The following is a 71463-nucleotide window of genomic DNA, read 5'->3' on the forward strand; positions in this document are numbered from 1 at the left end:
TTTTTTTGGGGGGGGGGATAATATCAAAAGGGGTGGGGATAATATCAAGACCACACTCTCTTCCCTCTTCTCCTTCTTTTTAAAGCACATGTCAAAATGGAGAAAGTGAATATGCTGTTCATGGCTGTTTTGGGTCTGAGAGTCCTGCTGGCAAAAAGCATCGCCTTCAATACAATCATGAGTATCCAGCTGTTTCTCTTCTGAGGTAGGAAACACATCATTCAGTCCCTGAGAACACAGGAGGCAAGTGCAAGGAGTGACCAGTTGGCTTTGCATCCTTCTGTAACCCCACAAGGAGTGACATCAGTTCAGCTGTTCCTGTTTCCACTGGATAAGTTAATGTAACCCCCAAATTGCACCTCATCCCCAAATTGCCTTTGCATCAGGCTAGTCCAGAGCATATCAGGTTCTATCAGAAATCTTCTGCTGGTTGTTTGAAGTGGCAGAGAACAACGTCTGGATAAATGTCCAAATGAGCAAGAACTATAAAGGGAGAATCCCAAAAGCCAACAAATGTGAAAAGGGGGATGGAAAAAGGAGGAGGGAGAATTCTGAAGATCAGGTAGCCAAAGTGAGAAAAAAAAATTGTCCAATCCATTCCAGATTAACAGAAACTCGGCGAATAAGAATTTAAAACAAACATTGTTTGCTCTTTCAGGTACTGGGTATGTGAGCCAGCAAAGAGTTGAAGAAGAGCAGGAAAGGACATGCAGCAGGATAATTTAAACACCACGGGTCAGTTTTGCTACCAATAAACATCTAAAGAATCAACAAACCCCGCAATTCCTGTAGATCTATGAGTCCCCTTACTTCATCAAGGTGCTCATCAGTTAACACCATCTGGAAGCGTTCTTAGACAGCTAATACTGCTGAACTTTTGTCTAGCTTAGTTTCATTAACTGTTAGAATAATTTTTTTTATTTCTTATTTCTATAAGAAATTTCCCTCGTCCCTCTGTTAAGCAGGAATAGTTAGCTCTCCTACTCTTGTATCCATTGCACTGAAGCATCCGAATTTCTTAGATAGTTTTGAAAACTTAAAATTGAACTTTATACCTACTATGCTTTAAAAATACCATCTCTGGTCATATCACATTGTTGTCTACAGAAGTAATGCTTTTCTGCTTAGGGATCCAGACAGAGGGAGCACTGTATAGTTTTAATTTTTAGAAGCTTTTATTAGTGGCCATTTTCTAGTGCAGATAACTAGATCTCCACCGGACCTGAAGGAATGCACTTCAGACAGGTGTACAGCAGTATTTTCATTTCCATCTCTTCCTTAGAACATTTTTCTCTTTTGTTAAGTATATGGTACCTGCATTTTAGGTTTCCTTAATATACACCAAAATAAAGTTTTATTATGCTTGGTTTGCACTGTGCCCTTTCTTCTGAAAGTTGGGTGGAAATTGTTGAAATTCCACTGTCCTATCCAGTGACCACTGAGAACTAGAAAACCATCTTTTACAGACTAGATTTCCTTTTTATTAAATTAGTCTTTCTTGGGCTTTCCACACGGAAAGAGAGAGACACTCCTTTGCACATTTAAGAGACTTCAGGAGGGCTATGAATTTTGGCCCTATTGGTTTAAAGGAATTTTAATTATTCATGCTCCTTTCAAATTACTCAGGTTCAAAATTGTGGATCATAACAAAAAGAGAGATGGGTCTAAAGAGAAAACAGTTAAGACAAGGGGCAATATGAGCATTAGTGTACAGACCTCAAAAGGTGAGAGAACAGGCTGCTGATTTTCCACTCACCAATACTAGGAAGAGGCCAACAGGAAACACTGTGGGGTGTTTTAATAGATAACCTAGCCATTTGGTTAGCAGTCAAAAAAACCCAACACTGACTTTTGTCTCATAAACTGCAAGCTGCTTCCTGCTTGAAGCAAGATACTGTGGTTAAAACATATGACTAATTCACGCTATGCAAGACAGATTCCCCCTCGCTTTTAAAAACATGTTAACCACTTCCTGGGGGGCAGAGCCCACAATATTTTTCAGATGCTGTGACTGAACTACTGCTGGCTCCAAAACAGCCCCCAGAAGGGTGCATGGTAAAATCTGTTTAACTAATCTTGACAAGTTTAGTTGTTCAAACCCTCACTCCTGTCCAGGAGATGTAACATTTCTATGGTGAAACCATTGTCTCTAGGTCCTGCAGCTCTGTGGTCAGGTCCCAGGAGCACACAGTGTGGAAAACCATGGTGGTCATGTTTTTGTTTCCCAGGTAATCCAAGGGCCAGATGGACATGTGGAGTCAGCTAGACTATACATGTCCCTTGAAACAGCCTTCTTCCTGTCCCAGTTGAGTAGGCCATACTCCACTTGTGCAGTCTTAGTGACTCAGCCACACAGACCAGACTAGGTTGCTCTCACAGCACCCAGCTTCTACTGTATTACTTCCTTTCCACTCTGCTGCTGACCCTGCGTTAATTTTCCAGTAGGTAGTGCCCAGCACTCTGGTCCCCTTCCAACCCCAAGCACAGTGCTGTCCCCAGCAGCTCTTTAATGTCCTCCTGTGAGTGGGGTAGCCCCAGACCAAACTGACCCATGTGACATAGAGCCTGCAGAAGGAGAGAGCTGCCCTGCAGCAACTCTGGGTTGTCACTGGAGCCCCAGGAACTCTGCAGCAGGGTCTTTGCATGGTGCAGATTTTACCTCTCTCATCCCATGGGCAGCTTCCCGTCATGACTCTTTCTCACAAGGGTAAACACTGATTTTTCTTGCTTCTGTGGGGCAGGTGCACACTCAGAGGGTTGCAGGCTGAAAGATGCGGCTAAAAGCATCTGCCCATAGGAGTTTCCTTGGAGTGGTAGGCAGTATTGCCAAAGGGGCACTTCCTTCCAAGCTTCTCCGTGTTGGCATTGATTTACTTTATCAGAAAACCTTGCCTTCTGAATATGGAAGGAAGGACACGAAGTTTCAACACATCACCTATACCCTCTCCTCCTGCTGTTAGGCCAACAGGAAGACAGTCTATAGGTGCAATAATATGCCAGATGAGGAAACACAATCAGTGAGTAGCAAAATTTATGCAGAGTAATACTAGCCTTTGTCCCAGACCAAAAGGTGCCTAGGCTGGAAATTCAGCTTGACCTTGGCACTGACCTCATTGCAAGATCTTCAGAAACTGATGCATACTATAGGGACCAAATATCAGAGCTCAGCAACAGCTGCCAACTTGTTTGCTTTTCTTTTAACCTCCACAGACTAGACATTTCTCAAGAAAAAGGAGCAACAGCAGAGCAGCTTCTGGGATGAGCCTGGGACTCTGGGACTGACCTGTGCCTGTGGCGTGATCCTTGAGACCTGGGAGAAAAGAGTGAGGTGAAGGCACTTCACAGAGGAAAAATGTAAACAGAGATTTAAGAGGACAGGGCTCCAGTAGTACTTTGATGAGGACAGGAGTAGTTGGGCTGGGAGGAAAGGATTTGGACATGTGTTGGTAGTGAGTTCTCCCTCAGGAGGGGCTACATCTATTCACTTGCTATTTGATAGTTGAGCCTCAGCAGCTGCTGTGTTCCAGAGAGGAGGCTAGCTTGTTTCTCAGTTTGCCTGTGCATTTCCAGGCAGGGCTGGCAGGAAAGAACAGACTGAGCTCCAGCTAACTCCAACATGGAACAAGTAGCAGGAGCTGCAATTGATCCTCCCTGCCCCCAGGGGAAAATATGAGCCTTCAGCAGCAAATAGCAAAGGCAGACAAGGAGATAGAACTCTGGGCCTCAGGCAAGTAGAGAACTTTTTGTCATTTCTACTGGAGCTGGAGAGAGGACAAAGCTGGAAAGGACAGAGGGACAGCTTTTGGAGGCGAACTGCGGCATCTGTGGGCATGAGATCTATGGGCTATCAGAGCAGCGTTTCTTCTTCAGCACAGAGCACATTTCTTCTGGGGTCATCTGTGTCTATTGTCTGGGAAATCATCATTCACTAAGCATTTCTGTTTTGGCCAATTCACCTCCTTTTCCAAAGACAATTCCCAGGGATGGAGGATTGAATCCTTTCAAACTCATCCCTCACGGAAAACATGTTTGCCTTATCCAGCTCCAGATGCAGCTGCCCAGCCCCTCTGAGATATTTGACCCTGCAGGCAAGGGGGAGGTGGAGCCCAGTGGGGAAGGAAGGAGGAAGGGCAGATGCAGAGTTGCCTGTCAAAAGGAAAACTCTGCTTTGGCAGGGATCAGAGAATTTCTGTAGCTCCCTGTCCCTGCTGCTCTTTTGGAACAGACCCTCAGATCCCCATCTCCTTCTGGACCTGTTCTGTAGCACTACACGGTGAGCACTGTAGTGCCCTGCAGTGCTCTGATCAGGGACAGCTCTGATGGTTGTGGAAGCCCTGGGCTCATGTCCTGCTCCACTCCATGCTTGTGCCTCAAGGGTGTGAGCTGGGCAAGGGGGCATGGCTCTTTCCTGGCTCCCCAAGGCACAGCAGGCTGGGGGCAGGCACTAGCAGTGTGGGATGGGACATGGGTCAGCCTGGCCCTAGAGCCCAGTCCCACTGTCAGCAAGAGAGGAGCACCCCTTAGTCTGTGGGGCCAGGGTGTGCTGGGGGTCCTGGGCCCAGACTGCAGAGCTGGGCTCTGCCTGCGTTGCTCAGTGTCTGAGAGTGTGCCCAACCCCTGTCCCTATTTGTCAGAGGGCTGATTCTGAAGAGTGTCTCTAGCAGCATCTCCTGTTTCATGGGACAGATCAACCAGTTCCTCAGAAACGGCCCCTCTGAGAGATGAATGCCACTCTTCCCAGACATGGGATGAGGCCTCAGCATGGTTATCATTGTTGAAGAGGGTTGGGAGTCCTTCACCCAGCTGTCTGACCATGAACACTTGGCTTTTGTTGTGTTCCTGGCTCTGGATTTCTGGCTTTCCTGCCCAGCCAGAGGGTTTAAGGAGATGCTCTTGTTGTGAACACATGGTTTGGAGGAATTGAGACTACCCTGGAGCAGAGCTGCTTGAGGGGCCTATAACATTGGGCCCAGGATGACAAGTGAGTGCTCAGTCCCCTGCAAAGCTGCTCAGCCTGACTGTGGCGCTTATATTGGCTGCCATATGGAGTAGGGGTGTGAGATTTGATGCTGTCTGGCAGGACGTAAGGTTTCACTTCCAGAGACATCTCTCTCTGCAGAATCGGTCACTATACATTGGCCCCAGAGTCTTTTCCTGCCTGCTTCTTATCTGGTTTTAGCTCTATGGTGGATGAGTCAGTTTATGGAGGCCTGTTGGAGTGGGTCAGGTGTCTGCTCTTTTCCTGGACACAGCATGAATTTTTTCTTCTGTTCATAGAAAGGACGTTAACAGTATGTGGACTGTGAAAGGTCTTCCCTTTCTGGAGAAATGAAAGATTTGTCAATCAGACCAGAAGCCTTAAGAGTGCTCAGCCAGCATGGAGGGACACAAAGAGAAGGACTGCCCTCATGGAGGCTTCTTGCTGTTAGATCAGCTGAGGAGAAACAGCATCCAGCCTCTGTGCTCTGGGTCAGACTTGTAAATTGCTCACCTGTTTCTGGCTCTGTGTACAACAACAGAAATTCTCTGCTCAGTGGTGTGGCTGGGATGAGAGAGGACAGAGAACTTCCTCATCCCTCAGGATGTTGAAGCTGTGCTGGAGAGAGTGCTGTTAGCAACAGTTCCTCTTTAGAAAGCCACTCTCCTTCTTTCTGCTCCTAGCAACGCTAATATTTGTTCCAAATATCAGCTCTTCAAACATCAAATACAGGCTTTCTGAGATGCCAGTAGAGAACCACGCAGGAGGTACTTGATGTGGCATATAGAGTTTTGAGGATGTTTGCCTTGTGGTGAGATAATGTATCGGTCTTCCTTTCTTTTATTTGAAGCAAACATAGAGGTGCTATGAAACTACATGTAAGGCTTCTGATCTGCTTGACAGGATTTTGGCAACCGTTCAAAAAGGAATGACTGAGGAATCCACTTTATCCATATATTAGCATGTCACTTGGGGAAAGCCCCATCCACCACCCTGATCTAGGAGCACTTCATCCTCCTGCATCTGCGGCCAAGAAAGTGCAGAGCTGGAAGCAGGGAAGCACTGTGGGTAAAATGAGAGGTGTAGTGATCCAAGCTCTGTGGACTAACAGATTCCTGGAAGAATTGACACAGGAGAGCTAACAGTGCCTCTGGTGGCATGGGGATTGGCTCCAGGAGCATACAGGTTGCAGCCACTGCCCTGTAACAGTCAGTGAGTCTTTTCCCAGGGTGTGCCTGGTGGCTCTCAGAAAACAATTTGTTGTTAAACCTCTGCTGTTTTCCAGCGTATCTTTAGCATACTACAATGGCAAGAGAGAATACCAGGGACTTTCTTTTGGACACTGGACGACCTTATGCTGGATATGTTTAAGAAGTTTAAGTATAAATTATCATATATTGATTATGATGAGATGGCCAATCTCTCCAAGTATTTGCTCAAGAAAGCCAATGATCCAGTTAAACTTGCAAATTACATGTGTGACCACTATGGAGCCGACCTGGCTATGGATGTAGATATCGATGTGCTTGACCAGATCAACCAAAGAGACACTGCAGCTAAACTCAAACAGGAGAAAAAGAAAAGGTAAAGGAACTTCAGTTACTGGCACTTTTGTACCCTTCTTTTTGATTGTTCCTGGAAAATATGTAGGAGAACCTTCATCAAATAGAGAGACAGCAGATTTCAATTCCCTGTGGAAGTCTGAAAACCCAAAGGACCCCAGAGTGCTGCCTCTTTATGCCTGGAATTACATGACTCTCCTCTTGCCATTGGTTTTCCTGCTCATTTAGGTGACTGCTGCCACAATCTCTGCACACTCTGCAGGACCATCTGCTCCTGGCCTATGATGTAAGGATACTAAGGTCTCCAGAGGCACTTGCTCTGCTGTTTTGTCTGCTCTGCCTTGCCCAAGGTATTTTAAGGGAGTTTCTAAAGGCAGAGACACCAAGAGGACTGTTCTGCTCCCCACCTGACACACATCACTGACTGTCTCTGCAGTACTACTCCACTAACAGCTACATATAATTTCTCTTTCAGCCGTGAGCCCCAGTCCATCCCCTGCTTCATTAGTCCAAGGTATGTGTCATTGGGATAGATGTGTTTGGGTTTTATCGCCTACACACTCCACCTACTAGTAGAAAGTGTATGATCATAGCCATAGTCCTGAAGCCCCAGCAGTGTCAGAAGGAAAATAAGCAAGTAGCTGTTATATGGCTCAGGGAGGCGGGGGGGAGGAAGTGTACTGCTATAGACGTCAGTAGTAGAAACTGCTTCTTAGCACTATTTTCAAGTTCAGCTGAGGTGTGATTGCATTTCAGTGGTGAGTGATGGGCATTTCAGGCTTTTTTTCATCTCAGCATCGATAATAGAATTGGAAGAACAAGGCCTATTGAATGATCCAGAGATCCTTTATAATGAAAGAGATGAGGTAAACTCAAGGTAAAATAATGTTGTGGCCAAAATGTTTTCATTTTAGCAGGAGAATGAACATTGACTTTAATTTCAAATTCTTTTATTGCATATCCTTGATTTAGATTACAAGATGAAGTACAGAGAACACGTACAAAAGAATTACCACTGGATAAAAGACATGAATGCTCATATTGGTGAGACGGTGACTCTGAACTCCAGATATACAAGGCTGGTTCTTGGTAGTGCGCATCACCATGAAAAAAAGAACGAACATGAAATCATGGCTGTGGGATGAAGACAAGCAGAAATCACACAGGAACAAGTGAATTCTTCCATTGCTATAACAGATCTTTTTAAACCTGACAGGGATAAACAGACACCGAAGTCTGCCGTGATATTGGGAGCTGCAGGAATTGGGAAGACAATGACAGTAAGAAAGACTGGGCGTCAGAGGAACTCTGTAGACAGTTTGACTATGTTTTCTACATACATTGTTGGAAGGGTAATCTTCTTACAGCTCAGGGGATTATGGCTGACATGATTTCGAAATGTTGTCCCAGTGATAATCCACCTCTTGTAGAGATCTTGAGGAGACCAGAAAAACTCCTGTTTGTTATCGATGGCTTTGATGAACTGACGTTTTCTTTGGATCAGCCACAAAATTACCTGTCCTCTGGTCCCTGGGAGATGAAGCCAGTGGAAATCACCCCGAGCAGTTTATTTAGGAAAATCCGTCTCCCTGAATGCTCCCGGTTGATCACAAGACCAGCTGCCCTGCAGAAGCTGGAACAGTGTTTGGTGTGTGAATGCTCTGCTGAAAATACTGGGATTTTCAGCAGCTGATAGGGATGAGTATTTCCACAAGTGTTTTGAAAATAAGGAAGAGAGAAGGAAGGCCTCTCAGTTTGTTAAAGGAAATGAAATGGTCTTCACCATGTGCCTTGTCCCCATCATGTGCTGGATCGTCTGTACTGTTATGAAACAACAGCTTGAAAGTGGTGAAGATCTTGCACAAACTGCCAACACAACTACAGGAATATATATCCTTTATGTTTCCAGCTTACTAACATCTCTGAGCAGCAAGTTGAAACAGAACTTGCACATTATCCTGAAAATACTTTGTTGCCTGGCTGCTGATGGGATCTGGAAACAGAGAGTCCTCTTTGAGGAGGAGGCAATCAATGAATTCTTGTTAAATCAGAGAGACACTCTCCCACTTTTTTTGAATGAGAGCACTTTTCAGGAGGCCATTGTTTGTGGGAGTGCCTACAGTTTTATTCATCTGAGTGTCCAAGAGTTTTTTGCATCTCTATTTTATGGCAAAACAAGAGATAAGCAAGAAGATCCTAAGAGGGATGTGAAAAAATTGTTAGAAAACTATGGGAACTCAAGACATGATTTCAGGTTAACCGTGCGGTTCCTATTTGGTCTCTTAAGGAATGAAGAAATGTTTTGGAAAAAGAATCAGGGTGCAAAATTTCTCCTGAAATTAATGAAGAATTACTAATGTGGCTTCAAACTAGCCAAAAAACAGCTTTAGCTGTTAATGCAGAGAAAAGAGCAGTGATTCATGATTTGGAGGCTTGCCACTGTTTGTATGAAATCCAAGATGAAAGTTTTGTGAAAACTGTATTGGCTTATTTCACTGGAATATATCTACAAGACATCAATTTCACCCAATTAGATCAAATAGTTCTTTCATTCAGTATAAAAAAGAGGCCTAAACTGGAATCACTTGATGTGGGCTATTGCTCCTTTATCTCAGAAGACCATGAAGAACATTTAGACCAATAGCAAGCAAAGCTGTCACATCTGTAAGTAAAATCCTAGGTCCCTAACTTGCAAATTCTCTTAGCAACTGAAAAAGTTTCAGTAACCAAGAAATTACTGGCTTACTTATCAAAAAATTAAGGCTAAACTTTTCATAAAATGAAGGTGCAATGATGGAAGCTGCTTTGTGATGAGCCTAATGGGATGTTGCACTAGTAATTACTGATGACGTGAGTCAATTCAAGAGTAAGCATGTAAATACAAGAGTGCATGTCAGCTAAGTGTCTAAGTTACCATTGTAATCAAAGAAGACCAGAGTCCAAGTCATCTAACATTCAGATAGTCACCTGCTGGCTGGTCAAGTGAGATCACTCTGCAGTCACCACTGACTGAACTTACGAGAAAACTATTATCTGTGGTGAAACTACTGAACTGTTTGGCTTCCTTGTACACACTGACTTAAGACGTGTTAGTCTCAAATACAATCCCATACAAATGCAATCCCATGCAGGGTTTCTTTTCCGCTTGCCCTCCTATTAATTGTTGATGTTCTTGAAATCAAAGGCCTAAAAGGAAGAAGTTTTCACTGTGTCAAAAAGTTTCAAAAGCAGGGAGGGAACAGCCCATTCAGCCCTCCAGGGAGCTTTACAAATCCCTGAGAACAGAACCCCTTCCTATGCCTCATCCTGATCCCACTTCAGTTAAGGTGGGTGAAACAACTTCTTTGCTGAGGCTCTCTGTTTACCAAATGCTGGATCCTGAGAAGACAGGAGGTACCTAGACCCAGTGAAAGACAATGGGAGTTCTCCCCCTGCAGGCAGTACAAATATAGGCCTTTGCCCTTTGTGCACAGCAAAACATAGCATACTGTTGATTTTTGGTTTATGGGTACAAACCTGCTTTCTATGTTAAGGGGGAATGCTCTGTGTGTTTAGAGCTCAACTATGATGTGCAATAAGAGATATCAATCTGCTTTTCCTCTGTTCTTTTCCTCAATGTATATCTGTACCACCTGATGCTATAGGGTAGGGAATGAACTCAGCTTGGTCGGGTATCAGGAGCAAAACAGCTACAATGAGATGGATTTCTGCCCAAGCACATTTGTCCTTTTTAGAATTATGCGATACCCATGAAGTGCCCAATCAGGTGCTTTTTTTGGAGGCAGCAGAACTCTGAGAATCGTTGTTACGGAAGGGCAGACAATGCCAGTATCCCAGAGTAACTCTGGGGGCACTTCCCAGCTATCTGGGAACAGACCCCAGATCTGCACAGGTGTGTTTTGCTTGTGAAGGCAGGACTACACACAAAGTTACTGTAATAATCCAAGGATCACAGTTTCCCGGGCTTCTCTAACTCTACGGCTTTCTGTGCTGTAGTGTGCCAACATAAAGAAATTTTGCTTAGTCCTCCTGTTACTACAAATGGAAGACCCCTACCTGTATGGGGCAGCTCCTTCTATTTTAAGGTGCAAGCACATGAACAATTGTACTGTGTGTAATGTACCCTTAACCAAATAGTATTTGCTTGGACATGTGAATTTCAGAGCACAGAACGTATCCTTGAGACATATCACAAACAAAGGTATGATGAGTAAAGAGAAGTCATCCACATAGCTCCCCACACAGTGCACAGGGATATCTGGAGTGTTCCAAGCAGCTGTGACTCAGACCTGGTGAGGTATTATATGTGTTTACCAAGGTGATTTGCTTTGAACTGTGACTGTAGAATATTCTGCCATTTAATATCACACCTGCGAGGGTGCTAGTTTAATTTTTGTGAAGCATAAATGCAAACTATAGCCAGAGAACAGTATAAGATTCAACTCTTTTTTTTGGGGGGAGGGGGGGAAAGCCATCACCTATTTACTAGCTTTGTCAATCCCTGAAGAATCCAAACCGTACATTAAAGATCTTAAGGTACAAAGTTTTGTTTATTTTTTTTCAGAAAAAAAATGAAGCCAGGAAAACCCTAACCTTTATATTTTTTCCTCCCTCCCACACTCTCTGACAGAACAACTCTGTTGATGCTCCTATGACAGCACTAATGTTTTTCAAGAGGTTTTGGAAATGCTGAATTGTCTTCAAATTCAGTGAGATGGTTTTAGTACAAGTCACTAATACCAGTAACAAATTGGGGGAGATTGATATGACAAAGTAGTTATGGGGAACTATTGGAGAAAAGATTTAGGAATGAGAGTATTTTGAGGATACCTTTCCCTACATAAACTCAGTCATATTTGATTTAAATGTATAAAAATAATAATTTATTAAATAATAATTTATTAAATTAATAATTTATATCAAATTTCCCCCTGGCTCCAAGTTAAGATTTAGGACAAAAAAAGGAAACTCTTTGTCTTTAGCTGGCTGTTTACTAACATCTTGCTTGAGGTGGTAAATAAAAAATGACAGAGGATACAAGGTATAGGCCTGGTGAATGTTTTCCTCTCTTCACTAGAAACAGCACTGGGGCTGTGTTTGGTATCAACTCAGAGTGTCAGCAAGGCACAAAACTATGATAGCCCTAGACAGCATTATCCACCTGTTTATCTGAGCAGCTTGGGTTTAAACATAGATCTTAAAAATGCTTGTGAATGGAAAGCAAACCCAAAAAAGCATGCAACATTTCTGTGTTGGCACATGTTTTTCCAGTTTTCACCTCTCTCTTCCTTCCTGTTACTTTCTTTCCCCTTATTCTGCCTTCTCCACCTCTTTCTGGTCCTTTTTAGACAGAGGCAACTTGATCTTATGCGAACAAAACTCCAGGGAAGGGTCGTGTCTGCCAGGCATGGGAGGAGGGAGAGCTGGGGCCACATATAGGCAGGCATAGCCAAGGTATTCCACCCAACTACCCGATGCATTTCATTGCACAAGTATGTTGCAAAGGCCCAGCCAAACTGGGGTTCTCTTCCCTCACTGCAAGGAGGAGCCAAATCCTTAAACTGGAGTTTCTTCTTTCCTCTTGAAGGGACCATTCCCTTTTAACATGTGTATCTGGTATGATTCATCTCTCTCCTTTAAATGTGTGTGAGCTGTGTTCTCCATGGGGTGTCCTCTCCTGAGCATTCCCATGAGGGATTTTCTCACTGCACCCACTCTCTCCCAACTGCTGCCCTATCATTACATCTGCTTTTGGCCTCCTTCCTCTGTGTCTTCCTCCTCTTTGTCTGATCTCCCCATCACAATACTTTGGGATTCCCTCCAGCAGAGTTTCCATATCTCCTCAAGATAGAGAGGCTTTCTAGAATTCAGAAAAGGTGTCCAGGTAGCACACTATTGCTGGAACAGAGAAGACAGGACTTCTGGAGGGTAACAACTCTGCAATATGGAAAAATGCTTCTCTCCTGGGACAGGAAGACCTCACACTGTGTTCTGGTTCCAGCTGGGACAGGGTTAACTTTCTTCCCAGTAGCTTGGGGGGTGTGCTGTGTTTTGGGTTCGGTGTGAAAGGAGCGTTGATGGCCCATTGATGCTTTGGCTGTTGCTGGGTGATGCTTGCACTGGGAGGGGGGAGCACAGCCGGGGTGGTGGACCGAGCTGGCCAATGGGGTATTCTATACCATGTGACATCATGCTCAGTATAAAAACCAGGTGTGTGGGGGGGCTCACCCCCCCGTTCGTGACACGCGGTCAGCGGTCGGTGAGCGGTTGCGTTGTGCATTGCCTGTTTTGTGTATTCTGTTATTGTTGTTGTTCTCATTGTTATTACTACTGTTCTACTTAGTTTTATTTCAATTATTAAACTGTTTTTATCTCAACCCGGGAGCTTTCCTACTTGTGCCCTCCGGATTCTCTCCCCCATCCCACCGGGGGTGGGGGTGATCGAGCGGCTGCGTGGCGTTTATTTTTGCTGGCTGGGGTTAAACCACGACACACTGGAAGGCTGAATAGGGTCCTCAAGAGGAGATCAATGAGCGCAAAATGGCAGCAGGACTCAGATGCACCGTGGCAGAGTCCTTTAGGAGCACATGGCTGCTGCTGCCCAAGATACCTGCTTAGCTGCAGCTAGCTAAGGCAGGATTCCTATGTCTTTAGAGAACCTACAAACACCAGCAGAGAGCTAAGACAGACTTGGCAGGGACCCTGAATGCAAGGCAATTGGTTCCGAAGGAATCTTCATACCCCAAAACCTCAGAGGTCCCTTTGCACCAGAATTCCCTGCCCAGGCTGCCTCCAGCCCCACTTTCCATGCTTAGAGGGAGACAAGGGTGAGGTTAGTTGTGCAAGGACTGGAAGGTGCTCCTGCCCATGCCTGAGGGTAGATATCAGCCCTGCGGGGAAAGCCAGGACACAGATAGCTGGGGGTCACACAAGGCCCAGAAGGCATACGTGGGGCTGGAGGGAAGTGGGATGTCCACTTGCCTGCGAGGAGCCAGACCCAGCTGCCCAGGCACGTGACTGCCATAACTGCCCACAGCCACGGTCTGCTGGGTTTGAACCCACCTCATCAACCAGAGTGGGTGGGACCAGAGGAGCAGTGCTGGGATTGGTCCCTGGAGAGGGCTGGGGTGGGGCTGTGGAACCCCTTCCTCCCCAAACTACTGGGTGGCCAGGGCAGAAGGGTAGGGCCAAAGCCCTGCTTGAGTCCTTCCAGGAGGGGATTGGCTGAGGGAGGCAATTGTACTGAGTGGTGAGCAGGCAGAGCCTCCAGCTCGGCCTCTCATTGGCTGAGGGGTCGTGAGCCCCTAGTGGAGTGCAGGACTCCTGCTGTGGTCCTGGACTGTCCAAGTCTGTTCCCCACCCATGCTGAGAGCAGCCATTGCTCTTCTTTGTGCATCTCTCCAACAGGCTGGAATGGTGCGAACTCACAGCTGCCTGCTGTGGGGTTCTGGCCACAGTGCTCAGCACCAGCCAGTGCCTGAAGGAGCTGAGACTGCGTGGAAATGCTCTGGGAGACCCAGGAGTGCAGCTGCTCTGTGAAGGGCTCAAACATCCCACCTGCTGGCTGCAGAGATTGGGGTAAGGAACAGTGAGCAGGCTCGCCAGGGAATTGCCCAGTCTGGGACCCTGACAGGGCTTGCAGCTGGGCCTGGCAGCTGCAGGGGTGGGGAAGGGCAGAGCAATGGTCTTTCTCATGGTCAGTCACTGCTCACCCTATGCTCGCAGCCTGCTCTGCTAAGACTGTGTCAATCAAGTGTAAAGGACGTGCCCCTCCATGCACCCTGCTCTGCAGCATAGAACCTGCTAATTCAGGTACACACAGGCAGGCCCAAAGGAGCATGTGTTGAAGGTAAGCAGACATATCATCTGTCTGTGTGCACAAAAAAAACTTCCTGGAAGGATTCATCATTCTAGAGACTCTTCCTCCCTGTTGAATGAATCTTCCTCTGAACCTTTCTGTTAAATAGACACTCTCTGGACAACCAGCTTGCACCTTGTTATGCTTTCCAGTAGCCTCCCCAGTGCTGACCTGGAGGTTAGGTCCTCTCACTCTAGTTATACACAAAGTTTGCATTAGCATATTGCAGCTATGGTGATGTGTCGATATGTGGTGAATCACACAGTTCCTTTTCTAGTCAGTTACTTTGCATATGCAGTCCAGGGCCTCCAGCAAACCCTTTCAGAGGGTTAGGGCTTTAGTGTAAGGCCTGTGTAATCCCTTTCAGATACCCCCACCAGGGTATCTGAGTTACCCTGAGGCACATAGCACTGGACCTTCCTTCTTAGGCCGTGGAATCCAGCCCAATGCCCCTGGTGACATCAGTGGAAGCACTAGCAGACAGTGTCACATTGCTCATGCTCTCAAGAAATCCCTGTGACCATAATTTCCTACTGGTTTTATCTTTTCTTTAGAGGGTCCATAGGGAAGACCAAGGACAGAAAAGACTGCAAATCAGATCAGATTTCCAGGGCAGGGAATAGACAGTGTGTCCAGCACTGGTCCGTCATTGGCCACTTCTGAGCAGGGTTTCTGGCCATTCTCAGTGTTGATTGGCCAGGAGAGGGGCTGGTGGTTGGGATTATCAAAGTAGACATGGTCTGAAACCCTGTAGAATTGCTAAGAAGGCGCGAAACTCTCAAGAGTGTGCTGAGTAGAATTACCTATCTTTGATTTTGGCTAATAGCAGAGCAGTTTGGAAAGGGAACTGAATGGAGGCAACCTTGCTTTGCTCATTTTTTTCTGATCCTGTGGGACTGCACTCTGTTCCACGAGGAGCACAGTCTGTGTGCTATGTTTACCTTTGGCCTTCAGCTCTTTCCATCATGGGGGACCCCTGCTCCTGCATCTTCCTGACAGATGCAAGCAAGCTAAAATTTTTCTGGACAGTGTTGAAGCAAATTTCTTGCACAGATTACAGAACACATGATAAGGGGGGTGCACTTTGCTGCATTTGTAATTTACAAGTAAGGAAGAACTACCTCATGCCGATCCCCCGGAAGTTTCAACAGCAGTCTAGTTAAAGGCCAATCACAAGTGGTGAGTAGGGGTCAATACTAGGGTCAGTATTTATGTTCATGAATGACCTGGACAATGGGACAGAGTGCACCCTCAGGAATTTTGCTGATGACACAACACTGGGAGGTGTGATTTATAAACCAGAGGGTCGCGCTGCCTTCCAGAGGGACCTCCAGAGGCTGGAGAAATGGGCCAACAGGAACCTCATGAAGTTCAATAAGGAGAAGTGCAAAGTCCTGCACCTGCGGAGGAACAACCCCAGGCACGAGTACATGATGGGGGCTGACAAGCTGGAAAGCCGCTTTGCTGCAAAGGATCTGGGGGTCCTGGTGGGTAGCAAGCTGAACATGACCCAGCAATGTGCCCTTGCAGCAAAGAAGGCAAATGGTATCCTGGGCTGCATCAGGCAAAGCATTGCCAGCAGGTTGAGGGATGTGATCCTTCCCCTCTGCTCAGCACTGGTGAGACCACACCTGGAGAGCTGTGTCCAGTTCTGGGCTCCCCAGTACGAGAGAGACATGGGTATACTCTGGTTCATGCAAGGGACTGGAGCATCTCTCCTATGAGGAAAGAGTGAAAGAGCTGGGACTGTTCAGCCTGGAGAAAAGAAGCCTTAGGGGGGATCTTATAAGGTAGAATAGAATAGAATAGAACAGAACAGAACAGAACAGAATAGAATAGTTCAGTTAAAAGGGACCTACGACAATCATCTAGTCCAACTGCCTGACCACTTCAGGGCTGACCAAAAATTAAAGCATATTATTAAGGGCATTGTCCAAATGCCTCTTAAACACTGACAGGCTTGGGGCATTGACCACCTCTCTAGAAAGCCTGTTCAAAGGTTTGGCCATCCTCTCGGTAAAGAACTGTTTCCTAATGTCAAGTCTGAACCTCCCTTGATGCAACTTTGAGCCCTTCTCACATGTCTTGGCACTGGATAGTAGGGAGAAGACATCAGCATCTCCCTCTCACATCCCCTCTTCAGGAAGCTGTAGAGAACAACAAGGACACCCCTCAGTCTCCTTTTCTCCAACCTAGACAAACTCAGTGCCTCAGCTGCTCCTCATAGGACATGCCTTCCAGCCCTTTCACCAGTTTTGTTGCCCTCCCCTGGACACATTCGAGTACCTTAACATCCTTTTTTAATTGTGGGGCTGAGAACTGCAAACAATACTGAAAGTGAGGCTGCACCAACACTAAATACAGTGGGATAATCACCTCTTTTGATCACCTCTGTCAACCAGCACCCCCAGATCCCTTTCTGCAGGGCTGCTCTCCAGCCATTCCTCTCCTAATTTATACTTGTGTCTGGCGTTATTCCGTCCCAGGTGCAGAATCTGTCATTTGTTCCTGTTAAATTTCATGCCATTGATGATTGCCCAGTGCTCCAATCTATCCAGATCCTTCTACAAGGCTTCTTGTCCCTCAAGAGAGTCAACAGCACCTCCCAGTTTAGTATCTTCAGCAAACTTATTTATGGTGCATTTAATTCCTGCATCCAGATTATTGATAAATATATTAAACAGAACTGGCCTAGAATTGAGCCTGAATAACACTGCTAGTGGCTATCCACCAGTCCCATTCACTACAATCCTTTGAGCTTTGCCATTCAGGCAGTTCTTTACCCAGCGCAACATGTACCTGCTCATTTCAGTTGGACAACTTGTCCAGAAGGATGCTGTGAGGGACAGTATCAAAAGCCTTACTAAAATCCAGAAAAGTACATCTACTGCCTTCCCTTCATCCACTAGGCGGGTGACCTTATTGTAGAAGGATATCAAATTAGTCAGACAGGACTTTCCCTTTGTGAACCCATGTTCACAATATTAATTATATCAATGTATATAAATACCTGAAGGGAGAGTGCAAAGAAGAGGGAGCCAGCCTCTTTTCAGCAATGTCTACTGACAGGATTAGAGGCAATGGGTACAAACTGAAACACAGCAGGCTCAATCTGAGCATAAGAAAACCCTTTTTTACTGTGAGGGTGACTAAGCACTGGCAAAGGTCTCCCAGGGAGGTTGTGAAGTCTCCGTTCTTGGAGATATTCCAAAATCATCTGGACATGTTCCTGGGCAACTGGCTCCTGTGCTTCAGCAGGGGGGTTGGACCAGATGACCTCCAGAGATCCCCTCCAACATCAACCATTTTGTGGTTCTGTGATTCTGTGAATGACTTCTCTAAGTACATGGGCAGCATAAGGAAAAGGAAATAAAGTGTGTTCCAGTGTTGAATGAACTGGGGAACCTAGTAACAAAGGCCAAGGTACTCAGTGCCTTGCTTAGCCTTGATTTTTCACTTGTAAGATCTATCCTCAGGTCTCCCAGACCCCTGGGTATGCTGGCAAGGCATGTGGAAATGTGATAATTCCCACCATAGAGAAAGATACATTTAAGCAGCACTTTAACCCTTTGATCATATGGGACCATGGAACCACGGAACCATCTGAGGGCACTGAGCTAGCTGACCAATGTCGCTGTGAGGTCACACTATCATCTTGGAAAGGATATGCTGATCATGGGATGTTCCTGGTGACTGGAGAAAGAGAAACATCACACTCATCCTCAAGAAATACATTGTGGTTCTGTTGAAGGACCTGGGGGTCTTGGTAGACCTCAAGGAAGGACAAGAAGCTCTGCTGAAAATAACCTTGGAGTCTTGGTAACACACAAGCTGAACAGAAGTCAGAGTGTGCCTACGCCACAAAGGCGGTTAACAGCATAGTGCACCATATTTAAAAGGAGCAAAGGAAGGAGATTAAGTGAAGTGATTATCCCTTTCTACTCAGTGCTCAAAGTGCATCTAGAATACTGTGTCTATCTTTGGGCACCCCAGTACAAGAAAGACCTTGACAAACTGAAATGAGTTCATTGGAAGACCGTGAAGACGGTCAGGGAGCTGGAGCAGCCAGCTCTCCTATGAGGAGAGGCTGAGGGAACTGGCCTTGTTCAGACTGGAGAAGAGAACACTTTGTGAGGACCTGGTAGTGTTCTAGGTCCCCTCCTAGTAGCAGGAGGTTATTGACTGGATGAAGCCAGGCTCTTCATAGTGGTGCCTGAGGGGAGAATGAGAGACAATGCTGATAGGTTGAAACAAGACAGGTTTAGCCTATATATGAAGGAAAACTTTCCCACAATTGAGGACTGTCAAGCATTGGAACAGTTCACAGAATTTGTGAAATCACCATCCTTGGAGGGTTTCAAGATGTGACTGAGTAACCTGGTCTGACCTCATAGTTTACTCTGCTTTGAGAAGGAATTTGAATTAGGTGAACTTCTGAGGTTCCTTCCAGCTTGAATTGTTCTATAATCCTATGATCCTAAGGAGAGTTTAGAAAACTGCAAGCCAGTCAGCCTCACCTCAGTCCCTAGGAAGGCTATGGAGCAAATCAGCCTGAAAAACATGTCCCGGAAATGAAGAAGAAGGTGATTAAGAATGGTCAGCATGGATTGACTGACAGCAAATCTCACATGTCCAAGCTCATTGCCTTCTATAACAGGGTGACTGGCTCAGTGAAAAAGGGGAGAGCAGTGGATGTTGCTTGCCTTGATTTTAGCAAGGCCTTTGGAACAGTCTTCCAAAATATCATTGTAGTAAAATTGCTGAGATAGAGCTTGGTAAGTGGATGATAAGATGTAAGAAAACTAGTTAGACTACTAGGCTCAAAGGTTATTGATAAGCAATGTGAAATCCCACTAACAGAAGATTGAAGGTGGCATCCCTCAGGGATCAGTACTGGAGTCAATACTGTTTAAAGTCTTTCTTAACAGTTTGATGATGGAACAGAATGTGTTCTCAAGTGTAAGGATTGTTAGGAAGTGATTGGCAGGATGCAGATGCTGTTATGTCTGAACTACATACTAGCATGGCAACTCCAAAACGCTCAATCTGTTCCTTGCTGGCCATGTAAGCACTGCCTTCCCCCTCAGTTTCCCATCCCTAGCAACTCCATTCTTCTCAGGTCCTTCTGATGCTCGTGGTATTGCCTGAAAAATAGGCGTCGGTTATCTTCCTGATTTAGGCTGTTGTGATCAAGTGCACGGCTGAGCAAAAGGCACCTCCAGATAACACCAGACATATGACTTACACATCTTATTCATGCTTTTCCCATTACTTCACCCTCCCTTTCACTGCCATTTTTCCTCTCTTGCCTTTTCCCATTCAACTCCCAATTCCTGATTACTTTTTCCCATCAGTCTCTGTTTTGCTACGTGCATCTCCAAATTCAGTATTTCTGATGCAATTTCAGCCTTAAATGTTATGACTGATATGAGCACCTAAATGCTGTTGGCTTTGCAAGACACTACTCCCCAAAAGGTCTCTAAAGGTCCTCTCCAGTTATCTGTGAAGTTCAGCTATTTCTCACATGACTATCATTTAACAATATATAAAATCCAGCCATCCGAGTAATGAATGTATATTTTTTCCAACTTCTCACACTGTTCTCTATTATGTCTGAAATTTCTATTGTCACATCCAGTAGCTCATTCTGTTCAGTTAGATAAACCTCTGGCCAGGGCCTATTCAACAGCTACTTGCCTGCAGCACTAACATGAATGGTATCAGATTAGGAAGCAGTCAACACACTGCAACGCCGGGTTGCTGTTCAGAGACACCTCATCAAGCTAGAAAACTGAGCAGACAGGAAGCTCAGGAAGCTCAGTCAAGGCAAGTTCAAAGTTCTTCCCCTGAAATGAAAACAAACAAACAAACAAACAAACAAAAAAAAAAAACCCAAACAAAAAAATCCATATACTGTGACGGGCTGAGGGCTGCCAGGCTAGAGAGGAACTCTGCAGAAAAGGAGATGGGGGGCCTGCTCAACAACAAGTTAAGAGGAATCAACAGTGTGCCCTGGCAGCAAAGAAAGCCAGACACATATTGGGGTTTAGGAATATAGCCAGCAGGTAAAGGGAAATTATTCTTCCCCTCTGTTCAGCAATTGTGAGACCTCATTTTGAGTAGTGTGTCCAGTCTGGGCTCCACAGGACCCAAGACGTTGACACACTGGAGAAGGTCCAGAAGAAGCCACCGAGATTTTCAGGGTGCTGGAGCATATGGCATATGTGAGAACTTGCTATGTTCAGTCTGAAGAAAAAAAAGTGAAAGGTGGATCTTACCACTGCACTAAAATAGTACAAGGGGCAATGATCATAGGTTGCAAGAAGGGAATTTCCATTTAAATGCAAGGATATTTATGTATTTATTTACTTACTGGTATCATGAAGGTGGTAAAAGACTGTAACAGGGATCCAGAGAAGTTGTGACATCTCAATTCTTGGAAACACTCAAATCCTGAAAGCCTGTGGCCCTTAGAAATCCCACTTTAAGTCGGCCCTGTTTGGAGCATGGGGTTGGACTAGATGACCATCAGAGGTCCCTTCCCTCCTATATCACTCTATGACTCCGTAGTTCCCTCTGTGGGAGTCAGAGTACTGCACTGCGAGGTGTTATTGACACTTGCTTCAGTCCAGAAATGTTTTGCTGGCTTTGTCACTCCCCTCTCCAGACAGCTACATCCCATTCCTAAAACTATCACGCAACATCAACCTCCTCTTAAGATCTTTGTTAATGTAAGGATATGAACTATTTAGAATTAGATCTTTGGTTATGCATGAAATAAGACCTGAGAGTGGAGGCAGAAAGCTCTTTTACTTCCTGCCTCCCAGGAGAAAGGAATTAATTTCTTAAAACCATGGAGACTTACTGTGAACTTTGATGGTTTGTGTCTCCTTGCAGTGGAAAGAATGCCGTCCAAAGAAGTCTCTCATGCTGAAGAAGGCCATTTGTAGGCAAGGATTAATAGGTCAAGGATCATTCCTAGAGCTACTGAGATCCTTTCTTCAAAAAGACACAATCTCACACTGTGCTCTGTGGCTGAGAAGGTGATTATAACAGAAGCCTCACTTTTTTCCCCCCTGAGGTACAGCCCACTCAGCTCTATGAACTCATCCTGGTGGAGCACTGTATGTGTCGTTAATGCATAAAAATCTTTTTTTTTTGTACAAGGGGCTTTAGGTGGGTGGTGTGAGAGGCTGAAACATTTGTCTCAAAGATTGCTTATCTAAGCAAAGAATCCTCTGAATAGATGTGAGAGACTGAATTATAGAGCATTTGTCTCAAAGATTGCTTATCTAAGAAGAGCAGCTGCAAGGTGTGAGAATGTTTGTCTATTGGCAAGGCCACAGAGGCCTCTGGTTTGCAGGGGATGCGCTCTGTGCAAGGCTCCGTGTTGCATAAGAATGTAGCAACATGCCATTGCCATGGAAATTGCAGCCCTTGAACAGGAATAAAAGGGACTGACAAAACTAGCCCTGGGGCGATCGACCACTGCCGTCCCCAGCGTGATTGACCACCGCCAACCCCGCCGCGACCGCCCACCGCTGAAGCACCGAAAGACTTGGACTCCCGAGATGTCGCGGATCCATGGTGGTGACTATTGCAATTCTATCCTGAATGCTTGTTTGATTTCTATCTTTGTTCTGATCTATCCTATCGCTACTAACTTTTACTTTTGATAATAAAAGTTGTTTAGGACATTAGGTATATGACCTCGTTTGTGTCTTAATGTCGCTCTTGGGATCATATCGAAACCTCCCCCGACATTGGATTGGGACAGGTGGAAAGACTCAAACTGTTTCTGGCCTTTCTCTTCCCACTGCCCTCCTCTGACAAACTGAGGACAGTGAGAGCAGCAGGCAGGGAGCAGGGAAAGTAAGTTTAAAAATATGTGAAAGGTAAGGATACCTGGTTTAAGAGGAAATCCGGTTAATGGCTTCTCTTTAGGATAAGGATTGGGCCTACAGTGTTAATCATGTTTACGTGTTTGCTAATGGTGTTTATGTGGGTGCTGGTAAGGGCACTGCTTTCTGAATGTTGGTGTCTGTGGCTGGCCATGTGTGTACTCTGGAGGGAGCATGTGCCAAAGGTGACAGGTTTCAGTCTTTTTTAAGAGAGGAGTTATGGGTATGGTGGCCAGTTGGGAGAGGAGTGTTTTGGGGCCAGTATGACATGCTTGTCTTTGTTGTTCAGGACTCTGGGGTTTTAGACAAAAGGAAATATTTAAGGTAGATTTTAAACTATTCTTCTTCCCTTCTTCTCTCCAAAGGCTCAGCAAATATGGACTCAGTGAAGAAACTCATTGGGAGCTGGCTCATCTAAAAAAGATCAAGCCCAGCCTGAAAATAGAGTGCATCTTTTAAACAGGACTTTTTTCAGCCTAGGTGTCAGGCTTCATGGCTAAAAGTTAAGAAGGGACCAAATAAATGTTTGTTCCATTTTAAGGATTCTCCCTTAATGCCAGTAACAATGCTGAACATGTGGGGCCTTGACTGGCCACACAGTCTCAGGGCAAATCATCCTCAGAACAACAGGATCTGAATTTTATCCAAGTGCAGTTCAAATAGATCCCCCTTCATGATCATATCTGACTGGGGAAGGAATCAGAGTGTAGAAGGAAATGGGACAGAGATGCAGCAAGCAATGAGGATATGGATGAGTCCAGGAACTTCCTTCTTTCATACTGCAGTGATTTGGGGTTCAGTGGACTTGTGTCAGATGCCAAGAGAGATATTTCTTCACTTTCCATGGCTCCTTTATAAGGATTTGTATACTCATGGTGCTTTCTGTAGGTTTGATTTCACAGTTTTCAAGAGCATCATTTCTGTCTCCATTTTGACTATATATTTGTCAAGGATGATGTTTGTACCACTGTTACTGAATTCAAATATAGTTCCTTTTGCACTGTGACGTCATTCCTTCCAGTAGTCAGTGTTAATCTCAGACTATTGTCCAGTGATCAGGGCCAGGGAAGTTCCCAAGGATAGTTCCTTTGGCTGAGCTAGAAAGACTTTTCCCCCCTTCTGTGGACCCTCTGGGCTTTCTCAAGAAAATTATGTAGGGGGCCACATAGGTCCCTGGATGCCCACAGAAATGTTGACCCCCAAGGTCCAGAACAGAGCTGTGAGAGATAGTGGAGGGATTAAACCATTTCCACATGAACTGGAAACTTTTCTTTTTCTGCCATGCTATTGCTTTGTGTGTTGTGGGGTTACATTTGAGAAGCATTCCTAAAACAAGAAATGCAGATGCATAGCATGCAGAGAACATTTGTACCCATTAGAGTGTAGAGAAGTTTGGGACAACTAGCTGTGCCAAAAGATTTATGTGGGAGGCATCACAAAGAAATCAACATCCAGAAAGAAGCTGAAGAGGAAGGAAAAATGGTGAGCAATGTTGTGTAAGAGCCACCTACAAAGTGTGTGAGGAGGGAGAAGTTCTTGAAAAGTCTTCTGTAAGCTGAGTGAAAGTGCTGAGCTCTTGGCAGTTGTCCATTTTTCCAAAAGGTGAAAAAGCAAAATGTGTGTACAAAGCTGGAGGGAAGCCAGGAGCAGGATGGCTAAAGAGTGGGGAGGAGTAGGAAACTATGCAAGGAGGAAAAGCTGAGTTAGGAGCAGCACAAAGCACAGTAAGAAGAGCAAGGTGCAGGGACAGAAAAATGGGACATGGCTAGCAGAGGTAATTAATGGAGTCAAGCAGCTCCGAAAAATCAGTCACAACAATCAGATCAGGTCAGCTTCACTGGGCCTTGATCTCAGCAAATCTTAACATCTTAACCTACCAGTCAGTACAGGAGGGGAAAAGCAATGCAGGAAGCAGTATATCAAGAAGGGTTGTAACAGCTGAAGAGATTTCCACAATCTCCAAATAGTAGCCTCTTCCCACATGCCTTCTCAGTCAGAAAAGGGGAAATTACGACAACCCTGCATCTGCTGGTTTGAGGCCCTTGGGAGCACCACCACTGCTCTTAGAGTGACCAAATGATCAATGCCTGTCTGGAGGGTTCTCTATGGGAGGAATAGTGGGACTTGACTTTCCTCCAGAACCTTATGTGGAAAAAACATAACCAAAAGAAAGTCCGCAGCCCTTGGGGCGCATCGATCCTGGCTAGCTGCCAGACACCCAGCCACTCTCTCACTCCCCCTCCTCAACAGGACAGGGGAAGAAAATAAGATAAAAAAGCTTGTGGGTCAAAATAAAGATAGGGAGATCACTTACCAATTACCATCATGGGCAGAACAGACTTGATTTGGGAAAAATTAATTTAATTCACTTCCAATTAAAATAGAGTTCAATGGTGTGAAACAAAGACAAAATTGGCACCCGTTTGCCGACCTGATGCACTCTCTAGAGAGGTGTACTGGGGGCTTATATCAGGGATGTCACCGAGAGGCTACCAAGCCTTGTACAATCCACTGACTATTAGCCTCTGCTACTGTTTCACATGGGCAGCAGTGATACAGCCAGGAGCCATCTGAGGAGTATCAGGAAGGATTACAGAGCCCTGGGAACAGCGGTAAGGGACTCTGGAGCGCAGGTAGTTTTTTCATCAGTCCTCCCGGTCAAAGGGAAAGGGTTTGAAAGGACCAGTCGAATCTGGTGAATCAACAAATGGTTACAGGACTTCCGCTACTTAGATCATGGGACTCGCTTTGAGAAACCTGGTCTACTGGGGGCTGATGAGGTCCATCTGTCAGAGAAGGGGAAGAGCATCTTTGGTCATAGGCTTGCCAAGCTGGTGAAGAGGCCTTTAAACTAAAGTTGCTGGTGGAGGGGAACCTCAATCCATCCCACTCCTACCAGTTTGATGCCAGTGCCAGCAATAGATGCCCAGAGCCTGGAGAAGGATCACAATTCAGCAGGAGAGCACCTGAAGAGCAGCACAAAGGAACTCCAGCCAGTAAGACAGCTTCATCGGGGGCCCAACTTAATTGCTTCTATGCAAACGCACAAAGCATGGGGAATAAACTAGAGGAGTTAGAGATGTGCACACACCTGCAGGGCTACGATGTTACTGGCATCATGGAGACGTGGTGGGACGGCTCCTATGATTGGAGTGTTGGAATGGAAGGATACAGGCTCTTTAGGAAGGACAGACAGGGGAGACGAGGAGGGGGTGTCGCCTTCTATGTCAATGACCAGCTGGAGTGCATGGAGCTCCACCTGGGGATGGATGAGGAGCTGACCCAGAGCGTATGGGTCAGGATTAAAGGGAGGACAGGGACAGGTGACATTATGGTGGGGGTCTGCTACAGGCCACCTGACCAGGAAGACCGAGCAGATGAGGCCCTCTATAGTCAGATAGGAGCAGCCTCATGTTCACAAACCCTGGTCCTCATGGGGGACTTCAACTACCCCCATATCTATTGGAGGGACAACACAGCAGGGCATAAGCAATACGAGAGGTTCCTGGAATGCATCAATGATAACTTCCTTCTCCAAGTGGTAGAGGAGTTAACGAGGAGAGGTGCTATGCTGGACCTTGTTCTCACCAACAAGGAGGGGCTGCTGGAGAATGTGAAGCTCAAGGACAGCCTTGGCTGCAGTGGCCATGAAATGGTGGAGTTCAAGATCCTTAGAGCACTGAGGAGGGCGCACAGCAAGCTCACTACCCTGGACTTCAGGAGAGCAGACTTTGGCCTCTTCAGGGATTTGCTTGGTAGAGTGCCATGGGACAAAGCCCTGGAGGGAAGAGGGCCCCAAGAAAGCTGGTTGATATTCAAGGATCACCTCCTCCAAGCTCAGGAGTGATGCATCCCAACAAAGAAGTCAGGCAAAAATGCCAAGAGGCCTGCACGGATGAACAAGTATCTCCTGGACAAACTCAAACACAAAAAGGAAGCCTACAGAGGGTGGAAGCAAGGACAGGTAGCTGGGAGGAATACAGAGAAATTGTCCAAGCAGCCAAGGATCAGGTTAGGAAAGCTAAAGCCCTGATAGAATTAAATCTGGCCAGGGATGTCAAGGGCAACAAGAAAAGCTTCTATAGGTACATCAGGGATAAAAGCAAGACTAGGGAAAATGTGGGCCCTCTCCGGAACGAAACGGGAGACCTGGGATATGGAGAAGGTGGGCATACTCAAGGCAGACTTTTTTTGCCTCAGTCTTCACCGGCAAGTGCTCAAGCCTCACCGCCCAAGCCAGAGAAGGCAAAGGCAGGGACTGGGAGAATGAAGAGCCGCCCACTGTAGGAGAATATCAGGTTTGAGACCATCTAAGGATCCTGAAGGTGCACAAGTCCCTGGGACCCAATGAGATTGATAGGGAGTAACATCATAAGTCTCAAAAGGGGGAATTGGTGTAGTGGATATAGTTTGTTAAGATTTGTTGTTTAAAAGTTAGGTAACTAACAGGTGTTGTGTTTGTAGGTATGTAGATATATTGTGTATCTTGGAAGTATTGTTAGACTCCAGTGAGCAGTAACCACGGAAACGGAACAACCTTATAAGGAAGGAAAGGAACAGTGAAGAGACATGAGATTCTTTGCTTCAAATGATGTAGATGGGTTAGGAATGCTTTATGAATAGATAGGCCAGACATTCCATAGATAAAAGAGCCTTGAAACTTTGTACTCTAAATAAATTAGATAGAGAAGCTAACCTTGTAGGGTTGCTAGGGAAGGTATACTGGAATAAGCTTGTTACAAGTGAAAAACATGTAAACCAAGCCAAGGGATAGACGGAGCATCTGAGTACTTGTGACAAAAAATTATCTTCAACAAATTTCAGGAGTTTTGCTTGTCACAGGAGTATGGTATTCACAGTTGATGTCTGGGAAGTTGAAATCTCCCATAAGGACAAGGGCTACCGATCCAGAGATTTCTTCTGGATCTAGATAGATGGAGCATCTAGACGTCTATGTGACTGAGTTCAACCAGAGAGCACTGTGATGAAGACTACCGACGACCACCAGAGGATCTGGAAGACCACCGAGAGCACAAGGCTGCATGTGTCAGAGACGTTTGCCTATGTTAATGAATTCCGGGAAATGACATGAATATTTAGATTATTTCTCAGAAATGTAATGAATATGTATATTCTAATTGTATTTAACCCCTATGGTTACGTGATTTGGCATGCACACTAGGTGGAGCGATCCCCTGTGCGTCCAGCGCTGCAATAAAGAATACCTGCTTTCTAAAACTCCAAATTGAGTCTTAGTTTGTTAGGAACTTCTTCGTTTCAGATTGGCACCCCAGATGGGACCTCCTCTGCTTGCCTATGGGATCCGCTGAGAAAAAGGACTCCCTTGGGTACCCCCGGAGACTTCTCCGGAGGGACTGCTCGCCTCATCCGGATCACTGCAGGAGCAGATAAAGGACTCTCTATTTGATAAAGATATTCTTTAACTCCTTAACTTTTGGGATTGGGCAATTTGGACTCTCCGTAAGACGTAGGTGTTGCCTCCGTAAGGCGTGGCGACCTGGCTCAGGAACGGCATGGCGACCAACCCCGGGCCGCTCGGGCCATCGGCGCGCAGACACCAATCTGGTGGATGGCAAATAGCGTTTATTGGTACGTAACACGGCATTATATACCTTGGGTTTATGACGTCACTTCCGTCTGCTTACATCACAAACTAAACGCTATTGGCTATCAGGGGAGGGGCCCTATCTTTCCGTACAGCGCGATATCTTCCGGCCGCCAGATCCTAACTACCTACATTTCCCCCCTCCTTATGCGTAATTAAATTAGCTAAACGTAACAATCTTAAAAATGCATATATCATAATCTTGGATAAAGAACATGCTAAATGTATCGTGTTCTTAATCTATGCTTTATAACATTTTTAAAACATATACCATAAACTTGAATAGAAAATATAAGGCACGCTAAGCAAGAGGTAACTGGGACGTAACAGAGAATAACAGGGTATAACTGGAGATAGGTAAAAAATTCTGAGCAAGAACATTTTTAAAGCAATTGCCGGCGTTCTATGAACATGATGTTAACTTTTTCTAGCCGGCTCTTGACAAACGACATGAGCCTATTCAATATACAGGGTCCAAAGATCAATGCTATTATGTTTGTCACTATTGGCCCTATCAGGGTAGATATCAGGGTGGCAAGCCATGGTGAATGGTTAAACCATGATGCAAACCAACTTTGCTGCGCCTCTCGTTCCCTTTTTCGTTTTTCCAATCCTTCTCGCAATTTGGGCATGGTGTCCCTCGCTATTCCGGTGTGGTCGGCATATACACAGCATTCTTCCCTCAGCGCAGCGCATATTCCCCCTTGTTGTAAGAACACTAAGTCTAATCCTCTTCGATTTTGCAGCACTACTTCAGACAGTGATCTAATTGAACTTTCTAACGCACTTATTGATTGTTCAACTCTAGCTAAGTCCTCATCCACTGCCATTCTCAAGGTGCTGAATTCTTTATTTTGTTGCACTAAGGATGCTACTCCTGTACCCACTCCCGCACCTCCCATGATCATTAGAGTGGCTACCGTTAGCGCTGTAAAGAGTTCCCGTTTTGACAGATGGTGTTCTGGGGTAATTTGTGAATCATAGACAAAGTCTTCGGAATGGTAAAAGATTTTAGGAATTATAGCTACCTGGACACAATATTTTAAGGATTCATTAAATTTGTCCAACGACAAACAAGGTGTAACTCCCATAATAGAACAAACCCACTTGGTATTGTCGGCCGGTATTAACAACTTTGCAGGAGTTTTATCTTGTGTCTTATTAACACACAGTTGTTTTTTATGGTTTGGGACTTTACCCACGCACACGCCGCCTCCTACAACTTCTGCTAACGTAATCCCTTGTTTTTCTATGTCCCATGTGCACTGGGTCGGATTGGAACCATTTACCCGCATGGGCTTGTCATCTACTCCTACAGCCTCGTAAAAGGGTGGCTTAATTCCGTAGCACAACCAACAATGCTCCGTGAGATTTGGGTTAGTTTTGTTCAGCAGTTGATAGCTAGCTTGCATCATTTTCTAGAGAGAATTTAGATCGGGAGTTGCTTTAGGCGCGGTATTTTCGGTACTATTTACATTATTATGTGGTAATGGTGTAGGTATCGTTGGGTCAGGTATTTTTGGGTGAAGAACCGGGTTAGGCCCGATTGCTTGGGGAGCTTGTGGCACGAGCTTAATAATTTGTACCAGTGCTCCTGTATCTGTGCCAGCTTTGTGAATGAATACTGACCACAATTTCCCCATAGCCCAACCTGCGTTAGTCGGATTTAGGATTTTCAAAATCAAATGGGCACAAGTGCCTCTATTATATACCATTCCATCACTCGCAAATTTTGGACGGTTACAGTTATTTGGTCCCCATGTTACTCGCAAAAATTCGTCGTTTTTTGTCGGTTCCCATCTATCACTTGTCACAATGGTCTCACATCCCCAATATCCACAGAACAAATAATGCGGAGAGTTACAATAACTCTTTCCTGGGTTTGAACTGGGGCACCAATATGTACCCCATAATGATCTCGAGCGGGGCCCTCCCACCATGGGGAATAAGTCGCCTACTGTTACCATGAAAGTGGGGGCACCTGCTGTTATGTTTTCCTTTATCACTCTATCGCTGTGTGCGGGGTCTCGTAGGACCCACCTGAATGGCTGATGGGGATGGTGTTCTGCTGCTTACCTATAGTGACGAGCCCTAAAATGAAGGTCACACAAAGACATCGTAGCCCCCGACTATGGGGGTCATGTCGCTGTTGTCTGGATTCTGCCGGTGCGGAAGTCCCCGGTGTGGGCAGGATGCCTGCTGACTTGTCGTCTTCTCCTGCTACCGGGGCGTACAGGTTACGAGGGCGTCCGATAATCCGGTTCTGTGGAGAAAAACTCACAATTTTTATTAGTTTTATTCTGGAGGTCTGGTTTGATGGACTTAAGCGGACACCACTTAACTGTTCCATCTCTTTTGACCGCGGCATACCCTCGCCCTGTAAGGACTAGCCTCCACCCTTGTTCCCATTCTCCTAGCTCATTCCTGATTATGACCGACGGGCCTTCTTCTAGTGCTCGAGTGGCCCAATGTTTTTGGGTGGGGCTATTTCTCTCTTCTCCCCTGGGAAATTGGTTTAGTGCTAATAAAGCGGTTGCTAGCAGGCGTGCTTGGTCTCCCGGGGGAATGGCGCTGATAAAACCTTCTGTTTTTGCCAGCACCTCTAATTTAGATTTTAGAGTTTGATTCGCTCGTTTGACTATGGCTTGTCCTGTGCTATTATACGGAATGCCGTGTGTCAGGGTAATATCCCATTTCAAAGCAAATGCCCGGACTGATTTAGAGACAAAATTCGGACCGTTGTCTGTTTTGATCTGATTAGGAGTGCCAAGCCACGCCATAGCCGTTTACCAATGTTGGATGGTTGCTTTGGAGTTGGTTCTAAGGTGTTGTGTGGCTACGATCACTCCGCTATATGTATCTACAGTTACGGCTAGCCACGCTCGGGGTTTTAGCAACTGACAGAGCGTGAAATCTGTTTGCCACAATTCGGAGGCTTTGAGACCTCTGGGGTTGACTCCACTGGACCACAGTGGTGTTTTCTGACAGTGGGGACATGTGGCTACTACGTGTTTTGCGTCAGTGACCGAGATCCCGCATTTCTTCGCTAGCGCTTTAGCTCCGATGTGGAGGGACTCGTGTAGCTGACAGGCATCCCTTAGCGTCCACAACCTTTTCGCTGCGGCGTCTGCTTTGTCGTTACCGGTCTGGAAAAACCCTTTGATTGGGTCGTGGCTGTTAACGTGGATGATCGATATGGTGCCCTTTCGAGAAAAAAGTGCTTCTTCCAGCATCAGGGCTGTTGCGGATGTTGACACACTGGGCCCCGCCATGGCCAAGCAAACCTTGGCCACGAACATCGAATCGGTCACGGTATTGAGATGTTCCTCTGGGAACAGTCCACACGCCAGTACTACGGCCATCGCTTCTAGCTGCTGGGCTGAAAGCGCACAGTCGGTCATTTTAATGCAGTGCCATTTTTCTCCAGATTGCCATACCGCCACCGCGGTTGAGGTCGTTGAGGATGCGTCTGTAAAGACCGTTGGTCCCTGTTGGGGCCGGTCCATGATCTTCTGTGGGAGGTTGACGTCGACAATGGTCAGCATTTGAGTCCAGGGGGGCTTTGTAGCATACCGGACTTCTCCGCCAAACCCAACAAGAGCTATAGCTAGATACTCTGACATCGTCACTGATTGCTTTGGGAGCTGCTTGCGGAAGGGTAGGTATATCCTGGCGGGTTCGATGCCTAGGTGTCTTAGGGCGAGTTTTCTGCCTTTCATGATGAGATTACCAAGGCACTCGACTCCTGGAGAGAATGCACGTGATGGTTTTCCCAGGACTATCCATTGTATTGGTTGAGCTTTTTCAGGGGGCCCCTGGGCTAATGCCCCTACTCCCCCGCCTTCCGTGAAATGCACATACAGATCAAGCGGTACACCAGGGTTCCACCTGGCGAGCATGCTCGACGATACCTGTTGGTCGATAAAGTCAAGAGAGTTCATTGCTTCCGTCGTCAGAGTTTTTTGTTTCCAGGGGGTTTTTCCTTTCAGAAGATCGTATAGGGGGACCATGATTTTGGAAGGGATCAGGACAATGTTACGGAGCCACTGCAAGGATCCCACTAATTGTTGCATATCATGGAGTGTTTTGATGTTCCGACGGATTTTTATTTGGGGGGGGGTTACTTAGGAACTGGTGATCCCCACCCCCAGGAAAGTTACACATGGTCCCCTTTTAACTTCCGCGCCCGCGATTTCGAACCCGTTTGTTTTTAAAGTTTCTGAAACTGCTGATACTAGCTGGTTCACCTGATTTTCTGTCGGCGCCGCGATTAGAATATCATCCATGTATTGAATGATAGTCACAGTCGGATCATCACGCCGAACTGGTGCTACCGCGCGATCCACTATAATTTGGCAGATAGTAGGCGAGTTAATCATTCCTTGAGGCAGCACTTTCCACTGGAAGCGTAGGTTGGGGCGTGAGCTGTTTGGGAACACTACAGAAAAAGCAAATCGCTCTTTGTCCTCCTCATGCAGTGGTATTGAAAAGACACAGTCTTTAATATCAAGGACAGCACACGGTTGTCCTTCTGGTATCATAGAGTTCATGGGCAGCAGCATTTGGACGGGACCCATTGGTTGAATTTTTGTATTTACTTCATGCAGGTCATGGAGGAGACGAAACCCGTCGCCGGTTCGTTTGGGTATTACAAAAACTGGGGTGTTCCATGGGCTAATAGAAGGCTCTATATGACCTCGTTGTAACTCGCGGTCGACTAGCTTAAGAAGAGCGTCCATTCGAGGCTTTGACAGGGGCCACTGCTCGACCCACACTGGGTCGGACGATTTCCACGTCAGTCTAATAGGTGGAAGTGGGTGTGCGGCAGTGGCCCTCATGATAAATTTGTCATCCTGGCTTTCAAAAGGGCCAGAGCGTCCCTTCCCAGCAGGGGTGGGACTCCTGACATAACATATGGGAAGAGGGTAATGGTTTTCTCCGGCCTTTTTTCAGCGTGAAGCGTGATTGCTACTAATTGAGCACTTTTCCGAGCCCGGGTTAATCCCCCGACTCCACCCACCATGGGGGCATTTTCCAATTTCCAATGCGGGGGCCCGTTTGTCTCAGGAATAACTGTAACATCTGCTCCGGTATCAATCAAAAAGGGGACACTAATGGTGGTGTCATCTAGGGTATTACAGAGGGAACAGATGCCCCACACCACTGGCGGGCTATCGCATTTTACTGCCAGTGCCACCCTGGGGTCTCGCCCCCAGGAGATGGTTGTTGCTGCCCTTGAGGTGGGGACTGGTTCGGATGGATCGTCGGTTGAGCCATAAAGTTGGTCGCTTGTCGAGGGGGCAGCGGGTTCGGGAGTGTTGTGCCCCATCCGGGGTTGGCATAACTGGGCCGCCTTATGTCCCAAGTGGGAGAGGGCTGTGCGCAGCCCGGGTGCCCTCTCCCCTTCCCGTTTCCCTGCTTTTTAGATCTGCAGTCTTTGGCGAAATGTCCTTTCTTTCCACAGGCCCAACACGGTCCTCTTGGTCGATTTTGGCGCGGGGGGAGCGCTGTGGGCGGGTCCCCCAACCGAGGGCAGTTTGCCGCCACGTGGCCCGCTTAACCACATTTAAAACATGGCATCACATTAGCTATCGCAGCGCGAACAGCTGCCTGAATTGGGGCTAAGTGCTCTTCTTTTGCAACATGCTTGATCATGTCTGCGATACTTGACCCCGCTGGCAGTGATCGCAGGATCTCTTTGGTTGCCGAATTACACTGCTGACGTAAGCAGTTTGCAACGATCGGGCCTTTCGCTTCCGCGGGCAGGGTCGAGGAGTCGACCGCTGCCTGAAGGCGATCCACAAACTGCGTAAAGCTCTCGCTTTCATTTTGCTTAATAGCGGACCATGGCGATGGCTTGACACTAACTCTAGAAGCGGTGCGGATAGCTTCTCTAGCCGCGCGGGTAGTTGTCATAATTTCATGGGCCTGCGCCTGGGGGGTGATCATTGCGGGGTCGGTACCCATCAGCCACTGCAGGCTGGAACCGTGTAGCGGGTGATCCGCCCCGGCCACTTGGGCTGGTTGTCTCGCACAGTTGTCCTCCCATTCTTGTTTAAAAACAATCATCTCTGCCCCGTCAAAGACCAATCTACAAGTTTGTTTTATATCGAACGGGAGCACATCGTCTCCCGCAAAGACACCATCTATGAGGGTGGAGACCATGGCAGAATTAAGGCCTTTATCTGCAATCGACTTAACGATCGCTTGTATATCTTTAGGGTTTATTGGCGAGTGGACCCTCTGCCCCCCGTCTGTCACCCGGACCGGGAACGCTAGCCTGGCCGATGGGACCCACTCGGCACACGCAGTCTTTATTTTCCTCCAGTCAGTGAGGGGGAGTTTTTCTCTTTGCGGTCCCTTTTTATTTTGGGTGGGAATGTTTTGGCTTTTGACTGTATCTCCTCCCGTTTCCTCCTCCTCTGAGCTCGGATCAGTCACGAGCCACTCGTCCCAGCTCGCGTCTGATCCGGAGCCAGAACTCGACTGACCGGCTGCTTCCGGTTTCTGATACCTTTTTGTCGGGCTCCAGCCCCGCCCGCTTCTCCTGCGGGCGGGCCATTCCCTCCCTCTTGACCCGCCCCTCCTTTCTGATTCGCCCCGCCCTTTGCCCGGCAGGGTGTCTGCCCTATCAGGGCATTTTTTCAGCTGGCCGCTCTGATTGGCTTTCCGCCTGTCGCTCATGCTCCCCTCCTCCTCCCGGCCGCCCCCACCGCCTTTCTTCTTCTCGTTCTCCTCCCCCTCCCGTTCGCGTGCGCTCGTTAATGCGAGCGCCTCCTCCCTGTTCCCGCCGCGGGCATCTCCGGCCCGCCCTCCCCTTCTCTGCTCGGTGCCACCTTGGGGCGCGTAGGGCGGCGGGCTAGCCCGGGCTCCCTCAGGCTCTAGTTCCTCTGTAACGCCCCTGGCCTCCTCCGCTGACCCACCCCAGAGGGATTTAGCTCGTTCCTGTCCCTCCGTAAGCGGGTCAGGGTTCGGGGATTGAGGGGACATGGCGCCCTCTTGCAGATCCTTAGGCTTGGCGGAACCATCATCATCTGGGGGGTGCAAAGTCTGCGTGGCCGCCCCGACTCCCGATTTCGGGGTGGCCAACAAGCAGTTCTTCGCCGCACTCCAGGTCTCCTGTTCTTGTGTTGCCTTCTGCAGGGCCTGTACGACTTTCCCCCACGACTGAAGGTTTTTCCCACAGCCCGAGGACATCGTCTCCTCGGCCAACGCTTTGGTGCATTTATCCCACACTTCAGGGTGGAGAATATCCACCGGCTGGTCAATGACCCCAATTTGCAACAGCCTCGCAACGGCGAGGGTAAAATCTTTGGGTTTGCAATTGATACCCCACTGCTTATGTAATTGCGATACGACCTTCACAAGGGCTTCCATCCTCCTTGTTGGTCCGGGAGCGTCCTCCCCGCTGGGCTGGTCCTGCCGCTCCGGCCGCCATTCACCCGATCCCAGGCGAGTTTTCCCGGGTTTCGGCACCACGTGTTGCCTCCGTAAGGCGTGGCGACCTGGCTCAGGAACGGCACGGCGACCAACCCCGGGCCGCTCGGGCCATAGGCGCGCAGACACCAATCTGGTGGACGGCAAATGGCGTTTATTGGTACGTAACACGGCGTTATATACCTTGGGTTTATGATGTCACTTCCGTCTGCTTACATCACAAACTAAACGCTATTGGCTATCAGGGGAGGGGCCCTATCTTTCCGTACAGCGCGATATCTTCCGGACGCCAGATCCTAACTACCTACACGTAGGCAGAGGGTCCTACACAAGACAGTGTATACTGAGGTGCTAGTACCTTAGTGGTATACATTGATTTTGGTTTTGGTTTTGGTTTTGGTTTTGGTTTTGGTTTTGGTTTTGGTTTTGGTTTTGGTTTTAGTTTTGGGTTTGGTTTTGGTTTTGGTTTTGGTTTTGGTTTTGGTTTTGGTTTTGGTTTTGGTGCACCCTAGTAGTATACGTATACATTGGTTTCGGTTCTGATTCTGAATAAGTTTGGAAGTATATGGAATTATCTGTATACTGTTGCTCGTTACGATTTTGGTACTCTAAATGAGTTTTGGGGTGTACTGTGGTATACTATTGTTCATAATGATTTGTTATTGCGATAAGAGAATTTTGTTATTCTTTGTGTAAGAATTTTGTGTATATTATAATGGGCAGTGAGCAGAGTGGAGTTATCTTGAAGAAGAGATTTGTTAAAATCTGAATAAGCCCGTGGTAACTATTGTAAATATTTGTCTGTTTGCTGAGAGTGACACAGAGGTTCAAGTCCCCTTCGATTGTTTTGTGTAAAGGTATTGTCTATCATCATAGTGATTGAATATTTGTGTTGTTGTTACGAGAAAAGTTTGTTTGTTTATGTGATTTCCTGTGTGTAAAATGGGATGAAGTAATGTATGCAGGTATGTTTTTCACTTTGTGAAACCATCCGGAATGGCAGAAGGGGTGCATTATAAATTTAGCACCTCAAGACCCTTTAGTATTGGCATTAGAAAAGGAATGACAGAAGGATCAGGGAAAGCTGAAGCAGTGTTGTTCAGCATGTAGCATTGGGCAGAGATGTTTGAGAACACAGGAACAAGATAAAGAGGAAGAACTGGAAATGTTGATAGCGCCTCAGGCTAGGTTGCTAGAAAGGGGGGCAGAGGGGGTGTTGACTCATCTCCGAGTGAGAGTGATTTAGAAATTGCTGAGAAAAAGAAACGCAGAGGTTTTAGCCCTGTGGCAGGGAGGACTCGGAACAAAGGCAGCAGGGGTGCATTACCCATTCAGGCTCCTTTATGGGAGGCTGTGGGACCGGAAGGTCTGGTAGTAGTTAAAGTCCCCTTTACAATCACAGATTTGAATAATTGGAGATAAGCAGCGGGCAATTACCGAGATAACCCTGAAAAGACAGCCCGAGCTTTTGAAATGTTAATAAAAACTCAAGATCCACATTGGAGTGATTTAGATGCTGTGATGGGAGAGGTGTTTGACTTCGAATTTCTGGTAGACACAGGTGCCTCTTACTCTGTATTAAACCAAGAATTAATGCCCGTGGATGAGGATTTTGTGACTGTAATAGGAGCTACTGGCCAACAAGAGAAAGCTTTCTTTTTTTTACAGCCGCTTAAATGTAAGTTAGGAAAACAAATAGGGATACATAAGTTTTTGTATATGCCAAATTCTCCAAAATTCCTATTGGGGCGAGATTTATTAGAACAAATGGGAGCAGAAATAACATTCAAAAGGGATAGAATGGAATTTAAAATTAAAAATGACCAATTCATCGAAGTCTTAAGTCTGGCTCTAATACAAACTGAAAAAACATAACAAATACCCCAAGAAATTTTAGATCAAGTATATCCAGGGGTGTGGGCCTCCGGGGTACCTGGGAAAGCCAAAAATGCAGCACCAATAAAGATAGAATTAAAGCCAGGGGCTGGTCCAATTAGAATTAAACAGTATCCATTGAGGCTAGAAGATCAAAAGGGAATTAAAGAAATAATTGACAATTTCTTGCAATTCGGACTCCTTGTGGATTGTGAGTCAGAGTATAATACTCCTATTTTACCTGTGAAAAAGCCAGATGGCAAAAGTTACAAATTGGTTCAAGATTTGAGAGCAATAAACAAAATTGTAGAAGACTTGCACCCTGTGGTAGCGAATCCTTATACATTGCTAACTAAATTAAAGAATAGTCAGATATGGTTTACTGTACTGCATTAAAGGATGCCTTTTTCTGTCTGGCTTTGGCAAAAGAGAACCAAAAATTATTTGCATTTGAGTGGGAAAATCCCGATACAGGGAGAAAGACCCAATTAACCTGGACAGTGTTACACCAAGGATTCAAGAATAGTCCTACTATCTTTGGTAATCTTATGCCATACCATTTACATCATGCTCAGGTCCCACACTGATGTATCCAATACCTCCTCATTAACCAAACCCCCTTCCCAGCCTTTGATTTATACAGGTATCATTCCATGCTGTAAAATGTCCGTAAAATGTCTATTGAGTTCATTTAATCCATAACTTTGGGCTCTATCTGTTACGGTGGTCATTCATGACAGGAGGGGTGGTGTGTTATGTGGAGTTATTGGGCACCAAACCCAGCTCAGGTCAGGTCACTGCTGCACTTGCACTACTTCATTCTCCATTGGTTCGGGTGGTTCCTTCTATAGTGCTTCCTACAACATACAACTTAAATCATAGGTTACAGCAATTTAAAGATATATCCATTACAATCTCTGCCCCTGGTTTCTTTGGACCAGGTTATAGGGTTTAACATTGCAATGAACTTCTCCCCTTGCCCCTGCTCCAGATGGACTTCTCTACAGACCACAGTCCCTTAGGGGTGTACTTGCTGCAGCATAGACTTATTCATGGACCAGTCTGTTCAAGAGTATACCTGCTGAAGAGTGGACTTATCCACAGCCACAGTCAATTCGAGATGTACCTGCTCCAGCGTTGCATCAAGAGCTGAATTAAGACCAGTGCTGGGAAGACACAAAGAGTTATGGTTATAGGTGACTCCCTCCTGAGGGGAATGGAGGCAACCTTCTGCAGACCGGACCCTCTTTTCAGGAAAGTTTGCAGCTTCCCTGGGGCCTGAATCAGGGATGTGACCAGAGAACTGACAAGCTTAGTAGAGTCTTTGGATTATTACCCACTCCTGCTCTTTCACATGGGTACTAATAATGTCACAAGAAGTCCAAGGTCAATCAAAAGAGATTTCAGAGCACTGGGAAGAATGGTAAAGGATTCAGGAGCACAGGTAGTGGTTTCCTCAATCCTCCCAGTAAAGGGGAGAGACATTGGAAGAAACAGGCATGCCCAGGACATCAATACCTGGCTCCACGACTGGTGCCTCCACCAGAACTTTTGTTTATATAACGATGGAAGAGCCTTTGAGACACAAGGTATGCTAAGGCCTGATGGGATCCACTTGTCCCAGTGGTGAAAACACTTCTTTGCTTATAAGCTGGCAGGACTGATTGAGAGGGCTTTAAACTAGAATTGATAGGGGGAGGGTACACCATCAGGAGAACTGAAGGTAAGGCAAGGGTTGGCATGGCACCGCCTGAGGGTGGCACAGCTCCACAGACACTAAGGGTTTAGAAGCACATCTGAAATGCTTGAACACCAATGCACACAGTTTAAGAAATAAACAGGACAAATGGGAAGCATTGGTCTGTTGCCAGAGTTATGATGTCATTGGCATTAGTGAGACTTGGTGGAATGAGACCCATGACTGGAGTGCTGGGATGGAGGGCTAAAGGCTGTTCAGGAGGGATAGGCAGGGCAGGCAAGATGGAGGAGTTGCACGGTATGTAAGGGAGACGTTTGACTGTACAACCCTTACAGTTATCAATGATGTGGTTGAGAGCCTCTGGGTGAGCATTAGAGGGACAGAAAACAAAGGAGATGTTATAGTGGGTGTCTACTATCGATTGCCCAGCCAGGATATTCACACTGATGATTTATTCTATAGGCAATTAGAAGAAATCTCTGGATCGGTAGCCCTTGTCCTTATGGGAGATTTCAACTTCCCAGACATCAACTGTTGTCATACTGCTGTGACAAGCAAGTCTGGGAAACTCCTGAAATTTGTTGAAGATAATTTCTTGTCACAATTACTCAGTGAACCAGCTAGAAAAGATGCCCTCCTAGACTTGTTATTTGTGAATAGAGAAGGACTTGTGGGAGATGTGATGGTAGGTGGCTTTCTTGACCACAGTGATCGTGAAATGGTTGAGTTTAAAATTGTCGATGTAATGAGAAAAAAGGACAGCAGAGTTACTACCTGGACTTGTGCAAAGCATTTGACACTGTCCTGCATGACATCCTTGTCTCTAAGTTGGAGAGACATGGATTTGACGAATGGACCACTCAATGGATAAGGAATTGACTGGATGGTCACGATCAAAGGGTTGTTGTGGTCAATGGCTCGATGTCCAAATGGAGACCAGTGACGAGTGGCATTCCTCAGGGTTCGTATTGGGACCAGCGCTGTTTAACATCTTTGTTGGCAACATGGACAGTGGGATTGAGTGCACACTCAGAAAGTTTGCCAATGACACCAAGCTGTGTGGTGCGGTCGGGACAAAGGGACAGGCTTGAGAGGTGGGCTAGTGCAAACCTCATGAAATTCAACAAGGCCAAGTGCAAGGTCCTGCACATGGGTCGGGGCAATCTTAAGCACAAATACAGGCTGGGTGGAGAATGGATTGAGAGCAGCCCTGAAGAAAAGGACTTGGCAGTGTTGGTTGATGAGAAGCTTAACATGACCTAGCAATGTGTGCTTGCAGCCCAGAAAGCCAACCGTATCCTGGGCTGCCTCAAAAGAAGCGTCTCTGGCAGGTCAAGGAAGGTGATTCTCTGCCTCTACTCCTGTCTTGTAAGACCCCACCTGGGGTACTGCATTCAGCTCTGGGGCCCCCAACATAAGAAGGACATGGACCTGTTGCAGTGAGTCCAGAGGAGGGCCACAAAGATAATTAGAGGGCTGGAGTGCCTCTCCTATGAAGACAGGCTGAGAGAGTTGGGGTTGTTCAGCCTGGAGAAGAGAAGGCTTCGGGGAGACCTTATAGCAGCCTTCCAGTACCTGCAGGGGGCCTACAAGAAAGCTGGAGAGGGACTTTTTACAAGGGCATGTAGTGATAGGACAAGGGGTAATGGCTTTAAACTGAAAGAAGGTAAATTTAGATTACATATAAGGAAGAAATTCTGCACTATGAGGGCGTTGAGGCACTGGAACAGGTTGCCCAGAGAAGTTGTGGATGCCCCATCCCTGGAAGTGTTCAAGGCCAGGTTGGATGGGGCTTTGAGCAACCTGGTCTAGTGGAAGGTGTCTCCATGGCGGGGGGATTGGAACTAGATGATCTTTAAGGTCCCTTCCAACCCAAACTATTCTATGATTCATTCTATGATTCTACTACCCTGGATTTCAAGACAACAAACTTTGAGCTACTCAGGGAGCTACTTAGCAGTGTCCCCTGGGAATCTGCTTTCTGAGGGCTTGGGCTTAGGGCTCTCCAGGACCATATTCCATGGGATTCTTTCAAGCAGATCCATAAAGATGCTGAAGTTTGATCTACTGAATCCTAGGGTTATGATCCTTGTTTTTGAGCCCTACTCCCTGCTCTTACAATCTTGAACTTCACCATCTCATGGTCACTGCAGCAAGGCTGCTTCCGACCTTCAAGTCCCCAGCCATTTCTTCCTTGTTTATAATTATTGGGTCCAGCACAGCATTTCTCCTCTATGATTCTTCAGCCACCTATGCGAGAAAGTTGCAATCAATGCACTCAAGATATCTTCCAGATTGCTTATGCCTTGCTGTACTGTCCCTTCAGCAGATACCAAGGTCATTTAGGTCCCCAGGAGGACTAGGACCTGTAAATATAAGCCTTTTTACAGTTATCTCAAGGGGGCCTCATCTACTTCTTCCTTTAAGAAGGAAAAGCACCGGCAGTGGAACCAGGGTTGTGTATCCTGGGAAGAATATAGGGATACTGCCCGGATGTGTAAGGATGGGATCAGGAAAGCTAAGGCAGAGTTCGATTTGAGTTTGGCAAGGGATGAAAAGAATAATAAGAAGGCCTTCTACAGATATCTTGGACAGAAAAGGAAGATTAAAGAAACCATTGTTCCCCATCGTTGGAAGTGTTCAAGGTCAGGTTGGATGGGGCTTTGAGCGACCTGATCTAGTGAAAGATGTCCCTGCCCATGGCAGGGGGGGTGGACTAGGTAATCTTTAAAGGTCCCTTCCAACCCAAACCATTCTATGATTCTATGATTCTAATTCTGGAGTGGAGTGGCTACATGGGGTAAAATGAATCTTTGTTAAAACTGAATCTGAAGACACGATTTGTACCAGGCCTTTTCCTAAAACAGGCTTTCATGGTTTAATCCCAGCCAGCAAATAAACACCACACAGCCGCTCGGTCACCCCTGCCCTCTGATAGGATGGGGGAGAGAATCGGGAGGGCGCAAGTAGGAAAACTCCCGGGTTGAGATAAAAACAGTTTAATAATTGAAATAAAATGAAGTAGAACAGTAATAATAACAATGATAACAACAATAATAGCAGAATATACAAAGCAGGCAATACACAATGCAACTGCTCACCGACCACTGACCGCATGTCACGAACGGGGCCAAGCCCCCCCTCTCACCCCGTTTTTTTATACTGAGCATGATGTCACATGGTATAGAATACCCCATTGGCCAGCTGGGTCAACCACCCCAGCTATACTCCCCCCCGACAGCTTCCCCTGCACTTGGCAGGGCATGGGAGGCCAAAAATGTTCCTTTCTCTGAAACCCCATCAATAGCTTTGGAGTTTTCCTTGGGAGCAGAGAAAATGGGGACACTTTAAAGTAGAGAAGAGAATTTAATATGAGAAGTACTTCAATGATAAACATCTTGTAAGGATAAAAGTATCTGCTTTAACTTTTTTTGTTTGCTTCTGAATTGTTTAGCAATAACTACTTAAAAGATTGGTTGCTTCAACAAAAGAAGAAGAGATCACTTTGATTTCTGTGTCTGACTAAAAGAACTAACCTGAACGTACAGAAAACTGATGTGAAGAGCCATTGTTTGTCATTATTGGGTACCACATCTGACTTGTAGAGCTTTCCCTGTGCTAAGGTGTTTTGTACATGGCATTGTCCAGTCCTCTTTTTGAACTGAACAAGTTACTCTTTCACGTCTTTTTGCATAGTGTTTCACTTGATGTGCAACTTTCTGGTCTTTACATGTCCGTTAACGGCATCCAAAAAGCCAGGAGATGGCTCAGCGAGGAGATGGGGGGTTCCTGCATCCATTTCTGGCCTCTGGCTCCACATCCCTCTCAGTTGCCAGATGCAAGGCAAGAGGTTTATCCTCATTAAAATTACTTGTCTAATTTCAGAAACTGTCCACGTAGACTTCAAAATTAAACTTTTCATAATCTGTTTGTGCACTGGTAGAGAAGCAGTGGGTTTTTTTCAGGGCTGTGCCTGTGAAAGAGCTTTTAGGAGCTTGCGATCTGCCCCTCGACCCTCAAATGGTGCAATGAGGAGTTTGAGAAAGCCATGCATGTTTTTTGATGTTCACCAAAGCAGTTCTTATGTAGCTTCTAGCCAGAGGTTGAATATTTGCAGTCAGATTTTCCATCAGTCTTTGTACAGTGCCTAGTAACCTTTTTTTCCCTGCATGATCTTTGTGCACAGGAGTTGTCTCTTACATGGTCATGGTCATCTCTGTAGGTAATGCTGCACACATTTGTACAGACGCTAGACAGACGAGAAGCTGTAATGTCAATATGGAAGGGCAGCTTGACGCTGGGATCATGCTGTAGCTCTCACAGCCAAGGAGATTTGTGTTTGTTTGTTATTGGTGTTTTAGAGGAATTTGCCAGGTTGGTATCTAGTGTGAAACCGCAGGGATCCTCTAGAGTTTCAGTAGTTAAATGATGGTCCCTACCAAGGTGGCTGCCGGAGTCTGGGAGTTTCAGTCCACGCTCACTAAATTGCCTGCAGGCAATTAGTGACCTGGGGGGAGTAATGCAGTTCAGGCTGTGTTGGATGTGGGCCAGGGTTTAGAGCGGCTGCAGAACCTGGACGTTCAAGCCTTAGCTGTAAACCCTGAGTAAGAACAGAGGAGGGGGAAAAGAGTCTTCAGAGGCTGTAGTCATGATCAGTTTTCTTCCCAGGGGCTCTGGTGCTTTGTGGGCAGAAAACTCTCCCTGAAGCTCCTTCTCCTGAAAGGGCTGTTATGCTCTGTACCTCCTGCTTCCTTTTGGATCTTTCTTACAAAACCAATTAGTTTTTTGTTTGGGGTGTTTTTTCCCCTCTCTAGAATGTGACATGCCTCTGTTTTGGAGAAAAGCAGATCTGCTCAGAAATTTTCATACCAGCCTTGAAACTCATTTATTAGTGTGAGGATGATAGTGAACGAAGGGGGAGGAGGGGAGAAGAGGCGAAGAAATGGAGGGAGCAAGGAAAGGCTCAGAGGATTTGCAACACCTCGTGCTGTATTAATCCATTCAGGAAGAGATTCTCCCCACTGCTCCCAGAGCATTAATGTGCCGCTCCTCTAGTGTCAGAAGAGATGACATGCCAGTGACACAGCTGTCACTCCTTGTCCCTGACTTTATAATTGCCTTGAAAGCCAGGGCTACAGCCTTTCTCTTAAGAATATATGTTAGAGGCACGAGTGCACAGGGGCAGCAATGTGAACAGTGGGCAGTGAGAATAGGCAACGTCTCAGTCCATGGACAGGGAACTTGTTATTCTTGTCTTTGATGGTGGGATGTCGTGGGCTTTATCATTACAAGAAGGATGTTCTTGAGAGGACGAGAAACAGGGAACTGCTCATCTGTCTTCCTAAGATGCGGCATTAGGGAGCTACCGTTGGGTTCCCAGTCTCTGGGAAAATCTGCTTTCATACTAATTAGCTAGCATGTATTAAAATGAATTTGTCCTATCTTCATTTGCCGATGGAAAATCAAAGTGGACTGATCCCCGCGTGGAGTTGCTCCAGGCAATATTGTGGAAGCCTGGTGACTTCATCACCAAGGTTTTTCCTTATTTAGCTTTTTGGTTCAGACTTCCCACCTTGTTTCCTGAAATTTAAGACCCATCCCAAGTCTGTGTTGCCATAGCTGTGGTTTGAAGAATACCCGGTGCTCTTGCAAGTGGTTGATGAAATTGCTGAAGTGATGTCAAGCTTCCTCGTTCGGGGCTGTTCTGGCTGGAGTAAAAGGGGAAAAAATGACGATTCCTGTCCTGGAGTTTTCCTGGGGGAAATTTTCCAAACCCCAATTCCCAGGTTGAAAATCTTCACAGTGGAAATTCATCTGCAAATAATCTGGTGCTCCTGAAATCAAAGCACTTTGTGTAATTTGCTGCCTTCTCACGCTTTCCCCTCCTGACCCCTGGCTGTGCTTTCCTCCCCATTTCCACCTGCGTGAGGGTCCCCACAGCAATGTCTGAGAGAAACGGTGGGCGGGTTTGTGTGTTACAGGCCCTCCAGCCAGCCTGTCCTGCAGTGGTGGGTATGAGCCAAAACTATAATTTTCAGAAGGCAATGTAAGTGATTGGGAAAAAAAAAACAAACATTTTTTCATGAAACTTGGTGTGAAATTTTCCAAGCTGTTTCAGGAAAGGAAATCATTTGAGCTGGAGCTACTGTGTCAAGTATTTCTTACTGGTGAAAATCTATTGATTTTCTCTCAAATTTAAAACTTTCCCACCAAAAATTTAAGCTTTGCAGACACTAAAATCTCTGTCAGGAAGGTCTTACTGGTTGGTAATCTGCTGCTGTGCGGTGCATATACACCCTCATAGCAGAAATTAGTTTATTCTATCATTCTGCATCTGCTAGTTGAGGATTATAATCTCTTGTCAAGAGTAATTGAGCATGTGTTTGTAAGATAAGCATAAGTGACAGTATTGGCATAAGTGACAGTATCACATTTGTGACAGCAAATAACCCTCTCCCGGCCCTCCCTATTTCTTGGAGATGGGCGTATTTGCAGGGAGATGTAATTTGAAATGGTAGAGACCCCACTTCAGAACAGGAATGGACACCTGTTGCATGGTGGAAATGGTGGCAAGCTTTGTTTACTTCTTCATTTCTAAGCCCTGCAGTTGAGTTCCTCCTTAGGGATGGCAATTTCAGTTGTGGCAATAAATGCAGAACAAGGTTCTTGTTCTGGAGGTGCAGCAAGGTCAGTAAGGGGCCCAGCTGAGGAGTCTGTCCGGCCGTCTGAGCTGTCTTCCCCTGGCTGACAGCAGGTTCTTGGCCTTTGACAGATGTGGAGTTGTTGTCATTGGAAATAAATACACATTCTGCTCAGATTGTGAGGAGCAGCCAGCCTGCCTCTGTTACAATCCCAGGCGGAGCAGGTCTTTGCAGCAGAGCAGCAGTGCTGTAAATACAGCTCCACCTCCTGCCTGGTCTGTCTGGCCGTGGTCAGGTCTGAAACAGAAGCCTCAGTTCACATTTGGGGAGTTCGGGCAGCTGGGTGCAGGCTTTCTGTCCTCGCTTTGGGTGAGACATGACATGCGGGAGTTTCAGCAGCTCTGTTTTAATGTCTTGGTGGCTGCGCCCCCGCGAGCCAGCCCTGGTCAGGAGCAACTGTGTGCGGTCCATGCATCTGGAGTCTGCTCCCCTTGCCTGTCCTCTTGCAGCATGGAAGAAGGTTACTTTAATAAAGTGAGAACTGAAATTCTGTGTTATCTTTAATCAATGAAAGAAAATTCTGTAATTACAGGATTTTGGGATATTTCAGATCCTCGAGATAAAAACATGGATCACCACACTGGAGGATTTTTGCCTCCGTTCTGTGGATCATGCAACCTTAAGACAGCTCTTTTATATTTTAATTTTTCCAAGTTATTTCCAAGTCTCATGGACCTGTGATGCAATCCTGTGACAGATGGCTGGGTGCCATTCATGTGCTGTTGGGCTGCAGGTCCCTCCCCAGGGCTCCTGCTCTGCCTGCCCTGTTGTGGGACGTTGCACCAGAGGCAGGTCTGTGGCTGCCGGCCCAGCAGTGGTCCTGCAGTGGAGCCGCATCCTGCCCTCGGCTGCAGCCCTGGTCCTATGGAGAACTGGACCCCCTGAGCGGCAGGGATGGCCATCACGTGCATCCTGCAAGTCAACAGTGTGGCCAGGGGACCAGAAACATCTGCTCCCGCAGTCTGGGCACCGCTGTGGTGGTGGGGATGCACCGAGTCAGGCTGGGGAGGGGGTTGTATTACTGGGGACCTGTCTCCCTGGAACGCCTGGCCTGCTGTGCTGCTTTTCTTGTCATTCAGCCCTGCTGAGCAGGAAGACCTAAGAGCTGGGGAGTTGATTTTTGCCTTTTTGCATCTCTGGTGGAGGAGGGGATGGGCATAATTGTGTGATGGTTCAGTTTGTACTTCTGCCTCCTGTGGAAGGGAGCAAAGGCATTGCATAGGAAAAGCAGCACAGGCTGCAGGGTACACACCACGGTGGGATTGTCTCTTTTCTCCAGAGCTTGCCAGTATGTGGCATTAGACAGAGCTTTAGTGTGGGACAGCTGAGGAGAGAGGGAAAAAGAACTTGATCCATCGCTGGGATGGCCCAGCGCTCGGAGATGTTGATGTTGGAGGAACTTGCACCAGACACCACATGCATGTGGAGTTGGGAGTTTCGGCCAAGATAAGACAGGAATTCGGCCTGTGTGCTGAGAACTAGCAGACGTGCACATACGCCTGAGATAAGACCTGAACACCTGGCTTAGTTGTCTCCTCTGTAAGGAAACTGTAAACATCAAGAGAATTATGTAACTGGTTAACCGTGAGAATAAGCGGATCTGAGAGCAGTCGTGTGGATCTTTGCCAAAAGGAAGAGAGACTGTTTTTCTTAGTCAATAAGGGATACGAATCGGGTGATGATTGGGGGACACAGCGGGACCTCCCCGTTATGGTAAAGGATATATTCTCCTGTATTGAAACAAATGATTCTGCGCATGCTTATGTGAGAGTCCGTGCAATCATACACCACAAATGGCGCCCAACGTGGGGCACGATTGAAAAAAAAAAAGACGATGACCTGAAGAAAGAAGGTCTTGAAGAAAGGAAATAGAAATATCTGGTGGTGTACTCCTGTTGAGCTGGACGGAGGATGAACAGAGGATCAACATATCGAGCTCGATTCATCACCGGTCGCAGGACGATTCAGGTGAGCAGCCGCGGGGAAGTTATACGAACTTTATACATTGGTCATGGGGCAGTCGGCATCTCAGTCACAGAAGCTTCAACTTGAAATATTTCAACGTATTTTAAAGGAACAGGGTTTTAAGGTCGCTTCAATACAATTGGTGAGACTCCTTGCGTGGGTCCGGGATCACTGCCCTTGGTTCCCTTCTGTAGGAACGGCTGGGTGTTATGATTTAAAGCAATGGCAAAAAGTGGGTGAGGAATTACAGACTAAACAGATTTTGCAACTAGAAATTCCAGAGGGAATATTGATTACCTGGCGAGTTGTGTATATGGCCCTGCAAAAGTTACGCCCTGCCGAACAGGTGTTGCAAAATGTGACTGATCCAGCAATACCCGTGGGAGAATCAAAAGATGGGGAAGATTCGTCTGAACTGTTGGCTCCTGATGAAACCGTAATGCTTCAGGCGGAGCCCCCGCCTCTGAAGGATGATTCGGAGCCAGATGATCCCTTTGACACGGCCTCGACAGACCCCGAACGTGAGCCTGATTTATACCCTCCACTCTCGCCAGTTAAAGCAATGGCTGCATCCGCGCCAATGGCAGATGAAATTTTACAGCGACAGAGACAAAAGACACTTTCTCAGTTGTCCGCCATGAAACCACCACTATTTGCGTCCCCCCTCTGCCCCGAGGAGATCTGCTGTGGGGATCCGTGCACCCCCCCCACATATCAGCCTTTAGGTATGGTAGCGCCAAGGCTGTCCTTTGATGAGTGTCATACGGAGGCATTAAAAAAGGGGGATATAACGCTTCTCCAGGCAATGTCTGGTAATTTATCGACCTGGCAGAGCGCCAGAGTATGCTCATTTACCATATGAGGTGATTAAGGAGGTGCGCAAATCGATAAAGGAGTACGGGTTACAGGCTTCATTTACTATAAACTTATTGCAAGCAATAGGGGAATCTTATACGATGACTCCTTTAGATTGGAAGTCTGTTTTGTCAGCGGAGAGCAGTATTCTGTGTGGTTTTTTGAGTATCGTGAACTTGTTATTGCAAAGGTAATGGACAATTTGGACAATTTGCAACTCCCCTATGGGCGAGATGAAATGTTAGGTGAAGGGAATTGGGCGTCACCTGCTGCACAAGCCACCTTACCCCGTGAACTGCTTACACAGGCAGCTGATTTGGCTATGAAAGCATTAAGGCGAGTGCCAGATTCTGGCAAGCCAGAATCATCATTTGTTACGATCCAGCAAGGGGCGCAAGAACCCTATGTGCAATTTTCAGATCGATTACAAACTGCTATACAACATCAGATAGAGTCTCCTGAAGCCGCCGAGTTGTTGCTTTTTCAGCTTGCAATTGAGAATGTTAATTCTGATTGTAGAAAAGCTATAGATCCCATTCGGAATCGGGCAAAGACTTTAACTGATTTGATCAGAGCTTGTCAAAATGTGGGGTCAGAACAGTTTAAAGCAGAGATATTAGCAGCGGCGTTGGCTCAACAACTAACAGCGGCTCGAGCGGCGACTAAGTGTTTTGTATGTGGCCAGGAAGGTCATACTAAAAAAGATTGCCCCAGAGCAAGATGAAGAACAAAGGGCCAAATTAAAGGTCCCGCTCAGCTGTGTCCTCGTTGTCAGAAGGGATATCACTGGGGTAACCAACGTCGATCCAAATTTGATAAGGATGGTAACCTGCTCCCAGGACTGATGCAGGGAAACGGGAGGAGGGGTGTGAGGTCCGGCGCCCCGAGAACCTTCAACAGGACCCCGATTTCAGGGCCGGTGGCTCAAGCCTCAACCTGGGCGGTGAATTCGCACGAAGTAAATGTGAACAATTGCCAATCGTCCATGCTGTTAAGCCAGCTACATTCGGAAGCGCTGGGTTGGATCTGGCCACCAGCCAATCAACAGTAATACGAGATCAGTCTGTTAACATACTCCCCACTGGAGTGTATGGTCCTTTACCAGCAGGGTTTTGTGCCTTATTGATAGGACGTTCCTCAACCTCCAAGGCAGGACTTTTTGTTCTTCCTGGGGTGATTGATACTGATTATACTGGGGAAATTAAAATTATGGCTTGGACTCCTACTCCTCCATGTACTATTCCCACGGGGAGCGCATTGCTCAGCTAATTTTGTTACCTAATGTTCAAAGGGAGAAGGGATATCCTATATTAGGCCAGCAGAGGGGGTCAGCAGGATTTGGAAGCACAGGTTTGCGTCAAATATTCTGGACTCAAAAGATAACTACAGGTCAGCCTATGTTGATGTGTAAAGTAAATGGCCGTGCTTTTACTGGACCGGTGGATACAGGGGCGGATGTCTCCATAATTCAGAGATCTGAATGGCCCTCTGATTGGCCATTAGTACAAGTTTTTGCTGTCGTTACCGGAGTTGGTGGTACCCAAATACCATGGCAGAGCTTGCATTCTTTACTGGTGGAAGGTCTGGAAAATAAACATGCCATGCTGAAACCCTATGTTTTAAATGTCCCAGGTACCCTATGGGGACGTGATCTGTTGCAACAATAGGATGTAGCACTTACGACACATTTTTAATGTAGGCCGCGCTTGAAACAGACTTGGCTTACAGACAAGCCAGTGTGAGTTGATCAGTGGCCTTTGAAGGGTGAGCAGCTAGAAAAAGCTTGGGAATTAGTACAGGAGCAATTACAATTAGGACACATAGTGCCATCCACCAGTCCATCACCAGACACCTATTTTTGTCATACCTAAAAAATCAGGAAAATGGAGATTGTTACAGGATTTGCGAGCTATTAATGCCATTATGGTTACCATGGGGGCCTTACAGCCCGGGACCCCAAATCCTACCATGATCCCTGATGATTGGCATTTAAAAGTTATTGATCTCAAAGACTGCTTTTTTTACAATTTATTTACACCCAGAGGATTGTATTCAGTTTGCTTTTTCTGTTCCTACAATTAACAGTGATCGACCTATGCAACGGTTCCATTGGGTTGTTTTACCTCAAGGCATGAAGAATAGTCCTACCATTTGTCAAATGGTGGTGGGAGAGGCACTTTTGTCAATTCGTCAACGGTATAAAAATATTGTATTGTATCATTATATGGATTATATCTTGTTGGCAGCTGAGACAGAATCATATCTCTCTCAAATTTTTGAGTGCTTGTCCACAGAATTACATCGATATGGATTTCAGAGAGCAGCAGAGAAGGTACAGTCAGTTTCTCCTTGGAAATACCTAGGCTGGAAACTCTTCGAGTCACGTGTCTGTCCACAAGCCTTGCGGCTTGCTACTACTGTAAGTACTCTGAACGATCTACAGAAGTTGTTGGGCACAATCAATTGGGTGCGCCCTCTATTGGGAATTACCACTCATGAACTGTCACCCTTGTTCTCGTTGCTGAAAGGGGATCCTGATTTGGCATCCCGCAGATCTCTTTCGGAACCAAGCCAAGAAGCATTGCAACAGGTAATGGATAAAATTCATGATACCTTCGCACATCGAATCCGGCTATCGCTGCCAGTTCGATTGTTCCTTACTTACGACTCCTTTCAATCGTTTGCCTTACTGGGACAATGGGATGCTAGGGTACAAACTGAAAAGGATGCCTTACGCATTCTGGAATGGCTGTTTTTACCTCACTCATTTAGTAAGACATTGACCACTGCAATTGAAATGATCTCTCGTTTGATATCACAAGGTTGACTACAATGTCAACAATTGACAGGTCGAGATCCAGATGTTATGCACTTGCCTTTCACAGGAGATGAATTTTGGACATTATTACAAAACAGCCTGAGTTTTCAGATTGCAATGGTGGATTACCTTAATTCCATAGAACACAATTTACCACGCCACCGACTTTTGAATTCCTTACAGTCTCTACCACTACAGCCACACATATTATTAAGTTCTGTGCCTATTCCACAGGCGCAAACTGTTTTCACTGATGGATCTGGAAAAACAGGTAAAGCTGTAGTGGTGTGGAAGACGCCGGGAGGACGGAAAACGTCTGAACCCCAAGTGGAGGAAGCAGATGAGGCCTCCTGGTCTTCGGATGTTACTTCTCTACCTGGATCTACGCAGGTAGTTGAATTAGCAGCTGCTGTTTGCGCTTTTGAATTGTTTTCTCAAATACCACTTAATATAGTGGCAGACTCAGCTTATGTCACAGGCATAGTACAGTGCATAGAGACTGCATTTATTCGAGAAGTAGAAAACAAGCAACTATTTTCTTTACTCGTACATTTAGCACAGCTGCTGCGTGTTAGACGATTTCCATATTTTATTATGCATATCTGATCTCATACTAATTTACCAGGACCGCTCATTTCCGGTAATGCTGCTGCGGATGCACTCACTCTGATGGCAGTCCTACCTCGCCGTTTGGAACAAGCAAAATTATCCCATGAATTTTTTCATCAGAATGCTCGCTCCTTACGGAAGCAGTTTTCTCTTACAGCTGAACAGGCCCAGGACATCGTTCATGCTTGCCCGGATTGTCAGCGGCTCACGCCAATGCCAGTAGTATCCGCTGTGAATCCCAGGGGACTGACTTCCAATGAACTATGGCAGACGGATGTTACTCATGTTTCCTCCTTTGGTCGTTTGCGCTTTGTTCATGTGTCTGTTGATACCTTTTCTGGGTTTTTAGTTGCAACGGCTCATACGGGTGAACGTGCTCGTGGTGTTATCAAACATCTTCTTTGATGCTTTGCAGTATTGGGGGTCCCCCGTAAACTCAAAACAGATAATGGACCTGCCTATGTCTCTAAACAGTTGTTATTATTCCTACAGGCATGGGGCGTGTATCATGTTACAGGTATTCCACATTCCCCCACAGGTCAAGCAATTGTGGAACATGCTCACTCTTCCTTAAAGCTGATTGTGGAAGGATTTTTATTAAATAACGGACATCCTATGAACACTCCAAGCACTGAGGATTTGTTAACAACAATATAAGGCAAAGGGTTGCTAAAGGGCAATTGTGGTTTTAGAGTCTCTGAAGCGATAGCAGAAGAGGGAGGTAGGCTGAGAAATGTAACTATCAGCAGATTAGGTAACAGAATGCAGGCGGGGGAAGCGTTCGCGTGGACACCTGCTTTTGACCAATCTGTGTATATTAAGATGCGCGTGCTTGCTGACTGTAGACCAACAGGGGGACTAGATGCGTGTGTATCCGGGTAGAAGAATGTATATAAACGGAGCTATTTGGGCAATAAAGCGTCACTAACTTGATCACATTGGTCGCTGTGTTGTGTCCGAGACTTCCACGTCTCCAAGTGGCGCCCGAACAGGGACCCTCAGATCGGCGTTGGGCCTTATACTGGACCGACGGGACGAGCCGACAAGGAGAGGGTGCGGAAGCTGGCCAAAAGGTGAGTGCTGCCCCGGCACTCGGAAAAGACACTAGTGCTGAAATAGAGGGAATCTCGCCCTGATCAGGCGAGCGGCCGGGGAGGAGATGGGGTCCGCTTTGTCCAAAGATGAAGAGGCAGCGGTGAAGCTCCTCCAGCATATGCTCTCCACGAGAGGACTGAAGTATGATGTGCCTGTTTTGAAGGCCCTATTACTGTGAGCCTGGGAAAGGAGTTTGATCCCCACAACTGCGGCGCTCTATGCTCCCGATACTTGGGATCGCATAGGTGCGGTATTGTGGGATGAAGTAAGTAAAGGCTCCAAAGAGGCACAAAAATTCTCCACGTTGTGGAGGTTGATAGCCGAAACTTTAAAGACTATGCGGGCTGGCGGGCAAGTGGCAGGAGACAAAGGAAAAGTGCGCCAAACGATTTCGGTGGAAAACGGAAAAGAAAAGGAATCCCGTAAAATGAGATCTGGGGTATTAATACTGAGCAGCATCCTTTCTTATGGGGTTATGGGTGAAATCCTAGGTGTATCACCCAGACAAAATGTGTGGCTGACCTGGGCCAACCAATCAGGTCAAAATGCCTTTTGCCTATCCACGGCCACTCCCTCGGATCCATTTCGTACCTGTTTAATCGGCTATCCGTACTGACAGATGAAGGATTTTAAAGGGTTTGTTCGGAATGACAGCTTACTAAATGAAAGCTGGATCGAAGGAGATAATCGCAATATAACGTTCAGAAAACTTTTTGTTAACACCACCGTAGGCAGGGTAGATATGGGAAATAAATACTGCCCCAGGAGATTTTGGAATGGTTGGATGGGGTGGTTGCTAAACTCTTTAAATAAATCTATGAATGCTCCCCCACAAGAGCTGACGTTGCTGGGCTCATTACCCAGCAACAATCAAACTAACGAAACCATCGGCTGTATAATCTTTGGGGGCCAACAAGGGTTTTTTACACCATTTTGGAACGTAAGTATTTTAGGCGGGCAACAGAATGTGACCTCTTTAGCACCGTGGAGCAAGGCTTCGAATTATTGTGAAACATTACTTGGTTTAAAATTTCCTGAAAAGGGAATCTGGAACAATGGCACTCCTAAAGCTCCCCCACCTGGCTACTTTTTAATATGTGAGCTTGGGGAGGGTTGCCTTCCAATCCTGTAGGAGGTCCCTGTTATGTAGGAAGACTCACTTTGTTTGCTCCATCCCTTTATCAAGTACAGCAACATCAGAATAAAATGACAAGAGCCTCGCGAGAAAGGCGCTCAGTTGCCTCCTATTTTACCCCCAAATGTAAAGATGAAATACATTTTTGGGATGCTCCGTCACGAGTATTCATGGCGCTTCTAGCCCCCAGAGCTGCAGCAGCGAAAGCCTTGTGGGATTTGGAGAAGTTTGCTTGCTGGAGCATTAAGCAATTTAATCTTACATCTAATATTATTTCTGCACTTTTAACAGACGTAGATAGTATTAGACAGGCAGTATTGCAAAATAGAGCAGCTATTGATTTTTTACTTTTAGCACAACGGCATGGGTGTAAGGACTTTGAAGGAATGTGTTGTATGAATTTATCCGATCATTCTAATTCTATTCATCGTCAATTACAGGAGTTACAGAAAAACATGTATAAATTAACTAAAAATCATTCTTGGTTGGAAGAGATATTTGATTCGTGGGGTCTAAATGGATGGGTAAGAGATTTAATGAAACAAGGATTGTTTATTTTGTTAATAATTGTTATATTTATCATAACAGTACCATGTATAATATCATGTATTAAACAATCTTTAGGGAAGTCTATGGAAAAAATGTTTTCTAGTGCTTGGATTGTTCAAAAACAAAAAGGGGGATTTGTGGAAGGTTTTTTATTAAATAACGGACATTCTATGAACACTCCAAGCACTGAGGATTTGTTAACAACAATATAAGGCAAAGGGTTGCTAAAGGGCAATTGTGGTTTTAGAGTCTCTGAAGCGATAGCAGAAGAGGGAGGTAGGCTGAGAAATGTAACTATCAGCAGATTAGGTAACGGAATGCAGGCGGGGGAAGCGTTCGCTTGGACACCTGCTTTTGACCAATCTGTGTATATTAAGATTCGCGTGCTTGCTGACTGTAGACCAATAGGGGGACTAGGTGCGTGTGTATCTGGGTAGAAGAATGTATATAAACGGAGCTATTTGGGCAATAAAGCGTCACTAACTTGATCACATTGGTCGCTGTGTTGTGTCCGAGACTTCCATGTCTGCAGCTGATTCTTGAAAAACAAAAAAGGGGGAATCCGCTGGGAACTACCCCTCAGGAGATGTTAGATAAAGCCACTTATGTATTAAATTTTTTAAATTTGTCAGGGTCAAAGCAGCAATATCATTCAACTGCTGACCAGCATTTTCGAACAGGAGAGGTTACTGAAGTGTATCCAAAGGTATTTTATAAACACTTAGAAACTGGTCTATGGAAAGGCCCGGTTCCCCTGCTTATCTGGGGTCGGGGATACGCTTGTGTTTCTCTTCCTACAGGCTCATATTGGGTCCCTGCGAAGAATGTCAAGTCAGCACAAGTGTTGGCAGATAGCCCAGAAAAAGGACCCGAGGAAAAACAACGAGAGGATGCTGCTCCTACGACGGTTCAGTAATGCAATCAGGTCAACATTAGTAATATGGTCTACAGTGCTGTTTTCTGTTCAATCTTGTCCCACGATAATGCTGTGGGGAACTGGCACTACCATGATGTTTCAACCTGTGGAAGGTCACGTTTATTGGGCACATGTGGGGGACCCTCCTTTTTTCCGACCTTTGACGTGGTGGGATGCGTCGTTACCGATTAGCAATAGTGATACTTTATGGTCAGGTGGCATTTGGATTCCCCCATCTCTAGATGGGAAAGATGATACATATTATGCTAATGACACAATGTTTGTTTCTGATTTTCCTCCATTATGTCTTACCGTAGATAGTAAGTCAGAGTATTGTGTGATCGTTGAAACACAGCAACACTTAGTAGCAGTGTCACATGGAAAACGGGCGAACCTTACTATGGTCACCATTCCTGGGTTGGCACCAAAAAATACTATTGATAATGATATGTTAATTGGTGACTTTGTTCCTGATTTTCCGCAATGCATTTTGCACAAACTCTCATCGATCACACAATTTGGTTGGAAGCCATGCTTGGGAGAACAGCCTCGAGAACAAAATTTAACCGTTGGTCGTATTATAGATTGGGGCCCTTATGGGTCATTTTGGGATCCATCTTTGAATCTATCTGTTTTGCCATTTCAGAAAGCCAATCATTCAATAGTCTGGCACAATGGTGGGTCCGCAGGATCCATCCTACAGATGGAGTATACTGGTTCATTTTCTTCTCCACAACCGAATGTGTGGCGTTTAGCTTTGCCCTTTGAGATAGGCAACTATCTGAAGTATGGATTGTCAACAAAACACAAGCTAATCTGAGTATAATACATGAAATTAATGTGACGGTATGTACTACTCATCCTTATCTTTTTACTATGACTTCGTGTGTAAACATTACTCGATGTAATCACTCCTTTTGTATTCAGCTTTATTCTTCTTCTTTTAGAAGTTGTATATCTAAACATGATTTTAATGAAACTGCTTATATTTTTCCCCTTCGACGTCAGGCAGAAATATGGATACCAGTTAATTTAACCAGACACTGGGAAGGGGAGGATGGTTTGGGTAGATTTGTTAGAATTCTAGTAGAAGATATAGATAAGTCTAAGAAAAGAGCAAAACGATTCTTAGGTTGGTTAATTTTTGCAATTATTTCTGTTGTTACTATTTTAGCAAGTGCCACTGCAGCTATCACTTCCTTGACACAATCTGGAAAAACTGCACATAAGGTAAGTGAGGCATTAACCAATGTTACTAAAGAATTCCAAATTCAAGAGAAAGTTGATGAGGAGGTATTATCTCGGCTACAAGCCCTAGAGGCTACTGTGATGTGGTTGGGGGATCAGCAGGAAGCGTTAAAAACAAGAATTAGTCTGCCGTGTGATTGGGAACACGTACACAAATCTTTATGTGTAACCCCCTTACCACGGAATTCATCACAACATGATTGGACTTTTATTAAGCGACATTTGATGGGAGCATTCGATTTGTCATTGCAATGAAATATTCAATCTTTACACGATCAGCTGCAGGATCAGATTCACAGATTACAGGAATTGACTAGCCAAAGTGTGTTTGACAGGTTACAGCAAGACTTGTCTTGGATAAATCCAAAAAATTGGTTTTAATGGCCTCAATCTACGCATGTGGGTGTTTATTGGCATAGGGGTAGGAATGTTTATTTTGTTCCTAGTGTTCCTGCAGGTCCTTCGGTCTGCGATCCGCAACGTGCGTAAAATAGAAGCTCACGTCATGGTGACCCTACTTACTAATGGGGTGGTGATAAACAAAAAAGGGGGAGATGTGGAGAAGAATTGTGGTGTTGGGAGTTTCGGCCAAGATAAGACAGGAATTCGGCCTGTGTGCTGAGAACTAGCAGACGTGCACATACGCCTGAGATAAGACCTGAACACCTGGCTTAGTTGTCTCCTCTGTAAGGAAACTGTAAACATCAAGAGAATTATGTAACTGGTTAACCGTGAGAATAAGCGGATCTGAGAGCAGTCGTGTGGATCTTTGCCAAAAGGAAGAGAGACTGTTTTTCTTAGTCAATAAGGGATACGAATCGGGTGATGATTGGGGGAGACAGCGGGACCTCCCTGTTATGGTAAAGGATATATTCTCCTGTATTGTAACAATAAATGATTCTGCGCATGCGTATGTGAGAGTCCGTGCAATCATACACCACACATGCAGGATGCAGAAACTCAGCATTTCTGACCACTGTTCAGTCTGAAAGCACAGGAAGGAAAATCTGGGTGATCACTGCCTACCTCTTTTTTCTTTAATTCCCTTGTCCTCATCTGTCTGAAGCATTTTTTGTCACTGATTTGTTTTTCCCCCTTTCTCCTTGCCTTCTCTCACAGGCTTTGTAGCAGCATTGTGGCAGATGAAGGAAGACTGGTGGCATCTTTTTTCCTGCACGTGTTTTCTTCTGCTTGCGACCACCGTTTTGTGCTGGCTGTTTCCCTGGCAGACGGTGTCGTACATGGGGTGCCTACTTGCTCGGGGCAGACCTTACTCTAACCCTTTCCTGTGGAGGGAATTCAGCCCTTAGTGCCACATGCCTGTTGCATGCAGCTGTTCCTTGTGAAAGGCTGTTCAGTTTCGTAGGATCCTCTACTTTTGCTCCTTGGATATGGCCTGCAGTGCGCCCTTCTGGCTCTGCTCTCCTCGTGTCCATTTAATGGGCAGTCTTACCGGAGCATGAATCAAAAACTAGGGGCACTTCAAAACTGTTTGGATTTGACCAGGTTTTGGTGGTTTCCAAAGGAGCTGTTGAATTGGTATCTTCTCTGACTTTAAACTTCAGCAGCGTCCTTACTAACTCCTGCTTGGTGCAGGTAGTGCCCAAAGGCTGAGGACCCTTGAGCTGCCCACAGAGTGCCGCTTGCTCCAGCGCTGGGTGTCTGGGATAACCAGAAGCAGGAGTGCAGGCAGGATGCCTGCTGTGACTTCTGGGATAGCATGTAGGCCATGAGTGATCACTGACTTTTCCTCTGTTTCTCCCACCAGCTGCGACGATTCCCCAGTAGGAGGGTAAAGAAGAAAATGGAAAAGTCCGATCCAGGTCCGAGCACCTCCTCTGCCTGTACGGGCATCCCTGCCTCAGGACAGACACGTCAGAAAGCACCAGGGGGACATGTGCTGGCGCTCTGTGAGCAGATGCTGGTAAGCTATCACTGTATTCCCTCTCTCCGTGCACTAGTATTTTCTACTTTTCTGTGGCAACGTCTCTGTAGCAAGTAAAGGAACAGAGATGATTTCTGAAGTCTTCCACAGGCCTGCTTAACCTCTTCTGCTTGCATGTACCTCTTCTTTGAGGAGGCTCTGCTTTTATCGTTTTGCCTGCTCTTTCTCAGATCAAAATGAGCTGTTCAATAGTGGGTTTTTTCGGACACTTCTGGTCCTCCTGGCTGGTCCTCCTTGATTTGCTTGGAACAATATTTAAAGAAAAAAGAGAAGAGTAAACTTGCCTTAAAAGGCTGAAGGCAGGTTTTAGTTCAAGCCGTATCTCTGGTTTCTCTCCCAGTGGATTTTAGCTTTCTAATGGAACTGAAATCCAATGAATATCGGATAAGCTTGATAGCAGTCATATTTGCCACCACACATTTGTAATAGATTGTCCCCTAAATGGTGTTTTGCTTGCTAAGCCCTGCTCCAAGAGTAAGGGTGTTTAAAAACTGCTGTGCTTTTCTTCAGCAACTGGATACAAACCTAAGCAAGGAGAAGCAGCAGCCTCTGAGGGAGAAGGACACTATGGTCAAGAGGGAGATGGTGTCCTGTTATCTGCACACATCCAGTGCTGTGAGTATTTCTGACCCTCGCTGCTGCCTCTGTGCTGGGGTCCTCGGGAGCAGGTGCTACAGGTTCCAGCACAAAAACTCCAGCCTGGCTTCTAAACAAAAAATTCAGAAGGTTTTGAGTTAAAACATCACCTAAAATGGAGTACCTCTCAATAAGTCACAAAAAAATGTGCATACATAGACAATAAGTGTTAAATCTTTTTGGTAGTAGTATATAACACCACAACTACTTATTTGGTTGCTTTCGGAGACTTGCAGGAAGCTTTCAGTTAAGTGGTTGATCATGCGATAGTTAAACCAATATTAGATTGTAATAAAGATTCACCTTTTTTTTCATCATTTGGCCAGCTTTCAAAGCTTTGTCTTTACAGGAACAGAGGGAACCATGGTGTTCTGTAGCTAGTGATGGCTACAGAGCTTTTCTTTAATTCTTTTAATTTAGTCTTTTAATACAACTTTTTTAAAGTTCCTGAAAAGTCTTTGTTATTCAGATTGAGGTTTTTCTGCAAAAAAAGGATATCTGCTTCGATATCCTTTCAAAACATTGGTCGGAGATAATCTTTTACAGTGGGGAGAGGAAAAAAGGTGTCTTGGAGCAAGATTTCTAGTGAAATTTTCAAGTACTTTCTGAGGTTGGGGACTAACCTATGTGGGCATGTCCTTCCAAAATGCCACTTAAAGGTTTTTTTGAGTCTCTCGGAGGAGTTTTCACTGAGACGTGACTTTTGAGAGCTAAGTATTTATATGCTACTGGACAAAATACCTGTACAAGTACCCTCTCCTCTTACTTGACTGTTTTCAACTCACTCACTTCTTCTTTACCCCATTTCTCTTCCTCTCTAAACTCTGTTCATAGAATCATTAAGGTTGGAAAAGACCTCTAAGATCATCGAGTCCAACCGTCAACCCAACACCACCATGCCCATTACACCATGTCCCTAAGCGCCTCATCTACACGTCTTTTAAATACTTCCAGTGATGGTGACTCCACCACTTCCCTGGGCAGCCTGTTCCAAGGCCTGACCACTCTTGCAGTAAAGAAATTTCTCCTCATGTCCAATCTAAACATCCCTTGGCGCAACTTGAGGCCATTTCCTCTCGTCCTATCGCTAGTTACTTGGCAGAAGAGACCAACACTCGCTACAGCCTCCTTTCAGGTAGTTGTAGAGCACGATGAGGTCTCCCCTCAGCCTCCTCTTCTCCAGACTAAACAACCCCAGTTCCCTCAGCCGCTCCTCATCAGAATTGTGCTCCAGGCCTTTCACCAGCTTCATTGCCCTTCTCTGGACATGCTCCAGCACCTCAATGTCTTTCTTGTAGTGAGGGGCCCAAAACTGAACACAGGATTCGAGGTACTGCCTCAACAGTGCCGAGTACAGGGGCACGATCACCTCCTTGCTCCTGCTGGCCACACTATTTCTGATACAGGCCAGGATGCTGTTGGCCTTCTTGGCCACCTGGGCACACTGCTGGCTCATGATCTGCCGGCTGTCAGCCAGCACCCCCAGGTCCTTTTCCTCTGGGCAGATTTCCAGCCACTCTTCCCCAAGCCTGTAGCATTGCCTGGGGTTGTTGTCAACTAAGTCCAAGACCCAGCACTTGGCCTTGTTGAATCTCATACAGTTGGCCTCAGCCCATCGATCCAGCCTGTCCAGGTCCCTCTGCAGAGCTTTCCTACCCTCAAGCAGATCAACACTCCCGCCCAACTTGGTGTCATCTGCAAACTTACTGAGGGAGCCCTCGATCCCCTCATCCAGATCATTGATAAAGATATTGAACAGGACCGGTCCCAATACTGAGCCTTGGGGAACACCGCTCGTGACCGGCCGCCAACTGGATTTAACTCCGTTCACACCACAACTCTCTGGGCCCGGCTGTCCAGCCAGTTTTTTACCCAGCAAAGAGTGCACCTGTCTAAGCCGTGAGCCGCCAGTTTCTCTAGGAGAATGCCGTGGGAGACAGTGTCAAAGGCCTTACTGAAGTCCAGGTAGACCACATCCACAGCCTTTCCCTCATCCACTAAGCGGGTCACATGGTCATAGAAGGAGATCAAGTTGGTCAAGCAGAACCTGCCTTCCATGAACCCGTGCTGGCTGGGCCTGATCCCCTGGTTGTCCCAGACATGGCTTGTGAGCGCCCTGAAAACAAACCGCTCCATAATCTTCCCCGGCACCGACCACAGGCTGACCGGCCTGTAGTTCCCCAGATTCTCTTTCCGGCCCTTCTTGTAGATGGGCGTCACATTGGCAAACCTCCAGTCGTCCGGGACCTCCCCAGTTAACCAGGACTGCTGGTAAATGATGGAGAGTGGCTTGGCAAGCTCCTCCGCCAGCTCCCTCAGTACCCTCGGGTGGATCCCATCCGGACCTATAGACTTGTGAATGTCCAGGTGGCATAGCAGGTCATTAACTTCTTCCTCTTGGATTATGGGGGGTTTATCCTGCTCGCCATCCCTGTCTTCAGGATAAACCCCCCATACAAACCTTGTTTGTAGAGGTTCCAGCTCAGGCCTTTCTTCCCGCTCTTGATTCTGGCAGGCAGTCCCTGCCCTGGATTTAATCTTGGTTCCTGCAAGTGCTTCCTCTCCTCTTGCTCCTGCCACCCCATCCCTTGGGCTGTTTGCTTTTTAATGGCAGCTGCTGACATTCACACATCCTCCCTCCTGCAGTTCTTGGGCTTGACTTGCTGTCTTGGAATCCCATCATTTTTTCTCCACAAGACTTCTGGAAAGTACTAAGATTCCCAATCTCAATGTGATGCCCTGTTCCTGAAGAAAATGTGCCTTTTTTTCTTCCCGCCCCTATCTTTTTGTGGCGTAAGTGTGGTCAGCTACTTAAACCTGGCCATCCAATGTCTGGACTGCCAGTTTCTGAAGGTGGGACAGGAAAATGAAGGTTTCAGCATATGAACTTTGACTCTTCACTTTGAGATCCATATAAAAAGAGGCACGGCCTCCTTAATATGTAGCATATTAAGGAAGAGGCAGGAGGAGAGCTGTCTGAAAATACCAGGCTGAAGCCTATGACTGGTGGAGTCCTGGCCGTCTTCTGTGTATTGTTTCTGGGCAGACCTGGCTCCTGACTTTCCAGCTGTGAAACTGACTGCTCGTAGCTTTTTTGGGTGTCAGTGCCAAACTGCCTGCTCCCTGGCTCACCGTGCTGGCTGTCCTGGGCTAAACTTGAGCAAACACGCTGCTATCAGTGAGTTCTCTGGGATGAGGAAGAGCACAAGAGGAAACAGAGGCTTAAATGGCAAAGCTGATTCTGGACCTCGTTTGTGGAGCAAGGGAGTACGAATATATTTCTGGATGTGGCACGTTCCAGCTATCCCCACGTGTTGGCAATGTTGTTGAACACATCCTTTCTAAACCTGACACAAAGAGCTACCACTGGCCCCAGCGTCTGCATCAATAGTCAGGTCCAAAGGGGCTGTGGAGCAATCTGGGCCCTGCTTCTGGCTCACAGTGTCTAAAGGATGAGAAAAGTCCATGCAAGCAGCTCTCTAATTAATGTCCTTGTCCCAGGATCCCATTCAGGGCCATGTGTTGGAGATCTGGCACAGCCTGTTTTCAGAAAGCCCTGTATGTCTCATTCAGGGGGCTTGCTACTTCCCAGCAAAGGCAACTAATGCTACCAGTTCATGAAGCAGAATAAGGCCTGCCTGCCAGGGACCTGGAATTGGAGAGGGGTCAGAGTTATTGGCTAGAGGTGGGGGTTTGTCTGGGGCTTCGTCTTTAAATGTGACTCTGACGTTATGGGTCACAGCTTTTGAGTCCTTTCAGTAGCTGCTCATGCTGCGTATCATCACAGGTAGGCAGGTGGTTTCACTTTGACTTTTCCAGAAGGGTATACTTTTTTCTTTTTCTTTTTTTTTTTTCTCCCCAGAGCGGGATTTAGGGTTCAGTGCATCATTTCAAGGATTTTCCACGTTTGGTTTCTGAAATGCAGAGCCGATGTTGAGACACACAGGCATAGTGCAGCAACTTGTCTTCCTATAAAGCAAACAGAAACCATTCACAAAAGCATATGCCTTCCTTTCTAATTCAAGATACTCCTCATACTTGAGGAAGACCTTCCTGTTCAACAGAAACTCATTGCCAGAATACCAGGAGATGGACAAGTGCCAGCTTCTTCTCTCGACAGGGAAATTGCTACACATCCTTCATCATTATCAAAGGTAGCTTGTGGTTTAAAAAAAAAAAGTGGTTTGAGTGATTTGGGCATCTGTGACATCCCAGTACTTGTAGCTGTGCTAGTTCAAGGTAAAGATTTTAGGGAAATTCCTTGGCTTTAGACTTCTTACCCGGAGCCATAAACTGGCCCAAATGACAGCTTCTTGGAAGCAGAATATAAGATGGATTTCTTGGAACACACAATGAAGTGCTAGCCCTCTTGTAGGCAGAAGAGCAGCATAATCCTTTCCAAATGGGATTTAAATACCTCATATTGTTAAATGTAAATGGTAGGAAGAGAAGAATGGGTCTTTTAGAGAGAGTGATACTTTGCTTGCAGTATGGGTTTGAAGGTGCTGTGCTGCGCAAGCGTGACACCAGCACAGGCACGCTGAAGGCAAAAGAGGACATCCTGTAAAAGAGGGACAGACGCTACCTAATCTGGAAGCATACAGTTTCTTTTCTGAAAACTGAAGGTAATTCAGTTAGAGGGAGAGCCTGTTTGGAAGTTTTAGTAGTTTGGGGGCAGAGGCCAGTTGGGGGCTGGGGCCCTCGGGGGTGGGGGCTGTTTCTGCCCCATGCCCTTGGCCTGGTGCTCACAAAGCCCTGGGAACGGGCTTTCCAAAATCCTGCTGGAAGGAGCCAGATGTGGGACCTGTGGCGGAGCTGGGGCACAGGGAGCACCCCTGGACCAGCCTCAGGACCTGCGGCAAACCTGACTTCAAATCAGCTCTCCCAGCAGGACGTTGCCCAGGAGCAACTTTGAGTTTTGTAGATTGGCGATGAACATTGCTTCGCGGAGCAGCCGGGGCTGGAGGGAAAAAAAAACCAGCTTGGGGAGAAAAAAAAAAAATCCTCCGGCTGGGGTGTTTTTATTATAATTTAAAAATAAAAAAAAATATTACTCTCAACATTAAATACAACCTGCAATAAAATACTTCACACATACAAGGTTAGGCACATTCAAAAACTAACACTCATTCAACAACCTCTCGCTCCACCCCTCACTCAAAACACCATTGTTTCACCACCCACCTGCCACGATGGCATATTGCCCCAGTTCTAGACCCATCCCTGGAACTGTCTCGCCACGCACCTCAAAGCAACATTGCCGCTCCATACAACTCCAAAGTTTCAGTCTTCTTAACAGCAAGCCGAGCAAGACGCTTCGCTGCATTCACTGGTCCTGCTCCTTCTTCGCTTCGATTTGGACACTCTGGCAAGACTTGCTTGAGAATTTTCTCCGGGGATCCAAATCATCCTGGGGCACCTGCAAAAAACTGCAAAAGGGAGTCTACACCCTGCTTGCCAATACCTACTGGCTATACAAAAAACCAGCCCAGACAACCTCCATCCAAACAGGCCACGCTAATCAAACCATGTAAAGCAAGTCAGCTGGATGCTGACCAATAGCTTGACAAGACTAAAAGCCTGTCTTGTTTTTGCATATGCCTTCTAACTGCAGACGGAAAAAAACAAACCCCAGATATTGAGCCCCAGATAGACAAGTTAAGGCAAATTCAAGATTCAACCCGCTCGACCTACCTTGCAAACTGCCGCTCCCAAAAGGCCAGAGTGCAACCTCTAGCACCCACAAAACGCAATGAAAGTAACTGTGGCAGCTCTCTAGAGCTACTTGCCCAGAGATGGACTGTACAGTCTTTGCCTAAAGAATCTGGCCAGATCAATATATAACCATATCACCATAAAGCTATGCTTCCCCTGCCTTTAATATTGCTACACTCCCAGGCAGGGCAGCTCTGACTGACACGCAGACAGAGACTGCACACAGACACCACAAACAATGTGACCGTGAGACGCAAGAAGACCGTGAGCGAGAATGACCCCTGTAGGGAAGATGCCTCTGGCACAGAAGCCCTACAGTGCCACAATGGCACAAATGCTCTATAGCACCCCTCGGTAAGAGAGGTGACTGCCACGGCCCATGAGAGAAAACCACCATCAAAACCAGAACGATGGATGCATGAGAAGCCGGACTTTAAGACCTAAGACCGTTAAGGACACAGGGGTGAAACCCCTAAAGACAACTGTGGAAAGAGAACTCTCAAGAGCAGAGCTGCCAGTACCGCCTGGCTTGCCACCACAAGAGATGACCCTTCAGAAACATCTACGATGCAACTCTTACCAGACATGTCCATGCTTGAAGCTACAATGGCAAGATAAGAAGGGCTCAACAGGCACTATGCGGATGAGGCAATGCATTTGAGACCCTTGGGAGGGCTACCAAGGTACCTGCTGATCACAAAGAGCTATGGAGACATCAAGACCTGAGAAAGCTCTGGTAGAAGACACAGAAGAGAGTCTGCAGAAACTACACAGCACCACAGACACAGGCTGGAACTGCCCTGCCCAGCACACGCTAGCATCATGCTGAAGAATAACCCACTCCCTTTACACCTTCCCAAAGGGGACTGTTCCTAGACAGTCCTCTCTCCTACGCTAACTTCATAACCCCTTCCTGCAATTCCCAACCTGTTCCCTCCCCAGCCCTGGTCCCTCAACTTAGCTTTCAGAGGGCCAGGGATCTGAATCCATCCTAAAGAAAAAAGCCAACACAAAACCCAAAACACTAACTGGGATGTTGCTGCACTCGCCCGGTTCCTCTTTATCTGCCAAAAAAAAAAAACACCAAACCACCCACACCAAAAAAACCACACCAAACCACAGAACAGTGCTGGTATTCAGCATCACACTAGCCTCCTCCTCAAATGCACCATAGTGCTCTGCTCACCTGCTCCATGCTGATTCCAAAGTCAGATGCTGCGACTGTCACTCGTGGCACCCAAGATGTCAAGAGACACAAAGTTAACATTGCGCTTGGGAGAAATCGCCAGCCCCATGCTCCTCCTCACTACTACCCCAGCTCCCTCAAACACTCATCCAATTCCAAAGGCAGCCAGCACAGCTCCTGCAAAACCAAAAGGTAAATGGTTAACCAAGATGCCATGTAATACTTAGCTATTAAATGGTGACCCAGCAGACAACCTCCTCAACTTTTCAGACTGCTCCTCAGTGGGCAGCTACACCCCTTTGAGGCTACCTGTGGCATGTGGAAAAACCCAAACTAAAAGCACATGCTGAAATACTGCCCAAAACCACAGTCTGCTTGCAGCAATTCTCATCTCCTCCTCCTTTACCTTGGCCTTTACTTGCGCACCCAGCCTCCATCATTTGGGGCTGCTGCATTGAAGCTTGCGTACCACATGTAAAGCCCAAACAACAGGTAATGCTTATAACTTCACTGACAATACACCACCTGAAAAATAACTGCTACTTCAGCCCGCTAGTCATTGCTCACCTTGCCCGAGTCAACTCCAATGCCTATATCCCTCCTGGCCCATTGCTTTGCATCTTCAGAAAAAAAAAAAAAATACAACATTATGCAGTCATATAGCCAACAAGACTCATCTTCCCTCCAATGCCACAGGCTGACCCACTTTCACCACAAAGTCATAGAATACCAAGTTGGAAGAGACCTCACAATCATCTGGTCCAACCTTTCTTGGCAAAAGCACGGTCTAGACAAGATAGCCCAGCACCCTGCCCGGCCAAATCTTAACAGTGTCCAATGTTGGGGAATCTGCCACTTCCCTGGGCTGATTGTTCTCATTGTGAAAAGTTTTCCTCTTGTGTCCAAAAGGAATCTCCCCAGGAGTAACTTGTACCCATTACCCCTCATCTTTTCCATGTGACTCCTTGTAAAAGGGAAGTCTCCATCAGCTTTGTAACCACGCTTTAACTCCTGGAACATGGTGATGAGGTCTCCCCTAAGCCTTCTTTTCTCAAGGCTAACCAAACCCCAGTTCTCTCAGTCTTTCCACACGTGTCAGGTTCTTTTGATCATCTTTGTGGCCCTTCTCTGGACCCTATCCAGCCTGTTCACATCTTTTTTTTGTATAGTGGGGACCAACACCGAACACAGTATTCCAGCTGTGACCTGGCAAGTGCCGAGTAGAGGGGGATAATGACTTCTATATTTCTGCTGGTGATGCCCTTGTTGATGCAATCCAGCATCGTGTTGGCCGCCTTTGCTGCAGCAGCACACTGTTCACTCAGATTGAGCTTGTTCTCCACCAGGACCCCCAGGTCCCTTTCCACAGCTGCTCCCGAGCTGGATAGATCCCAGCCTGTACTCCACTCCTGGATATATTTTCCCAGGTGCAAGACCTAACTTTTAACTTCGTTGAACTTCATAAGGTTCTCGTTAGCCCAGTCTTCCAGCCTATCCAGGTCTTCCTGCAGAGTGGCTCTCCCCTCCAAAGTGTCCGCTTCCACACTCAGTTTGGTATCATCATCAAGCTTCATCAGCGCACACTTGATCCCATCATCCACATTACTTATGAAGATATTAAATAGTGTTGGGCCCAATATCGATCCCTGGGGGACCCCGTTTGTGACTGGTTGCCAGTTTGAAAAGAAGCTATTTACTACCACCCTCTGGGGGTGGCCTGTCAGCAAGTTCCCCACCCACCAAACAGACCACTTGTCTAGACTGTAACGTACCAGTTTCTCTAGGAGGAGGCTGTGGGAAACCATATGAAAAGCCTTGGAGAAATCCAGGTAGAGTGTGTCCACTACTCACCCCACATCAACTGGAAAGGTTACTTCATTGTAGAAAGCAGCCAGGTTTGTCAAGCATGATTTGCCCTTGGTGAATCCGTGCTGGCTATTCATGTGCTTTATTTGACTTGTGATATCATACAGGAGGATTCGATCCACAGCTTTCCCAGGGACTGAAGTATGACTGATGGGCTTATAATTTCCTGGATTCTCCTTTATGCCTTTCTTGTAGATGGGGTGACATTAGCCTTCTTCCAGTCTTCTGGGACATCACCCAATCTCCACAACTTCTCAAAGATTAAGGAAAGCAGCCTTACAATAACCTTCTTATGGTGCTACACTTGCCACCTCTGTCACTCTTTGGTGCGCGGCTCATTCCTATGCATCTGAAAAAACAATAACATCAAACAAGTCACCCATTTGCAGAGCAATAGCTTCACAATTCCAGAAGTCTTGTTTCCATTTAGGAATACCATTTAGAATCCAACAACACATCCTGCCATTAACAAAAAAACCCCACACAAACAACCCACAACTATTAAGCCCCGAACATATAAGCATTAACACCTTTGAGATTCAATCTGTTTTACTACCCCTGACCAGCCCCTCCCACACGGCTCTGCTCCTCCCCATAAAACACCACTGAAAGAGCTGTCCACACAACCTGCTGATGGCTACTCGATCTGAGATGACTCTACCACCTTTGCCTCAACAGACTAACCATAGACTCTTATGGCTATTCCACCTACCGCTGACTACACCCCTGGGCAGGGCGGCTCCAAGCCAAACGCACACATGCACAGACTGACACTACACAGAACCCTACAAACAACGCGCCTCAAAGAGGAGAGAAAACTGTCGGCAAGAGAATGACACCCGGACGGAAGACGCTGTCGGGCAAGAAGACCCGTGGGACCATGATGGTGACGTGAGGAGGCTCTGTGGCAACCCCAGAAAGAGAGTAGAACATCACGGCCCATGACAAGAAGTTATTCTCAAAACTGAGAGGATGTATGCGCAAGAAGCCTGGTCTCAAGACCTAAGAATGTAAGGATGCAGGGAAGAAATCCCAGTCCATGAAAATGGATGGCTAGAGAGCAGAGCTGCTCATTCAGCCGGGAAGGATGCTGCAAAAGGTGACCGTCTGGAAACTTCGAGATGTGAGACTGATCCATGCTTTAAGCTTGTAATGCAAAAAAAGCAGCATCCGATTGGTGCTACACCAATGAGTACAGACATTCGAGATGCTAGGGATGGCGCCTGAGGTGCACGGTGTGCTCCTCGAGCGCAAAGAGGACATCGAGACCTGAGGAAGGCCTAAGACACAGAAGACAGACCACACAAACTACACAACAATGGACACAGGCTGGAACTGCCCAGCCGTAGCGTCATGCTGAAGAGTAACCCGCTCCCTTTAACTGCCCAAAGGGGACTGTTCCTGGACAGCCCTTTGCCCTATAGTAGCTTTAAATCCCCCTTCCTGCATTTGCCAACCTTGTCCCCTTGCTCCCTCCCCAGCCATCGTCCCTCAACTTAGCTTTCAGAGGGCCAAGGGTCTGAATCCATCCTTGACAAAAAACACATTGGCTAGCTGATATTTTCCTGCAGTCACCAGGTTCCTCTTCAGTATCTGAAAAAAAAAACCACAACACAACACACCAGCAGTAAGCATCATGACAGTAGACACCGCTCTCTTCCACAACACCCTCGTCCTCACAAGAGCCGTGGCATTGTGCTTGCCTGCTCCACGCCGATTCCAGAGTCGGAGGCTGCAGCCGCCGTTACTTCTGGCACCTGAGATACCAAGACACACAAAGATACCATTGCGTTTGTGAGAAGTCACGAGCCCCATGCTCCTCCTCTCTACTACCCAGCTCACCTCAAATGCTCAGCCAACTCCAAAGGCGGCCCGCACGGAACCTGCAAAACCACAGAGAAACGCTTCACTAAGTTGCCATCTAATACTTTGCTATTAGACACCAACCTGGCCTGCAACCGCCTCACCTCAAGTTGCCACGTTGAGGTTTGCGCACGATCTGTAAAACACTGTCAACAAGGACTGCCTATAACTTGACCAGCAATACAACACCTGAAAAATAACCGCTACTTCAGCCCACCAATCACCACCTACCTTGCCAGAGTCAGCTCCAGTGCCCATATCCCACGTTGCTAAACCCTAACCCTGACCACTAACCCTAAACCTAAAAGAGAAACAAAAAGGCCGCAGTGCAAGCACCGCCCAGCAATAACCAAAGCATCAATGGGCCATCAACGCTCCTCTCATACCAAACCCAAAAGACAACACACACCCCAAGCTACTGGAAAGAGAGTTAACTCTGTCCCAGCTGGAACCAGGACACACCCCCAGCGCCAAGCACACAACACCGCAATTGCCAAACATCTGGACATGCCCAGAACCTGGACACACCCAGCACCCACAAGACCCAGCACCCGGTCATGACCAGCAACTGGAAATGCCCACAGCCAGCATCCCCAGTGCCCAGCACTCGGTCATGCCAAGCACCCGGACATGCCCAGCACCCAGACATGCCCAGCACCCACACTGCCCAACAGCCAGCACCCACACATACCCAGCACAACCAGGGCCCAGCAAACAGCACACACACATGCCAAGAATCCAGCACCCCCAGAGCACAGCACCAAACAACCCCAGCGCATGCACTCAGCACCACATATTGCCAGCACCCAGAACTGGATATGCCCAGCACCCAGTACTTCCAGCACACAGCATCCAGCACCAAGACATACCCTGCACTCAGTTATGCATAGGACACAGCAAGGCCAGGGCCCAGCATCCCCAGTACCTAGCACCCAGCACCCCCACCGCCCAACAGCCACAACCCGGATATGCCCAGCACACAGCACCCGCAGCGCTCAGCACCCAGCATCCCCAGTGCCCTGTACCCAGCACCACTGTCCATCACCCCCAGTGCCCAGAAACCAGCATACCGAACACCCAGGAGCCAGCACCCCCACTGCCCAGCACCCCCACTGCCCAGCACTGAGCACCCAGACATGCCCAGCACCTGGACATGCACAGCACCCAGCATCCCCAGGACCCAGCACTCAGAATGCCAGCGCACTGCACCCATCATACCCTCCACCCAGCACCAAGATACCCCAGTGCCCACCATCCAGCACCCCCAGGGCCCAGCACCCCCATGCCCAGCACTAACTCCTGGACATGCGCACAACCCAGCACTCCCAGCACCTGGACATGCCCAGCACCCCGTATCCCCAGCACCCTGCACCCAATATCCCCAGCACCCAGTAGCCCCAGCACCCAGCAGCAAGACATAGCCTG

General features: G+C 46.7%; 1 protein-coding gene, 2 long non-coding RNA genes and 1 gene segment (V, D, J or C); 2 read left to right on the top strand and 2 right to left on the bottom strand.

The window, feature by feature from the left end:
- Positions 1 to 1342, top strand: part of LOC142086922 (T cell receptor delta constant-like) — a 5329-nt gene extending 3987 nt beyond the window's left edge. The window contains 2 exon segments of the C gene segment in view: positions 86 to 205; positions 659 to 1342. Coding sequence covers positions 86 to 204 — 119 coding nt within the window.
- Positions 1343 to 7918: 6576 nt separating this feature from the next.
- On the top strand, positions 7919 to 35096 carry LOC142086511 (NACHT, LRR and PYD domains-containing protein 3-like). The gene is made up of 4 exons (XM_075159567.1): positions 7919 to 8066; positions 8155 to 8794; positions 13948 to 14118; positions 34931 to 35096. The coding sequence occupies exons 1-4, from the start codon at positions 7919 to 7921 to the stop codon at positions 35094 to 35096; spliced, it is 1125 nt and encodes a 374-aa protein (XP_075015668.1).
- Positions 35097 to 64067: 28971 nt separating this feature from the next.
- On the bottom strand, positions 64068 to 69754 carry LOC142086923 (uncharacterized). Of its 2 annotated transcripts, none has more exons than XR_012675280.1 (3): positions 66877 to 68072; positions 66437 to 66486; positions 64068 to 64818 (listed from the first exon to the last, which is right to left on the bottom strand). It is a non-coding gene; the product is annotated as an uncharacterized LOC142086923 (long non-coding RNA). The 2 variants fall into 2 exon arrangements; XR_012675281.1 differs by lacking the exon at positions 64068 to 64818 and adding an exon at positions 68161 to 69754 and having other exon boundaries at positions 65731 to 66486; positions 66877 to 66929.
- A 34-nt stretch (positions 69755 to 69788) lies between these two features.
- Positions 69789 to 70166, bottom strand: LOC142086486 (uncharacterized). Its single transcript, XR_012675132.1, has 3 exons — positions 70143 to 70166; positions 70018 to 70058; positions 69789 to 69932 (listed from the first exon to the last, which is right to left on the bottom strand). It is a non-coding gene; the product is annotated as an uncharacterized LOC142086486 (long non-coding RNA).
- Between the last annotated feature and the right edge of the window lie 1297 nt (positions 70167 to 71463).

This window comes from Calonectris borealis, chromosome 11 (genome assembly GCF_964195595.1).
Source record: "Calonectris borealis chromosome 11, bCalBor7.hap1.2, whole genome shotgun sequence".
Classification (NCBI taxonomy): domain Eukaryota; kingdom Metazoa; phylum Chordata; class Aves; order Procellariiformes; family Procellariidae; genus Calonectris; species Calonectris borealis.

Bases quoted from the DNA above. Each gene is read 5' to 3' on its own strand.
- LOC142086511 (XM_075159567.1), top strand. From the start codon at position 7,919: ATGGCTGACATGATTTCGAAATGTTGTCCCAGTGATAATCCACCTCTT. The intron at 8,067-8,154 runs GTCCCTGGGAGA...GTTGATCACAAG, and splicing joins ACAAAATTACCTGTCCTCTG to ACCAGCTGCCCTGCAGAAGC. The intron at 14,119-34,930 runs GTAAGGAACAGT...GCCCTCTTGCAG, and splicing joins TGCTGGCTGCAGAGATTGGG to ATCCTTAGGCTTGGCGGAAC.